Genomic DNA, 72,089 nt, shown 5'->3' with positions numbered 1-72,089 from the left:
CAGAGACCTCCGGGACAACATTAAATGCACCAACATTCGAATTATAGGGGTTCCAGAAGAAGAAGAGGAAAAGAAAGGGAGTGAGAAAACATTTGAAGAGATTATAGTTGAAAACTTCCCTAATATGGGAATGGAAATAGTTAATCAAGTCCAGGAAGAACAGAGAGTCCCATACAGGATAATTCCAAGGAGAAATATGCCAAGACACATATTAATCAAACTGTCAATAGTTAAATACAAAGAAAGCATATTAAAAGCAGCAAAGGAAAAACAACAAATAACACACAAGTGAATCCCAATAAGGTTAACAGCTGATCTCTCAGCAGAAACTCTGCAAGCCAGAAGGGACTGGCAGGACATATTGAAAATGATGGAGGAAAACCTGCAACCAAGATTACTCTACCCAGCAAGAATCTTATTCAGATTTGATGGAGAAATTAAAACCTTTACAGACAAGCAAAAGCTGAGAGAGGTCAGCACCTCCAAACCAGATTTACAACAAATGCTAAAGAAACTTCTCTAGGCAAGAAACAGAGGAGAAGGAAATGACCTACAATAACGAACCAAAAACAATTAAGAAAATGGGAATAGGAACATACATATCGATAATTACCTTAAATGTAAATGGACTAAATGCTCCCACCAAAAGACACAGATTGGCTGAATGGATACAAAAACAAGACCCATATATATGCTGTATACAAGAGACCCACTTCAGACCTAGAGACACATACAGACTGAAAGTAAGGGGATGGAAAAAGATATTCCATGCAAATGGAAACCAAAAGAAAGCTCGAGTAGCAATTCTCATATCAGACAAAATAGACTTTAAAATAAGGACTATTAAAAGAGACAAAGAAGGACACTACATAATGATCAAGGGATCAATCCAAGAAGAAGATATAACAATTGTAAATATTTATGCACCCAACATAGGAGCACCTCAATATATAAGGCAAATACTAAGAGCCATAAAAGGGGAAATCGACAGTAACGTATTCATAGTAGGGGACTTTAACACCCCACTTTCACCCATGGACAGATCATCCAAAATGAAAATAAATAAGGAAACACAAGCTTTAAATGATACATTAAACAAGATGGACTTAATTGATATTTATAGGACACTCCATCCAAAAACAACAGAATACACATTTTTCTCAAGTGCTCATGGAACATTCCCCAGGATAGATCATATCTTGGGTCACAAATCCAGCTTTGGTAAATTTAAGAAAATTGAAATTATATCAAGTATCTTTTCTGACCACAACGCCATGAGACTAGATATCAATTACAGGAAAAGATCTGTAAAAAATACAAACACATGGAGGCTAAACAACACACTACTTAATAATGAAGTGATCACTGAAGGAATCAAAGAGGAAATAAAAAAAATACCTAGAAACAAATGACAATGGAGACACGATGACCCAAAACCTATGGGATGCAGTAAAAGCAGTTCCAAGGGGGAAGTTTATAGCAATAAAAGCCCACCTTAAGAAGCAGGAAACATCTCCAATAAACAATCTAACCTTGCACCTCAAGCAATTAGAGAAAGAAGAACAAAAAATACCCAAAGCTAGCAGAAGGAAAGAAATCATAAAAATCAGATCAGAAATAAATGAAGAAGAAATGAAGGAAACAATAGCAAACATCAATAAAACTGAAAGCTTGTTCTTTGAGAAGATAAACAAAATAGATAAACCACTAGCCGCACTCATCAAGAAAAAAAGGGAGAAGACTCAAATCAATAGAATTAGAAATGACAAAGGAGAAGTAACAAGTGACACTGCAGAAATACAAAAGATCATGAGAGATTACTACAAGCAACTCTATGCTAATAAAATGGACAACCTGGAAGAAATGGACAAATTCTTAGGAATGCACAACCTGCCAAGGCTAAATCACGAAGAAATAGAAAATGTGAACAGACCAATCACAAGCACTGAAATTGAAACTGTAATTAAAAATTTTCCAACGAACAAAAGCCCAGGACCAGATGGCTTCACAGGCGAATTCTATCAAACATTTAGAGAAGAGCTATCACCTATCCTTCTCAAACTCTTACAAAGTATAGCAGAGGGAGGAACACTCCCAAATTCATTCTACAAAGCCACCATCACCTTGATACCAAAACCAGACAAAGATGTCACAAAGAAAGAAAACTACAGGCCAATATCACTGATGAACATAGATGCAAAAATCCTCAACAAAATACTAGAACACAGAATCCAACAGCACATTAAAAGGATCATACACCATGATCAAGTGGGGTTTCTTCCAGGAATGCAAGTATTATTCAATATACGCAAATCAATCAATGTGATAAACCATATTAACAAACTGAAGGAACAAAAACCATATGATCATCTCAATAGATGCAGAGAAAGCTTTTGACAAAATTCAACACCCATTTATGATAAAAGCCCTGCAGAAAGTAGGCATAGAGGGAACTTTCCTCAACAAAATAAAGGCCATATATGACAAACCCACAGCCAACATCATCCTCAATGGTGAAAAACTGAAAGCATTTCTACTAAAATCAGGAACAAGACAAGGTTGCCCACTCTCACCACTCTTATTCAACATAGATTTGGAAGTTTTACCCAAGGCAATCAGAGAAGAAAAAGAAATAAAGGGAATCCAAATTGGAAAAGAAGAAGTAAAGATGTCACTGTTTGCAGATGACATGTTACTATACATAGAGAATCCTAAAGATGCTACCAGAAAACTACAGAGCTAATCAATGAATTTGGTAAAGTTGCAAGATACAAAATTAATGCACAGAAATCTCTGGCCTTCTCATACACCAGTGATGAAAAATCTGAAAGTGAAATCAAGAAAACACTCCCAATTACCATTGCAAAAAAAAAGAATAAAATATCTAGGAATAAACCTACTTGAGGAGACAAAAGACCTGTATGCAGAAAATTATAAGACACTGATGAAAGAAATTAAAGATGACACAAATAGATGGAGAGATATACCATGTTCTTGGATTGGAAGAATCAACATTGTGAAAATGACTCTACTACCCAAAGCAATCTACAGATTCAATGCAATCCCTATCCAACTACCACTGGCATTTTTCACAGAACTAGAACAAAAACTTTCACAATTTGTATGGAAACACAAAAGACCCCGAATAGCCAAAGCAATCTTGAGAACGAAAAAAGGAGCTGGAGGAATCAGGCTCCCTGACTTCAGATTATACTACAAAGCTACAGTAATCAAGGCAGTATGGTACTGGCACAGAAGCAGATAGATCAATGGAACAGGAGAGAAAGCCCAGAGATAAACCCACACACATATGGTGACCTTATCTTTGATAAAGGAGGAAAGAATGTACAGTGGAGAAAGGAGAGCCTCTTCAATAATTGGTGCAGGGGAAACTGGACAGGTCCATGTAAAAGTATGAGATTAGATCACTCCCTAACACCATACACAAAAATAAGCTCAAAATATTTTAAAGACCTAAATGTAAGGCCAGAAACTATCAAACCCTTATAGAAAAACATAGGAAGAACACTCTATGACATAAATCACAGCAAGATCCTTTTTGACCCACCTCGTAGAGAATTGCAAATAAAAACAAAAATAAACAAATGAGACCTAATGAAACTTCAAAGCTTTTGCACAGCAAAGGGAACCATAAACAAGACCAAAAGACAACCCTCAGGATGGGAGAAAATAGTTGCAAATGAAGCAACTGGCAAAGGATTAACCTCCAAAATTTACAAGCAGCTCATGCAGCTCAATAACAAAAAAAAGGAAACAACCCAATCCAAAAATGGGCAGAAGACCTAAATAGACATTTCTCCAAAGAAGATATACAGACTGCCAGCAAACACATGAAAGAATGCTCAACATCATTAATCATTAGATAAATGCAAATCAAAACAACAATGAGATATCATCTCACACTGGTCAGAATGGCCATCATCAAAAAATCTAGAAACAGTAAATGCTGGAGAGGGTGTGGAGAAAAGGGAACACTCCTGCAGTGCTGGTGGGAATGTGAATTGGTACAGCCACTATGGAGAGAAGTATGGAGGTTCCTTAAAAAACTACAAATACAACTACCATATGACCCAGCAATCTCACTACTGGGCATATACCCTAAGAAACCGAAAATTCAAAAAGAGTCATGTACCAAAATATTCATTGCAGCTCTATTTACAATAGTCCAGAGATGGAAACAACCTAAGTGCCCATCATTGGATGTATGGATAAAGAAGATGTGGCACATATATACAGTGGAATATTACTCAGCCATAAAAAGAAATGAAATTGAGCTATTTGTAATGAGGTGGATAGACCTAGAGTCTGTCATACAGAGTGAAGTACGTCAGAAAGAGAAAGACAAATACCATATGCTAACATATATATATGGAATTTAAGAAATAGAAATGCCATGAAGAACCTAGGGGTAAGACAGGAATAAAAACACACAGCTACTGGAGAACGGACTTGAAGATATGGGGAGGAGGAAGGGTGAGCTGTGACAAAGTGAGAGACAGGCATTGACATATATCCACTACCAAACTTAAGGTAGAAAGCTAGTGGGAAGCAGCTGCATATCACAGGGAGATCAGCTCAGTGCTTTGTGACCGCCTGGAGGGGTGGGATAGGGAGGGTGGGAGGGAGGGAGATGCAAGAGGGAAGAGATATGGGAACATATGTGTAAGTATAACTGATTCACTTTGTTATAAAGCAGAAACTAACACACCATTGTAAAGCAATTATACCCCAATAAAGATGTTAAAAAAAAATCTTCCAAGAAACAAAAGCCCAGGACCATTTGGCTTCACAGAGAATTCTATCAAATATTTAGAGAAGAGCTAACACCTATCCTTCTCAAACTCTTCCAAAATATAACAGAGGGAGGATCACTCCCAAACTCATTCTATGTGGTCACCATCACCTCGATACCAAAACCAGACAAGGATATCACAAAAAAAGAAAATTACAGGTTGACATCACTGATTAATATAGATGCAAAAATACTTAAAAAAATACTAGCAAACAAATCCAAAACCACATTAAAAGGATCATACACCATGATCAACTAGGATCTATTGCAGAAATGCAAGGATTCCTGAATATATGCAAATCAAACAATGTGACACACCATATCAACAAATTGAAGAATAAAAACCGTATGATAATCTCAATAGGTACAGAAAAAGCTTTTGAGAAAATTCAACACCTTTTTATGATAAAATCTCTACAGAAATTGGGCCCAGAGGGAAGTTACCTCAACATAATAAAGTCAGTATATGACAAAACCACAGCAAACATAATTCTAAATGGTGAAAACCTGAAAGCATTTTCTCTAAGATCAGAAACAAGACAAGGATGTCAACTCTCACCACTCTTATTCAACATAGTTTTGGAAGTCCTAGCCATAGAAATCAGAGAAGAAAAAGAAATAAAAGAAATCCAAATTGGAAAAGAATAAGTAAACCTGTCACTGTTTGCAGATGGCATGATACTCTACATAGAAAATCCTAAAGATGCTGCCAGAAAACTAATAGAGCTCATCATGCATTTGGCAGAGTTGCAGGATACAAAATTAATACACAGAAATCTGTTGCATTCGTATACACTAATAACAAAAGATCAGAAAGAGAAATTATGGAAACAATCCCATTTACCATCACAACAAGAAGAATAAAATACCTAGGAATAAGCCTACCTAAGGAGGTAATAGACCTGTACTCAGAAAACTATAATATACTGATGAAAGAAATCAAAGATGAAAGAAACAGATTGAGAGATATACTGTGTTCTTGCATTGGAAGAATGAGTGTTGTGAAAATGAATATACTACTGAAAGCAAGCTACAGAGGCAGTGCAATTTCTATCAAATGAGCAAATGACATTTCTCACAGAATTAAAAAAAAAATTTGCAAGTTGTATGGAAACACAAAAGACCCCAGAATCACCAAAGCAATCTTGAGAAACAAAACTAAGCTGAAGGAATCAGGCTCCCTGACTTCAGACTCTGCTACAAAGCTACAATAATCAAAACAGTATGGTACTCGTACAAAAACAGAAATATAGATCAATGAAACAAGATAGAAAGTCCACAGATAAATCCAGGCACCTTTGGTCACCTAATCTCTGACAAAGGAGGCAAGAATATACAATGGAGAAAAAACAGTCTCTTCAATAAGTGGTGTTGGGAAAACTAGACAGCTACATATACAAGACTGTAATTAGAACACTCCCTAATACTATACACAAAAATAAACTCAGAATGGATTAAAGACCTTAATGTAAGATGGGACAATATAAAACTCCTTGAGGAAAACATAGGAAGAACACTCTTTGACATAAATTGCAGCAAGATGTTTTTTGACCCACCTTCTAAAGAAAATAAAAACAAAAATAAACAAATGGGACCTAGTTAAACTCAAAAGCTTTTGCACAGCAGAGAAAACCATAAGCGAGGCAAAAAGGCAACCCTCAGAATGGAAGAAGATACTTGCGAAAGAAGCAAATGTCAAAGGACTAATCTTCAACATCTAAAAACAGCTCATACAGCTCAATATCAAAAAAAACAAACAACCTAATCAAAAAATGGGCAGAAGAGCTAAATAGTCAATTCTCTAAAGAAGACATACAGATGACCAAAAAGCACCTGAAAAGATCCTCAACATAACTAATTATTAGAGAAATGTAAATCAAAAGTACAATGAGGTATCTCCTCCCACTGGTCAGAATGGCCATTATCAAAAAATCTACAAGCAATAAATGCTGGAGAGGGTGTGGAGAAAAGGGAGCGCTCCTAAACTGTTGGTGGGAATGTAAAGTGGTACAGCCACTGTGGAGAGCAGTATGGAAGTTCCTTTAAAAACTAAAAATAGAGCTACCATATGACCCAGCAATCCCACTACTGAGCATATGCCCAGAGAAAACCATAATTTGAAACGATACATGCACCCCATGTTCATGGCAGCACTATTTACAGTAGTCAGGACATGGAAGCAACCTAAATTTCCATCGACACATGAATGGATAGAGATGTGGTACATATGTACAATGGAATATTACTCAGCCATAAAAATAGTGAAATAATGCCATTTGCAGCAACATGGATGGATCTAGAAAACTCTCTTATTTGACTTTTGACAAATTATTATGTCTCAGTGCAGTCTTCTTTGGGTTCACCCTATTTGAATTATTTGTGTTTCATGAATCTGGATGTACATTTACCTCATATTTGGGAAGATTTCAGCCATTATTTCTTTTAATAAGCTTTTCACCCCTTCTTCTCCTTCTGGGTCTCCCATAATTCACACACTGATTCCCTTGCTGGTTTCTCATAAGCCCCTTGGGCTTTATTCACTCTTTTTCATTCCTTTTATTGTTGTTTTTCCTCTGCCTAAATGACCTCTATTCAAGTTCACTAATTCTTTCTTCTGCTTCATCAAGGTTTCTCTTGAAATTCTCTATTCATTTATTTCATTCAGTTCTATTCTTCAGTTCCAGAATTCTGTTTTGTTTAACGTTTTTTATCTCTTTGTAGTTATTCTCATTTGTTCATGAGAATAAGTTTTCATTTGTTTGTTCATGAGAATAAACTTTTCTGATTTTGTTTAGTGGTCTTTCTGTGTCCTCTTGTAACTCATTGAGCTTCCTTAAGATGATTTTAAAAAATTCTTTCTCTGGTAATTCAGAGATATCCATTTCTTTAAAGTTGGTTACTGGAGGTTTATATTCTTCCTTTTTGTTTTGTCATATTTCCCTGATTCTTTGTGTTGGTGTCAATACATGATAAAGAAGCAAGCACTTCTCCCAATTTTTATGGACTGGCTTGACATAGAATCAGCCCAGGTAGAGATGCTGGGAGCCTCTCAAACCGTTTTTGTTTTTTGTTTTTTTTCGGCTGTGCTGTGTCTTCCTATCTGCACATGGGCTTTCTCTAGATGTGGTGAATGAGGGCTACTCTTCGTTGTGGTGCACGGGCTACTCATTGCAGTGGCTTCTCTTGTTGTGGAGCACGGGCCCTAGGCATGTGGTTTCAGTAGTTGTGGTGCACAAGCTTAGTTGCTACATGGCATGTGGGATCTTCATGGAACAGGGCTCGAACCCGTGTCCCCTGCATTGGCAGGTGGATTCTTAACCACTGCATCACCAGGGAAGTCCTCTCAAACCATTTTGATGGATGTCCATAATTAATTTATTTTCAGTACTAATGTAAATGTGATTTTTCCAAATAAGTAAATTTATTTATTTGAAAATTTTACGTCTCACTATAGCAATATTATATACACTATTAATACATATACAAGTAAAGTTTTTTAAGAATGAAATAAAAATAAATAAAATTAGAAGTTCTAATATTTTTCTTACCTCTCCCAGTAAATCATCTTGCACACCATGGGATCCTCAATCAGCATGAGGTTTTTCAAATGGCCCCTACACAGGCCCTACCAGGACATTCTGAATCAGAACTTCTGAGGGTGGAAACCTGGCAAGGATATTTTGAAAAATTTCCCTGCTGATTCCCATGTGCACCTCTGGTTAAGAAATACAGATCTACAGATTTAAAAATTAGAGGCCTTAAAAACCTGTAACTAGTAGGCAAATGGCTACTCTGAGTTACAAAAAACAGACAATTAATATAGGGAAATGTATAGCTTGATTAAATATCTGGATTATCACAGACCTCAAAAAACTTTGTTTTCTTCCCTCAACTCCGTATATTTCTTCCTCCATATCTGCCCTCTCCCTTCACTTTTTATTATAATTTTAACTTTTCTATTATAGACAGTAGGCATTCATTTTGAAAATAAATATAAGCAAAAAGAAGAAAATGAAAACTCATCTAGAATCCAACCATTACAAGATATCACTTAAAGTTTTATTTAGAGCCTTCCAGTTATTTATGCTAACATACATTTAAGAGAGGAATGATACTGTACACACTGTTTTTAACCTGACTATTTTTCACTTGGTAATTACATTTTTTATATAACAATAATAAGAGTAACAGTGATGAGACAACTGGTGCATGTAAATATGTTTTAGTTGCATATTTCACTTGTTCATTGCCCATTATAGAAAAGCAATTGTCTTTTGTATATCAACCTTATATCCTGCATGCTTGATATACAGATAGTCTCTGACTTTTATGATGTTTTGACATACAATTTTTTGACTTTACAATGGTGCAAAAGTGATATGTACTCTGAGTTTTGAATTTTGAGTTCTGAATTTTGATCTTTTCCTGATCGAGTGATATGCAGTATGATACTCTCTTGTGATGCTGGGCACTGGCAATGAACCATAGCTCACAGTCAGCAATGTGATCACGAGAGTAAGCAACTGATACAATTACAATCTTTTCTGTATCTGTATAGCCATTCTTTATTTTTTTTTAACTTTCAATACACTATTTGGTAAATCACATGAGATACTAAACGTTTTATTATAAAATAAGCTTTGTGTTAAATGATTTTGCCCAAAGGTAGGATATTGTAAGTGTTCTGAGTATGTTTAAGGTAGGCTAGGCTAAGCTATGATTTTTGGCAGGTTAAGTGTATTAAATGCACATTTGACTTACAATATTTTCAACTTAGGATGGGTTTATCAGGATATAACCCCATTGTAAGTCAAGGGAGATCTATAATTGCTTATTCATTCCAGGAATGTTATTGGTTGATTCCTTCAGATTTCTGACACAGATGATTATGTTATCTACAAGATAAAACAGTATTATTTCTTCCTTCCCAATTTGTCTACACTTTCTTCCTTTTTCTTGTCTTACTGAATTAGCTAGGGCTTCCAGTACAATGTTGAAAAGCAGTAGTGAGAAGTAACACTCTTTTATTTATTTATTTATATCTTTATTTGAGTATAATTGCTTTACAATGGTGTGTTAGTTTCTGCTTTATAACAAAGTGAATCAGCTATACATATACATATATCCCCAAACTTCCTCCCTCTGTTGTCTCCCTCCAACCCTCCCTATCCCACCCTTCTAGAAGTACGAAAAGCATGGAGCTGATCTCCCTGTGCTATACGGCTTCTTCCCACTAGCTACCTATTGTACATTTGGTAGTGTATATATGTCCATGTCACTCTCTCACTTTGTCCCAGCTTACCCTTCCCACTCCCCGTGTCCTCAAGTCCATTCTCTAGAAACAATATTCTTGCCTCATTCCTGATCTTAGTGGGAAAGTTTGGAGTTCTATACTTTTACATATGATGTTAGATATAATTTTTCTTGTAGATAGTATTTATCAAGTTGAGGAAGTTCCTCTATTCTTAGATTGCTGAAAGTCTTTGTTATGGATGAATGTTGGATTTTTTCAAATGCTTTATTTGCATTTATTGACGTGATTGTGTCATTTTTCTTCTTTAACATATTGATATGTTTGGTCATATTGATTTTTGAATGTTGAAACATTCTTTCATACCTGCAATAAATCCCACTAGATAGTGGTGTATAATTATTTTTATACATTGTTGGATTTGATTTGCTAATACCTGGTTGAGAATTTTTACATCTATGTTCCTTAGAAATAGTTGTCTCTAGTTTTCTTATAACCTCTTTGTTCAATTTTGATATAAAGATAATACTGACCTTTTAGAATAAGTTAAGAGTATGCCTCTGCATCTCTATTAAAAAATATTGTAGATAATTTGTATAATTTATTCCTTAAATGTTTGGTTGAATTCACCAATGAATCCAACTGGGCCTGGTGTTTTCTGTTTTGAAAAGTTGTTAATTATTGTTTTCATATCTTTAATAGATGTAGGCCTATTCAAATTTTCTATTTGATTCTATGTGAGTTTAGGAAGGTTGTGTTTTTCAAGAAATTGGTCCATTTCATCTATGTTATCAAATTTGTAAGTGTAGAGTTGTTCCTAATATTCCAATATTATCTTTTTCATGTTCTTTGGCTCTGTAGTGATTTTCCTTCTTCCATTTCTAATTTAATAACATTTATTTTTTCTCAGTTAACCTTGTCTAGAGGCTTTTCAATTTTATTCATCTTCTAAGAAGGTGCTTTTAGATTTATTGATTTTGTTTACTGATTTCCTGTTTTAAATTTTATTGATTTCTGCTCAAATTTGTTATTTCTTTTCTTCTTCTTACTTTGGATTTAATTTGCTCTTCTTTTTTAATTTCCTAAATAAAATCTTAGATTATTGATTTTAGACTCTCTTCTTTCCTGATATATGCATTCAGTACTGTAATTTTTCACTAGATATTGCATTTGCTACATCTTACAAATTTTAATAGGTTGTATTTTTATTTTCATTTAGTTCAAAATATTTTAAAATTTCTCTTGAGAGTTTTTCTTTGACCTATGTTTAATTTAGAAGTGTGTTTTTAAATCTCCAAGTATTGGGGAATTTTCCATCTATCTTTCTGTTATTGATTTCTAGTTTAATTCCATTGTGGTCTGAGAGGAGACATTGTATTATTTCTATTATTTGAAACTGTTAAGTTTTGTTATATGGCCCCAAATTAGTTCTATCTTGGTTAATGTTCCATGTGAGCTTGAGAAGAATGTGTAATCTGCTGTTGTTGGGTAGTTTATAGATGTCAATTTTATCCAGTTGATTGATGATACTGTTAAATTCAATTATATCTTTACTGACTTTCTGCCTGCTGGATCAGCCCATTTCTGACAGAGGGGTGTTAAATTTCTCAACTACAATAGTGGATTCATCTATTTCTCCTTGTAGTCCTAATATTTTTTGTCTCACATATTTTGACACTTTTTTGTTAGGTTCATAAACATTAAGAATTATTATGTCTGGGGGCTTCTCTGGTGGTGCAGTGTTTAAGAATCTGCCTGCCAGTACAGGGGACATGGGTTTGAGCCCTGGTCTGGGAAGATCCCACATGCTGCGGAGCAACTAAGCCAGTGTGCCACAACTACTGAGCCTGTGCTCTAGAGCCTGGGAACCACAACTACTAAGCATGTGTGCTACAAGTACTGAAACCTGCGTGCCTAGAGCCTGTGCTCTGCAACAAGAGAAGCCTCTGCAATGAGAAGCCCGTGCACCACAACAAAGAGTAACCCCCACTTGCCACAACTAGAGAAAACCTGCACACAACAACGAAGGCCCAATGCAACCAAAAATAAATGAATTAAATAAATTAATTAAAAAAAGAATTATTATGTCTTCTTGGAGTACTGAACCTTTTTTTCAGTATTTAATGCCCTTCTTTATCCCTGATAACATTCTTTGTTCTGAAGTCTTCTCTGTTTTATATTAATATCGTTATTCCAACTTTCTTTGGATTAGTGTCAGAATGTAGTATTTTTCACCATCCCTTTACTTTAATCAAGCTGTGACTTTATATTTAAAGTGGGTTTCTAGTAGACTACATATAGTTGGCTTTTGTTTTTTTATCCACTCTTAAAATTCCTATCTTTTAACTGATGTATTTAGTCCATTGTCATTTAAAGTGATTTTTGATATAGTTGGATCAATATCTATGATATTTGCTTGTTTTCTTGTTTTTAATTTAATTTTATTTCTTTATACAGCAGGTTCTTATTAGTTACCCATTTTATACATATTAGTGTATATGTGCCAATCGCAATCTCCCAATTACTAGAAGAAATTTGAAAAGAACTATAACAGATATGCTTACAAAGAATAAAAAATGAAATCCATAAAATGCTCTATTAAAACCACAGAAGGCAGTAAAAGTGTGGATGACAAAATAAGCACAAAGAACAAGGGCAACATATTCTTTGTAAGCATATCTGTTATACTTCTTTTCAAATTTCTTCTAGTAGTTCTCTCTCTCTGTCTGTCTCTGTCTCCATCTTTGTGTGTATATATATATATATATATATATATATATGTGTGTGTGTGTATATATATATATATAATATATATATATATACCAAGTATCGCCTCTCCAGTGTCCGTTGATTGATGAATTGATAAAGCAAATACATTCCCAAGTAATATTCCACTTTGTGTATGTGCACACACACACAGGAATATTATTCAGCCTTATAAAAGGAGAAAATCCTGCCACTTGCAAAAACATGGATGGACTTTAAGGGAATTATGCTAAGTAAAATAATTCAGAAAGAGAAAGCGAGTACCATATGATCTCATTTACCTGTGGAATCTAAAAAAGGAAACAAAAGAATTGATAGGTACAGAGAACAAATTGGTGGCTGCCAGAGGTGGAGGATGGTATGGGGGATGGGGGGTGAAATGGGTGGAGGTAGTCAAAAAGTAAACTTCCAGTTCTAAAATAAATAAGTCCTGGGTATGTAATATACAACAGCATGGTGCCTATAGTTAATAATGCTGTATTGTATATTTGCAAGTTGCTAAGACAGTAGATCTTAAAATTTTTCATCAAAAGAAAAAAAATTTGTAACTAAGTGTGATGATGGCTGTTAACTAGACTTATTGTGATAGTCATTTTGCAGTATATATCAAATCATTATGTTGTACACCTAAAACTAATATAATGTTATATGTCAATCATATTTCTATAAAAATATATTGCTTCCCTTAAATTAGTTCTATTATCTACTTTCGGAATCTGCATAATTTCTTTGGTTCTATCTTCTAGTTGCCTCTTCTACTGTATCTGATATTTTGTTTAACTCATCCAGTGGGTTTCTTTTTATCAATTCCTTGTTTTTTATGTCTAGACATTATTTCCCCCTAATATGCTTTTTTTGTGTGTAGACTATTTTTGTTTACTCATTTTGGGAATTTCATTTATTATTTATATATTTACTATATAGTTATTTCATGTTCTGTATCTAATAATTCTAATAAATGTAGTCCTGAGGGTATAAATGTGTGGATTTATTGCCTGAATGTTTTTGGTGATTTTTGTTGTTAAATGCATATTCAATTATTCTTAGTCTGTTAGAATTCCACATTGAGGAGATGCTTTTATTCTCACTGGGCTACTGGGAGGTTGTGGGTGGTAAAAACCTGGGACCACTTTAACTTCCTTTAAATCCCAGCTTTTGTGGGTGTCTTTTGATCAGTTTCCCAACACTGTCAATTAGTTTCTTTTTTATTTACTGAGATATGATTTATATATAGTGCTGTTTGTGTTTAGGGTGTATAATGTGTTGATTTGATGCATTTATATATTGTAATATAATCACCACAGCATTAGGTAACATATCTGTCATGTTACATAATTATCATTTTCTTTTCAGGTAAAGACATTTAAGATCTAGACTTATAGCAACTTTGAAATATATAATACAGTATGCATTAGATCTCCAGACTTATTCATCTTCTAACTGCAAATTTTTGTCCTTTGACCAATATCTCCTTAATTGACATACTCTCAACCCTTGATAATCACCATTCTATTCTTTATCTATGAGTTCTAAAATTTTAAATTTCACATATACGTAATATCAGACAGTATTAGTCTATCTTGGCCTGATTTCTCTCACTTAGCAATGCCCTCAGCATCCATCCATGTTGTTGTAAATGGAAGAATTTCCTTCTTTCTAATGGTGACAAGATTAAAACTATAAGGCTTTGATGAAAAATAAATTGAAGAAGACTAAAACAAATGGAAAGATATCCTGTGTTTATGGATTGGAAGAATTAATGTTTTTAAAATGTCCATCCTACCCAAAGCCATCTATAGATTCAATGAAATCCCTATCAAAATTCTCATGTCATTTTTCACAGAAATAGACAAAAAATCCTAAAATTTGTATGGAATCACAAAATACCCCAAATAGCTAAAAGAAACCTGAGAAAGAAGAGCAAAGACAGAGACCTCACACTTGTTGACTTCAAACTATACTACAAAGCTGTACTAATCAAGCGTATGGTACTGGCATAAAAATAAACACATAGACAAATGGAACAGAATAGAGAGCCCAGAAATAAACTTCAACATATATGGTCAACTAATAGTCAACAAGGAAATCAAGAACACTCTGTGGGGAAAGAATATTCTCTTGAATAAATGGTGCTGAGTGACTAGATAACCATATGCATGCAAATGAATAGGATCCCTATCTTACATTGATCACAAAAATTAATTTGAAATGGATTTAAGACATAAACACATGGTCTGAAAGTTAAATTCCTAGGAGAAAACACAGAGGAAAAGCACCTTGACTTTAGTATCAGCTATAACTTTTTGGATTTGACACCAAAAGAACAAAAACCAAAATCAATAACTGGGACTAGATCACACTAAAAACTTCTGCACCACGAAAGAAATAATTGACAACGTGAAAAGACAACTGATGGAATGGAGAAAATGCTTGCAAATCATTTAGTTTCTTTATCATGCTATCACCTGTAGCACTGAGTTGAATATCCTCTCTCTGGGAAACACGAACTCTTGTGTTTTCTTGCTGCTCCTGCTCTGATTTGAGCTCAGTATGGCAGAGAGGGGTTATCTTGAAAGTTTTAGAAATCATCAGATATCAATTTATTAACTTAAAAAAATTGAAATGAGAGAACATTTAAGAATATATTTTTCCATGTTTCATAAAACACAAAACTTTTCTTGACTCAGTGTTTCTTGATTTTTTCTGGAAATGCTTCCATTTCTTCTCACTTATTCAAAAGTAACAATTTTTCTTAATATTTGTATCATTTCTCTTTTTGTCTTCACTGGTCTTGACATATGTTTCCTTATTTTATAATTCATCCAAAGAACCAGGCTTTATTGTCTTAATTATCTTTATTGTTTCTTGGTTTTCTAATTCATTAGGTTCTGCTCTTATTTATTTCCTTCTATTTTACATACATTCTACCATTCTCATGCCTATATTATTGTGATGATTCTATTATTTATTGTCATGTATGTCACATGTAATGCACAGTCCTTACATTGCCTGTATCTTATAATCATAGGGGAAGCCCACTTTCTAAATGTGTACTAGCCAATGATGTACCTGTTTTTTTTTAACTGTTGTTGTTGTTGTTGTTTTTCAATATCTTAGGTTAAAAGCATAGCTCAGTAATTTTCAATAATTTTTCTTATTGTACGTATTCACTTAAAACTACAAATTTCCAGAGACTTCCCTGGCAGTCCAGTGGTTAAGACTCCACATGTCCAATGCAGCGGGCTTGGGTTCAATCCCTGGTCAGGGAACTAAGATCCCCCATGCTGAGGGGTGCTGCCAAAAAAAAAAAATAGTGCATAGGTTTTCTTTCTTGGCTATTTTTTCCAGGAATATATTTTTTTAGAAAATATTTTAAAAATTTGTTGCCTAGTACATGGCCAATTTTGTAAATATTCCATATGAAAAGAAAACCTATTCTTTAATTGTTATTTCCAAGTGTCACTACTTTGCCATTAAATAAAGTTCTTAATTGATTTATTCAAATCATTTATATCTTCAGCAATGTTTTATTGACTCTGAATTATAAACAAATTTTGTTAAATATTTCCAACTTTGTAGTTTTTTTGTAACTCTGTCAAAGTTTTCTGGATGTATTTTGAGGTATTTTTGTGATTGTTTCATATTCCTCTTGAATGGATCAATTTATCATGAATTAATAATCCTCTTTACAACTTATCACATTTTTATTTTCTTTAACATTTATTTGTTTGTGTGTTAGTTGGGTTTCCTAGAACTGGAGCCTGTGATGTGCAAGGGGTTTACTGAAGGAGTTCTCTGTGAGAAGAAATGGAAGCAGGATTGGACAGCAGAAGAAGTAAGGCCAAATGCAATTTCAGGAAATGTATAGTTTTAGTCTATTCCCATGATGATTTCTGTAGCATGGATTGCACCACAGAGTTTACAATTTCTTGAAGCAAGGGGTCTGGGCTTTTATAACCACACATTAACCAGTCACTGGCCAGGGATCACCCACAAGGTTAAGGACAAACATCTGGAGAAGGGTAGAGGTGCGAGCTATTAGCAGCCAATGCTACAACAACTGGAATGCTCAACTTGATAGAGTGGGTCAAGCAAAGACAGGAACAACTTTTGCTATAGTTTGATAACAATGCTGCCATAGCAGATGTCTTTTAGTTAGTAATTATCTCCTTGGTATATCTTTTCCTATCCATTTAATTCACCTTCTTTGCCACTTTATTATTGGTATATCTCTTGTTCAGCATTGGAAAACTCAGTACAAAATAGTGACTAGGAGCATCATTTCTGAAGTTATTGCACCTGAGTTTGAAACCACTTAGAGAATTTAACAATTATAATAACCTGGGTAAAGTAATTAATATTTTAACCTCAGTTTCCTTCCTATAAAATGTGGGTTATAGTAATACCTACTTAATAGTGTTGTTGTGAGAATTAAAAGATTAATGTGAAGTATTTAGAAAATTATGGCTCACTATATGATAGTTATTATTTCTGTTTTTCTAGTTAAAAAACTTAAAATTTTTCATACTCAACAAATTTTATAAAGTTAGTAAAAATCTTAATCCTCCTTAAATCTCACTAACTCTGTTTTTCCTCCATCAGTTTCTATGTTTTTACTGTCTAGGATTTAGTTTCATCAAGCATTTTTCATTCCCAATATTATTCTTTATTATGTTGAATTATTTTTGCAGTCAGTGGTTATATAAATTATTCTCATGTACAACTTTGTTTTAGCTCACCATTGTTTCTTGAATCCTAACATATCTTTTAGACCCAATTCCCACCTTACTGATGTATGCCTTTTTACTTTCTCACTCCCATGTTCTTCTGCATCTCCCCCACTCCCCCCTCTCTAATTATCTTTCTTGACATAATTATGGGTAGATTTTAGGTTTTGGTGGGAGAACCACACCTTTGTCTTCTTTCTCTGAGAAGTATTTCTCCCATTGAAATAATTCACTCAGTGCCACCCTAATCCCTTCAAATAATTTTTACAATAGGAGTGAAGGCCATATCATTGATTTGATTCTCATTGCAAAGATACCTTTTAATCAGCTTAGAACATTTCATTTCTCAGGTTTTACCATTTGGGTTTGAGAAGTAGCTGTCTCTTCCAATACTATAAATACTTTGATTATTCTTTCAAGTCCCTTTCATTTCTGTCTTAAATTGAACTAGTTCATTTTTGAGTTTATCTCTTTTTTGTAATACCTTTGCAAATACAGCCAACAACAAGCAACACATGCTTTTGAAATTCTGTTTTCCAACCATTTCCTCTAGAATAACAATTTGACAGGGTACATGATTCATTTTTCACGTTATTACAGGGAAGACATTTGCATGATTTGCTACTGCATGACAGAGGTAACAACCTTTCTAGTCTCTGATTATAACTTATTTGCTGCCTATTGACCAACCAATAAGCCAGTGCCAAATATTTTGAGCTTTTCTCAAGAAGATACCCATAACTTCCATTTCAGTCTATTATGTTGCAATAATGAACAATCCTACAGTCTCATTGGCTTCAAACAACAGAGATTTATTTTTCTTGTTCACTTTACATTTTCATTGCAGTTGAATTGTGGCTCCTCTCTGGCCCCCACAGTGACAGAGTATCTATTAACTGGAGACTTATGGGTAACCATAAAAAAAAAAAAACAGAAAGAATGGTAAAGCATGGCAAATTGAATACCAGTTCTTAATCTTCCACCAAAAGGTAATCACATTTAATTGTTTAAAGCAAGTCATAAGGGCACACTTCAATCCAAAGGGATTAATCCAATTTGATTGACTAAATCCCTCATATTAAAAATGAGATTTGATGTCATTTCATGAATTTGAGTTATGTGGTTCTGAAATTTTTATAGTCCTTGATTTCAAAGAACAGATTCTATATTTATCCCTAGGTAGTAATTTTCTTCATATACTTATACATCTGTGCTTTTCACTTGTCTGTATTTTCCTGTCTTTTCATACTCCTCTTCTAATATTTCTACACACCACAACAAAGGCAATCTGTTAGCAAGCTAAGTGTTATAAACCTTGATGCCTAGTAGGGAAAAGGAGCTACCTGAGGTGAGAAAATTCCTGCTCAACCATCTGATATCATTCCAAAGCAATTAAGAGTGGTGTAAAAGAAAGGAAGCAGGATTTTGCAATAAGAAAATTTTATATTTGCTTAATATCTTAGTTTTCTTATGCCAACTAAATAGGACTCAAAGAAAAGACAGAGAGGAAACTTGCTCAAGCCTCTTAGGTAGCCCCATCCAACAGAAGACAGACAGCAGAAGCTAGAAGAAATACAATCCTGCAGCCTGTGGAACAAAAACCACATTCACAGAAAGATAGAAAAGATGAAAAAGCAGAGGGCTATGTACCACATGAAGGAACAAGATAAAACCCCAGAAAAACAAACAAACGAAGTGGAGATAGGCAACCTTCCATAAAAAGAATTCAGAATAATGATAATGAAGATGATCCAGCACCAAGGAAAAAGAATGGAGGCAAATATCGAGAAGATGCAAGAAATGCTTATCAAAGAACTAGAAGAATTAAAGAAAAAACAAATGGAGATGAACAATACAATAACTGAAATGAAAAATACACTAGAATGAATCAGTAGCAGAATAACTGAGGCAGAAGTATGGATAAGTGACCTGGAAGACAGAATGGTCGAATTCACTGCTGAAGAACAGAATAAAGAAAAAAGGATGGAGAGAAATAAGGACAGTCTAAGAGACTTCTGGGACAACATTAAACATAAAAACGTTCACATTAGAGGGGTCCCAGAAGGAGAAGAGAGAAAGAAAGTACCTGAGAAAATATTTGAAGAGATTATAGTTGAAAACCTCCTTAACAAGGGCAAGGAAAAAGCCACCCAAGTCCAGGAAGCACAGAGAGTCCCATACAGAAAAAACCCAAGGAGAAACACACCGAGACACATAGTAATCAAATTGGCAAAAAATAAAGACAAAGAAAAATTATTTCAAGCAGCAAGGGAAAAATGACAAATAACATACAAGGGGGCTCCTATAAGGTTAACAGCTGATTTCTCAGCAGATACTCTACAAGCCAGAAGGGAGTGGCATGACATATTTAAAGTGATGAAAGGGAAGAAATCACAAACAAGATTACTCTACCCAGCAAGGATCCCATTCAGATTCAATGGAGAAATCAAAAGTTTAAAGACAAGCAAAAGCTAAAAGAATTCACCACCAGCAAACCAGCTCTACAAAAAATGCTAACTTCTTTAAGTGGGAAACACAAGAGAAGAAAAGGACCTACAGTATGGAAACACAAAAGACCCCAAATACCCAAAGTAGTCTTGAGAAAGAAAAATGGAGCTGGAGGAAACAGACTCCCTGACTTCAGACTATACTGCAAAGCTACAGTAATAAAACAGTATGGTACTGGCACAAAAACAGAAATATTGATCAATGGAACAAGATAGAAAGTCCAGAGATAAACCCACGCACATATGGTCACCTTATCTTTGATAAAGGAGGCAAGAATATACAGTGGAGAAAAGACAGCCTCTTCAATAAGTTGTGCTGGGAAAACTGGACAGGTACATTTAAAAGAATGAAATTAGAACACTTCCTAATACCATACACAAAAATAAACTCAAAATGGATCAAAGACCTAAATTTAAGGCCAGAAACCATCAAACTCTTAGAGGAAAACATAGGCAGAACACTCTATGACATAAATCACAGAAAGATCCTTTTTGACCCACCTCCCAGAGAAATGGCAATAAAAACAAACAAAAAATGGGACCTAATGAAACTTAAAAGCTTTTTCACAGCAAAGGAAACCATAAACAAGATGAAAAGACAATCATCAGAATGGGAGAAAATATTTGCAAATGAAGCAATGGACAAAGGATTAACCTCCAAAACATACAAGCAACTCATGCAGCTCAGTATCAAAAAAACAAACAACCCAATCCAAAAATGGGCAGAAGATCTAAATAGACATTTCTCCAAATAAGACATACAGATGGCCAAAAGCACATGAAAAGCTGCTCAGCATCACTAATTATTAGAGAAATGCAAATCAAAACTACAATGAGGTATCACCTCACACCATTTAGAAAATCTACAAACAACAAATGCTGGAGAGGGGTTGGAGAAAATTTAACCCTCTTGTACTGTTGTTGGGAATGTAAATTGATACAGCCACATTGGAGAACAGTATGGAGGTTCCTTAAAGAAATAGAATTACCATATGACCCAGCAATCCCACTACTGGGCATATACACAGAGTAAACCATAATTCAAAAAGACACATGCATCCCAATGTTCATTGCAGCACTATTTACAATAGCTAGGTCGTGGTACAACCTAAATGTCCATTGACATAGGAATGTATAAAGTAGTTGTGGTACATATATGCAATGGAATATTACTCAGCCATAAAAAGGATCAAAATTGGGTCATTTGTTGATACATGGATGAATCTAGAGACTGTCATACAGAGTGAAGTAAGTCAGAAAGAGAAAAACAAATATCATATATTAGTGCATATATGTTGAACCTAGAAAAGTGGTACAGATGAACCAGTTTGCAGGGCAGAAATTGAGACACAGATGTAGAGAAGAAACGTATGGGCACCAAGGGGGGAAAGCAGTCGGGGGTTGTGGTGGTGCTGTGATGAATTTGTAGATTGAGATTGACTTATATTCACTAATATGTATAAAATGGATAACTAATAAGAACCTAGTGTATAAAAAAATAAATAAAATATAATTCAAAAAAAAAAGAAAAGACAGAATTAAGTTCTAGGAAAGTGAAGCTCAAACAATTAAATATACAGTCTTAGTGGAAGACACATCTTTTACCTTCCTATCACATTTGTTTACATCAGTTTAGCCAGATCTTACTCACTAGTTAAATTCATATGTCACCATCAAGATCAACATTCCTTCAGAGAACAGGTCACTTACGTCTTTTGTGTACTTCTCAGTATATATCCTAATCATTTTTTGGTTTTCAAAAGATAATTGTGGGTTAATTTACCTTCTAATATAAAGTAGATGTTCAATAGGTATTTCTCAATGACTTAATTTCAACTTATAAGATAATGTCATTTACAGACGTGTCATTTGTAAATTGTTCATTGAATTTGTAACTCCACTTTTGTATGCCACTATTGTTACATTTGACTTTAAGGTGAAACCACTTTACTCCATGGCTGATTCATTTGTTCTGAGGAGACTGAGGTACTCTTATTCATTTGGGAGTAAAACTATCAAGAATTAAAATGAAGTAATCTTGAGTTTGATTTCGAGTTGAGTTATAAAGGACTTGAAGTTTGTATATTTTAATAGGCAGCCCAATTTTTTTATTACTCTTATAACCATTTTATTACATTTGTGTGCTTTTAACTGAGATGTAATTGACATATAATGTTTAAGGCGTACAACCAGTTGATTTGATACATTTATATAATGTGATGTGATTACCTCTGTAGCACTACCCATCATCTCTATCACATCACATAATTATCATTTCTTTTGGTGGTGAGAATATTTATATCTAGTCTCTTAGCAATTTTGAAATATATCATACAGTATTATTGAGTATAATCACAAGGCTGTGTGTTAGATCTTCAGAATTTATTCATTTTCTAGCTGCAAATTTTTACCTTTTGACCAACATCTCCCCAATTCCCACCCCACTCCTGCCCCTGGTAACTACCGTTCTTCTTTCTGTTTCTGTGAGTTCAGCTTTTACAAATTCCAGATGTATGTGATATTACACTGTATCTGTCTTTCTCTGTATTAAGCAGCCCCATTCTTGATTTAGCTTTCTCCAAGTTGTCTCAGAAATGATGAAGCAGGATTTTGTCTCTCCAATGTTACTTTCAGTCTTTTTACTATGGTAATTTAGTACTTGGAATCTGATGTATCTGTCAGTAGAGAACCCTTTCTCTGTACCTGTTTAATCTCTAAAGTAAATTATCTTCATACTCAATTAGTGGGTCTGGAATGTTTTCCCTGCAGGCACCCAATTAAGAAGAATAAAAATAAGTCATGATTTATGTGGCTTGATGTTATAAAATGCCTTTGATATATTATAATTTTCTTAATTTAAAGTGATGATATTTCTTCTTCTGAGATTTCTTTTCAGCCTCTCTCTGTTCAATAATAAACACTCATATTTTTACAAGTAAAGAGGGACATGCTTTTGTACAAAGTGAAAATTTCAAGACTGTTTTTCAAGTAGTGTATATGATTTTAAGTAAATAGTTCAATTTTACTCACACATCCATGAGTGTATTTAACTACACACATCCATCTAAATAATATTAGACTTATCCTACTGAGTTAAGTCTTATTGCTACAGTGTCTTAATATTTTCAGAAAGCTTTACTTCTCCATTCCTTCCTTTTTAAAATAAAAGGAATGATTTCGCATGCTTTTCACATTATAAGAACATTATATTAACATTTTGAGGAAAGCTTCTACTTCAAGTTAACTCTCTAGAGCTGTGTCTGCCTTTGTAGTTCACACATAATTGCCTGATTGACAAAATATTTGTAGTGGACCATATCAAATAACACACTTCTATAGTTTTATTTTGATATACCTATATGAAGCCTAATATAGGTAGACTTTTCTCTTAATGATGTTGTATTAGTTCATTTTGTGATGTTTCTCATGGTTTTAATGGGATTGCCCAAATGTTTGTTTTTCTAAGAAAAATATTTTAAGGTATTTAAATACCTTACACAGTAAGATGTATCTTATGAGTAAGATAGCCTTAGGAGAAGGTTCGTTCCTCATGATTCCTGGGGACTGAAATCATACATAATTATTCTTCAAAGTACTTCATATAACACAAATGACATATAATAGATAATAATTCATATTCTGACAGGTAAAGAACCTTAGCTTCCTTTGGCTGCAGCCTTTGAGATGGAGCTAAAGAATTTTTAGTTTTCAAATATTTGAAAAGAATATAATCTAAGTTTGCCAGGGTCACAAAAATATTATAGACATGTGAAGGTACTTACTTGATAAAATTCCAGGAAGCAATTTTTTTTAAGTCATGATATCTGATAATCAGTCAGAACCTTTTGATTATTAATAATTCTCTGAATATTGAAAACACTCCTGTGAGGAATTGTATCTATTGATCAAGATAGAATATATATATATATATATATATATATATATATGTACAGCAAAATTATTTGCTTTTTAACTAATTTTTTGAGATACCTATAGATATATATAATTATAATTTACATATTAACTAAGACCACACAATGAAATTGACTTTATTCAGGAAAGGAAATGTACTTTTCACAATTAAGTTTTTCTAAACCTCTTATAAGGTGTTTTCCTTTTAAGGCATCAACACTAAAAATGTGACTCAGAATTACAAGATCTGGCATCCGTTACTAATCACGGCTGAGGTTAAAATGTGATATAGGCGAAGTTTGTTTCCAGTGTTCCATATGTTGAGAAAGTAAGCAGTTGTCTAAATAGAATGACAGGAGCACTGCTAGATAAAGCTATTTCTTAGTTCCAAAACGTCTCAAGTTACATTGTTAGAAATTGCCCTTTATGGTTGTTGTTATTTTAAATTATTTGCATTTTTAATTGGAAAATAAATGTATCTACATGGTGAAAATACAGACATTACAAGAAAATATACCAGGGAAACTAAATATCACTTACTATTTAGAAGATTAATTGTTAGATCCAAGTTAAGCCATGGGAGAAGGCTATTTACATAAAAATGGAAAACGAATCTAGACCATCAAAACACTGACTTGGGATTGAGGGAATAAAAATGAGGAAGGGCAAAAAAAACAAAGAATAGCTAAGGAATTAAACTAAAGAAAACCTCACTACACTGTGGTACTCCACTCACACCTACACTCCTGAGATTGTGTTTCTTGCTCTGAAATGTTCTCTTTACAAACCAAACTTTCCCACCAAAACTTGTCAGTCTTGTCTGTATACCAATCATGCTAATGTCAGGTGCTAGGCTAGGTGATATAATAAAATACTGATTCCTACAAATGCATAATATATATACATATGTACAATATGACACATTGAACATTTCTTTGTGTTTTCAGTAAGTTCTGTTAACTCAGCACGTCCAAAACTTAATTATATTCAACTAGCTTTTATCTCATTACTATTACATATATTTATATATTTTCACATCCATGTAATCCCTCACTATGCTGTAAACTCTTTGAAGGCAGGCATTTGATTTTTATTTCCTTTGGCATAGCTAGCAATTATATATATAACAATACATTTATAACAATACAATTTTATAATAATACAATTATAAAAATTACATCAGTGTAGATTCCCAGAATGTCGATTCTTTTACTCAGAACTCTTTGAGTATCTACCATGTGCCGAGCACTTTGCTTTATACCAAGATAATAAATCCTACTCCTCAAGGAATTCACAGTTTAGCAGGCAGAATTGGAGGGTGGATGCTAAATCAATAGCTAAATATAAGGGAATATTGTCTTCTAGGAATACAGAGTACAGACACTTAACCTAGCATAGAATAATGTCAGGGAAGGCTTCCTAAAGGGGGTGACATATGTATAAAATCCTGAACTTTAAACCATAACTAGAAGTTAATGATTTAAAGGGAGCTTGATGTTAGAGATTTCTGGCAGAGAGGTTAGGTTTAGCAAAGACATGTAGTAAGAAGCAGATTACTTTCTTCTTTGCAGGGGGGAGGGAGGCCATTAAATATGGAAAATTTCAAACATATACCAATGTAAAGAGAATAGTAATGAAAAAGCATATGTACCTATAATTCAACCTCAAAAATTATCAACACATCACTAATCAATTTTTATCTACACTCCACTCCTCCCCACACCTGTCTCATATTGAAGTAAATCTCAGGCATCATATAATTTCATAAATGAACAGTTTTGTACATTTCTGTAGAAAATAATAACTCTTACACTCTTGCCAAAAAAAACCTGTTAAGGTGGTGTTTTAATGTCTTGGGTCATTTTGTGGCTAATATGTGGGAGGTAACACATTGTAATTGCTGTAGTTGTTCAAGGAGTACCTATATCTCACTAAGAAACTACCTCTTAGTTTGGACCTGGATCACTGAAGCCTGAAGACCTTTAAATCTTGAGGCTTAAAGGCACTGGTAGGCTTTGGTGACTTTAACTTATTAAAACTCATTCTTCTTCTGAGTCATACCTTTCTTCTTTTCTAAAGCTATGTGATGGTTAACTTTATGTGTCAATTTAGTTAAACGCTAGTACCCATCTGTTTGGTCAAACACCAGTCTAGATGTTGCTATGAAGGTATTTTTTAGATATGACTAATATTAAATCAGTGAACTTTAAGTAAAGCAGATTACCCCCAATAATGTGATTGGACCTCATCTAATCAATTGAAGGCTTTAAGAGAAAAGACTAAGTTCTCCTGAGAAAGAAGGAATTTTTCCTGGAGGCTGACTTTGGACTCAAGGCTGCAACATCAATGCTTGCCAGAATTGGCAACCTGCCAGCCTGCCCTGCAGATTTGGAACTTGCCACCTCCACTAATTGTGTGAGCCAATTCCTTTAGTTAAATCTCTCTCTCTCTCTCTCTCTCTCTCTCTCTCTCTCTCTCTCTCGACAGATCTATCTTTCTATCTATCTATCTAGATATATATAGATATAGATAGATAGACATAAGGATATAGATATAGATAGATAGATAGAGATAGAGATATAAATGAGTTTTCTGATTTTATTCTTTTATTTCTGATATTAATTCTCTAATTTGATTAGATTTTAAGGCACTAATGACTATTTTTAGTAGTAAAGAGAGCACTGGTAGTCTGTGGCAAGATGTGGCAATAGAGTTACAGAAAATATTACAATTGGATACTCCTAATAAAAAACAATTTTCAGAGTGACCATGCATTTGACACTTTGTAACATCTTTTTCAAATTTATGAATATATTGAGATTGGAAGGCTGCTCCTAATTTTGCTGGATAAAGTGAGGAAAGAAAAGTTTGAACTCATGAATTCTAATTTCTAGCTCAAATGCCCCATACCTGACATAAAAGTTTCTACGTCTGCTTGGAAGAAATTCTAACTATATATTCTCTAACTATAGCTCTGAGATTGCTTAAAACCAAACCCAGAGTCTCATCTTATGAGTAGCTAAATTATAACATGAATGTAATTTCCATTCTCAAGTTTTATGCTACTAAAGTGAGGGCATTGACTAGGAAGGAATAAGATCCCTAAAGTTGGGATGTATGGAAAGATACTGATGAAGCTGAAGACATCAAACCCCTAAATTCTGATTAATCTTCACTGTAAGTAGAAGCAGCTATTCCACCCCATGCCTGAGGATGTTAGCCCTGCTTTTCCTGAGGAAACTGTAACTGATTCCACTGAGTTAGTTGCCTTGCAACACAATGAGGATTTTTCTCATAACCCATCCACAAAACCCTTCTTTGTTTCTGGAACTATAACTATATTCAGGTCCAAGAAGGCTATGAAAAGTGAGGTACAAAATGTTACCCATAAGGAGGTACACTGCACTCCAAAAGAACTACATGATTTTCCAATTGATATGGATGGAAATCTGGGGACTGTGTGTGGAAGTGGATATTAAGGATGTGAACAATAATGTAAAAAACGTAAAACTGCATCAGGACCAATTTATTAACATGGGCCCAATGAACTGAGATCCTGGGTTTAATGTTGCAGGACAAGGGATTAGGAGGGGGTATAATAGTTTATTTGATTGGATATCAGAGTCAAAACAGCAATCAGAATAGTCTGACTTGTAGAGATATATGACATTGGCTACTTGATCTTGATGTTCCTAAAAGTGAAACAGATGAAAAGTCAACTAAATCGTTACTTAATCTGCATAGTGGAAGTGTCAAGTGAGAAAAAGTCTAACTTGAATCATAAAAACAGAGGAGAATGACTCCTCAATTGATTCCCACACCTGAAACTTATAAAATATTGTATATCAACTATACCTCAATAAAAAATAACAAAAAGAAATAGACATATTTAACAACTGGTAGAATCCCCATATTGGTTTCCTGACATATGGAGTGATTGTTATACAGTGGGAAAGGCCAAGCGGAAACCATTATAAGTTCCTATATCTAGGAAAATTTAAAACAAAAGCAATACTGCATTCCTGAAGAGACTGCAGACATTAGTGCCACCATCAAGGACTTGAAAACTGCAGAGGTGATGATTCCCTCAACACCTCCATTTGATTGGACTATGTGGTCTGTGCAGAAGATAGATGAATCTTGGTGAATCACAGTGAATTATCATAAGCTTAACCAGGTGGTGACTCCAATTGCAGCTACCTTACCAGATGTGGTCTTATTGCTTGAGCAAATTAATATATTGCCCGATACCTGTTATGCAGCTATTCATTTGCCAAATACATTTTTTCCATTCCTATAAGAAAGACTACCAAAAAAACTTTGCTTTCAGCTGACAAGTTCAGAAATATACATTTATGGCCCTATTTCAGAAACATTTCAACTGTCCAAGTAATAGAAAAGATCAAGGAAACCAAAAGCTGTTTTTTTGAAACGACAAAAAAAATTGATAAACCTATAGCCAGGCTCACTAAGAAGAAAAGAGAAAAGGCCCACATAAACAAAATAAGAAATGAAAGAGGAGAAATAACAACAGATACCAGAGAGATTCAAAAAATCATGAGTACTATGAAGTTATATACCAACAAATTATAAAACCTAGAACAAATGAACAAATTTCTAGAAACATAAAATATTCCAAGACTAAATCAAGAAGAAACAGACAATTTGAACAAACCTATCACTAGAAGTGAAATTGAGTTTGTAATAAAAAATTTGCCGTCAAACAAATGTCCAGGACTGTATGGCTTCACAGGGAATTCTACCAAACATATAAAGAAAAACTAATAGAGATATAAATATCTCAAATTATTTTTTAAAATCAAAGAGGATGGAATACTCTCAAATTCATTCTACAAGACACCCATTGTCCTGATTCCAAAACCAGAAAAGGACACTACAAAAAAAAGAAAATTACAGGCCAATATCATTGATGGCTATACATGCAAAAATCCTCAGCAAAATATTAGCAAACTGAATCCAACAGTAAACAAAAAGGATCATACATCATGATCAAGTTAGATTTATGCAAGGGTCACAAGTATGGTTCAACATTTGGAAATCAACCAATGTGATACAGCACATTAACAAAAAGAAGGATAAAAATTACATGATCATCTCAACAGACACAGAAAAAGCATTTGATAAAATTCAACATCCATTTATGATAAAAACTCTCATCAAAGTGAGTATAGAAGGAACATATCTCAACATAATAAAGACCATTTATGACAAATCCATAGCTAGCATCATAGTCTTCCATGAAAAGCTAAAATCCTATCCTCTAAGTTCAGGAAAAAGGCAAGGATGGCCACTTCTGTCAATTTTTTTTAACATAGTATTGGAAGTCTTAGGCATAGCAATCAGACAAGAAAAATAAACGTTATCCAAATTGAAAGGGAACAGGTAAAGAAGTCACTATTTGCAGAGGACATGATACTTTACATAGAGAACCCTAAAGACTCCACTCAAAAACTATTAGAACAAATAAATGAATTCAGCAAGATAGCAGAATGCAAGATTAATATACAGATATCTCTTACATTTTAATACACTAATACTGAAATAACAGAAATAGAATTTTTTTAAATCCCATTTGAAATCACATCAAAAAGAATAAAATACCTAGGAATAAATTTAACCAGGGAGGTGAAAGATCTATATTCTGAAAACTGTAAAGCATTGATGAAGGAAATTGAAGATGCCAAAAATAAATGGAAAGATATCCTGTGCTCTTGGATTAGAGGAACTAGTATTGTTAAAATGGCCATGCTACTCAAAATAATCTAGAGATTTAATGTAATTTCTATCAAAACACCCATCACATTTTTCACAGAACTAGAAAAAAATTCTAAAATTCATATGGAACCACAAAATACTGAGAATTGCCGAAGCAATATTGAGAAAAAAGAACAAAACTGAAGGTATCATGCACCCTGACTTCAGACTATACTACAAAGCTACAGTAATCAAATTAGTGTGCTATGGGCATGAAAACAGATACATAGATCAATAGAACAGAATAGAGAGCCCAGAAATAAACCTATACACCTATGGTCAATTAATCTATGACAAAGGAAGCAAGAATATACAATGGAGAAAAGACGGTCTCTTCCATAAGTGGTGTTGGGAAAACTGGACAGCTACATGTAAAACAATGAGACTAGAACACCTCCTCACACCATATACAAAATAAATTCAAAATGGTTTAAACACCTATATGTAAGACCTGAAATCATAAAACTCCTATAAGAGAACATAGGCAGAAAATATTTTGACATAAATAATAGCAATATTTTCTTGGATCATCTCCTAAGACAAAAGAAATTAGAGCAGAAATAAACAAATGGAACCTAATTAGATTTAAAAGCTTTTGCACAGCAAATAAAGCCATACACAAAATGAAAAGATAACCTACTGAATGGGAGAAAATATTTGCAAATGATGCGAGCATTGAGGGGTTTATATTCAAAATATACAAACAGCTCATACAACTCAATATAAAAAAAATACAAAGTGGGCAGAAGACCAGAATAGACATTTTTTTTCAAAGAAGACATACAGATGGCTAACAGGCACATGAAAAGATTCTCAACATCACTAATTATTAGAGAAATGCAAATCAGAACAGCAATGAGATATCACCTCACACCTGTCAGAATTGCTATAATCAAAACGTCTGCAAATAACAAATGTTGGTGAGGATGTGAAGAAAAAGGAACCATTGCACACTGTTGGTAGGGAAAGTAAATTGGTGAAGTCGGTATGCAAATCAGTATGGAGGATCCTCAAAAAAATAAAACTAGAACTACCATGTGATCCAGCAATTCTAATTCTGGGTATATATCTGGAAATAAAACACTAATTTGAAAAGGTATATGCCCCCCAATGTTCATAGCAGCACTGTTTACTATAGCCAATACATGGAAGCAACCCAAGTACCCATCAACAGTTAATTGGATTCAGAAGATATGGTATATGTACACAGTGTAATATTACTCAGTCACAAAAAAGAATGAGATACTGCCATTTGCAGCAACATGGATAGACCTAGAGAATATTATGCTTAGTGAAATATAAGACCAGGAGTGATAAATAGCGTATGATATTAGTTATATGTGAAATCTAAAAAATAATGCAAATGAATGTATATGCAAAGCAGAAACAGACTCACAAATATAGAAAACAAACTTGTGGTTACCAAAGAGGAGAAGAGGGAAGGGAGGATGAACAAATTAGGGATATGGGATTAACAGATACAAACTACTATTTATAAAAAATATAAGCAACAAGAATATACTGCATAGCACAGGATATTATAGCCATTATCTTGTAATAACCTATAATAGAGTATAAACTGACTGCAGAAACACTGAATCACTATGCTGTACACTTGAAACTAACATAATATTATGAATCAACTATACTTCAATAAAAATAATAAATAAATAAATAAGAAATATTTTAACTCTCCACATCTACATCTTAATGTATTTTGCAGGGATCTTGATCTCCTTTCCCTTCCACAAGATCACTGGTCCATTATACTGATAACATTATGCTCATAGGACCAGTGATCAAGAAGTAGCAACTACTCTATACTTACAGTGAAGACATTTGTGCATCGGATGGTGGGAATTAAATCTGAGAAAACTTCAGTGTCTTTCTATGTAAGTGAAATTTCTAGAAGTCCAGAGGTGTAGTGTATGTCAAGATGTCCCTTCTAAGTTGAGGGATAAGTTACTTTATCTGGCTCCTCCTACCACCAAAAGAGAGACACAGCACCTAATGGGCCCCTTTGAATTTTGGAGGCAACATATTCCTATTTGGGTATATTACTCCAGCACATTGACTGAGTGACCTGAAGAGATACAAATATTGAGTGGGGCCTAGAACAAAAGAAAGCTGTCCGAAAGGTCCAGGCTGCCTATAAATCTGTTCTGCCACCTGGGCCATATGGTCCAACAGATTCAGTGGTGTCTGAAGTGTCAGTGGCAGATAGGGGTGTTCTTTGCAACCTTTTGAAAACCCCAAGAAGTAAATCACCACACAGACCCTTAGGGTTTTCTAAGAAAACCCTACTGTCCTCTGAGAAACAGCTCTTGGTCTGCTACTGGGCCTTAGGAGAGACTGAATATTTAATTATGAGTTATCAATTTACCAAGCCATGTGAGCTACTCATCATGTACCGGTTATTATTTGACCTACAAAGTCATGAATTTGGCCATGAACAGCAGCACTCCATCATCAAGTGGAAATTGTATGTATAGTCAGGCCCCAGCAGGCCCTTAGGGCACAAGTAAGTTACATGAAGAATTGGCCCAAATGTTCATGGTCCCCACTCTTGTACACTACTTTATCTCTCCCAGCTATATCTATGGTCTCATGGGGGAATTCCCTATGATTAGTTCAAAGAGGAAGAGAAGACCCAGGCCTAGTTTACAGATCGTTCTGTGTGATATTCAGGCACCCAGCCCCCATAAATGGACAGTTGTAGCACTCCGGTTCCTTTCTGGGTCATCCCTGAAGGATAATGGTAAAGGGAAATCCTCTGGGAAAATTTCCATACAATGTACCTGGCTGCTGACTTTTCTTGGAAGGAGAAATCTCCTGATGTGCAATTTTATACTGGCTCATGAACTGTGACCAATGGTTTGGCTGGATGGTCAGGGACTGGCAGGGAACATTATTGGAAAAGTTAAGATAAGGGAATTGGAGAAAGAGTTATGTAGATAGATACCTCTGAAAGGGCAAAAAAAAAAAGATATTTGTGTATCATGTGAATGATCATCAGAGGATCACCTTAACAGAGGAAGATTTTAATAATCAAATGGATAGTATGACCCATTCTGTAGATACTGGTAAGCCTCTTTCTCTAGCCACCCATGACATCACCCAATGAGTTCATGAACAAAATCTCCAGAGGATACTTTAGCAGGGATAGGATTTATGCATTGGCTCAGCAACATGGACTTTCATTCATTAAGGCTGGCCTGTCTATGACCACTGCTTAATGTCCAATCTGCCAGCAGCAGAGACCAACACTGAATCATGATATGGCACCATTGCATCATTTCTCATTGTGATCAGCGCTCTACCTGGTGTATTTGTAAATACGAGCTATGAACAGATGACCAGTTACAGAAATGAAGGCTGTAGCTATCATGAGTATTTCCTCCTTATTTCCTTATGAATATAATTGTGTATGTGTGTGTATACAAATATCTGTTTTCTTCCCTCTCTTGTCACTCTATCATGTAACATACAATGTGTAGACTTTATGTCATGATATTTAAATATTGTTAACTTTACATTATTGTATTTAAGTTGTGGAATATTAACTAGAGTAAATGTCACTCAAGGACTTTACCTCCTCTTCTGGGGAAGGAGTTAGTAAGTTTTCAGTGGTACACAGGATAGCTGTATCCTATTAGGCAGAATCATCACCTTTTTATTGTACTTTTCTGGAAATTGAAGGAGATGCATATGGGTGACAAATTGACAAGAAGTGTAATGGTTAATTTTATGCATCAACTTGACTGGGCCATGGAGTGTCTATATTTGGTCAAACATTATTTTGGATGTTTCTGTGAGGGTGTTTTTGCATGAGATTAATATTTAAATCAGTAGACTGAATAAGACAGATCACCCTCCTTAATGTGAGTGGGACTCATTGAATCAGTTGAAGGTCTGAATAGAAGAAAATGAATGACACTCCTCCAAATAAAGAAGGATTTTTCCTGCTTGATTTCCTTCGAATGGGTACATCTGCATCTTGAGCCTGCCAGCCTTCAAACAGCAACTGCATCTTTAGGTCTTCTGGTCCTCCGTCCTTTAGACTTCAGACAAATACATCTTATTGGTTCTATTTCTCTGGAGTAAACTGACAAGTACATTGTATACTTGGAATCATACAATATGTAGCTTTTGGTGAATGGCTTCCTTAACTCAGCATAATGCCTTTGAGATTCAACCAAGCCGTTTCATTATACCAGTAGTTCATTCCTTTTTTTTCTAAGTGGTATTCCATTGTATGGAAGGACACTTGGGTTGTTTCAAGTTTTGGGCAAATACGAATAAAGCTGCTATAATCATTCAGCTTTTATGTGTGTGAACTTATGCTTCTTCAAGCATAAGTCCAAGGTAGAGACTAATTACCATGAATGTTTAACTTATAAGAAAGTGCCAAACTATTTTACAGAGAGGCTTTACCATTTTTCATTCCCATCAATAATGAATGAGTGTTCTAGTTACTCTGTGTCCTTAGTGGTAAAAGATATTAACGATTTCCTTTTAACCATTTAAATAAATGTGTAGAGGTATCTGATCATGCTGATCATGGTTTTAATCAATGGCTAATAATATTGAACATCTTTTCATGTGCTTATTTGCCATCCTTATAACTTCTTTGATGAAGTGTTCAAGTTTTTTGTCCATTTTTAATTGGATTCTTTTTTTTTTCTTGTTGAATTTTGACACTTCTTTATATATTCTGTATAGATTTCCTCTGTTGGATATACATTTTGCAAAATTTTCTCCTATTCCAGCAACTTGTCATTTCCTTTTTATTGTGTATTTTGCAGAGCAAAATCCTTAAGGTTTTTGAAATCCACATTATCAGCTTTTTCTTCCAGAGACAGTGATTTTTGTGTCACAAAATTTTTCTCCTATGTTTTATTCTAAAAGTTTTTAAATTTTATGCATTACATTTAGATATACAGTCTACCTTGAATTAATTTTTATATAAAGTATGGAGTTTAGATCGAAGTTCTCTGTTTTCAGCATTTGTTGAAAAGATCATACTTTCCCCATTGAAATTCTTTTGCAGCACTGTAAAAAAAATCATGTAATCTGAAGCTTTATTTTTAGGTGAGTACACATGTAGGTTTGTTATATCTTCTTGTAGAATTGACTCATCATTTTGCAATGTCCCTCATTAACCCTGATAATTTTCTATGCTTTAAAATTTAATTTTTCTGATATTAATATAACCACCTCATCTTTTTTTGATGAATGTGTGTATAGTATACCTTTTCCCACCCTTTTAATTTTAATCTTTCTATATTATATTTCAAGTGCATTTATTGTGGAGAGCATATAATTGGGTCATATTTATTCATCTGGTAATCTCAGTAATTTAATTGATTTGTTTAGATGGTTTTAACTTAACGAAACTTTATGTGTTTAGATTTAGGTTTACCATTTTAATATTTGTTTTCTCTTTGTTCCCTTTCCCTCTTTTCTTCCTCCTATTGGTTTATTTGAATACTTTCTTTAATATTGAATTTTTACTTATCTGTTGTGTTTTTGTCTATATCTCTTTGCGTAGTTTTTTAGTGGCTGTTTAGTATTAAATGTATAAATATTATATATATGCTTAATTTTTGTAGTCTAATTTGAATCAATATTTTACCACTTCAATTGCACTATAGAAGACTTACATCATATAGTGTCCTTTATACTCTCCCCTTATGTTGTAGTTATTTTATATATTATCTACATACCTTGAAAACCCCATTAGATAGTGTTATATTTTTTGCTTGTAACTAAAAATCTATTTTAAAGAAGTCAAGATAAGAAGAACATCTATTATATTTACCTAGATATTTAACATTCTGTTTGTTCTTCTTTAATTCCTGATGTTCCAAGTTTCCTTCTCGAATCATTATTTTTTCTGTCTGAAGAAATTTCTTTAGTAATTTCTTTAGAGCTGGTCTGCTGGCAACAAATTCTGCTAGTTTTCTTTCATTTGAAATTCTTTTTGCCTCACTTTTATTCCTGAAGATTGTTTTCCTTGGATGTAGAATTTTGAGTTGACAGTTATTTTCTTTCATCATCATCCTCAGTTTAAAAATGTTTTGCCTCTTTCTTATGGTCTCTGGTTTTGGGTGAAAACTTTTCTGTCATTCATATCATCATTACCATATAGATTATTCTCTGACTTTTGTTTTCAGTAATTTGGTTATGATCCATCTGGGCAAGGACTTTTTTTGTGGGGGAGATTATCCTCTTTGTAATTTGCTTAGCTTTTTTAATCTGTAGATTTATGTATTTTATCAAGCAATATATTTTTCAGCCATTTTTTTCTTCAAATGTCTTTTCAGCAGTGTACTCTTTCTCCTCCCTTTTTAGGAATCCCATAACACAATCATTAGACCTTTTGTTGGTGCTCCACAGATTCTCTAAACCTCTGTTTCTATTTTCACAATTTTTACTGTATTGTTCAGATAGGATATGTTCTATTGACTTATTTATCTTCAAGTACCCTTACTCTTTCCTCTTATATATATATTCTGTCATTAAGTCCATCTAGTGTCATTTTTAGTTATTGTATTTTTCAATTCTAAAATTTCCATTAAGTTCTTCATTATATCTTCTATTTTTTCGTGAAATTTTCTATTTTTCATTTGTTTGTAGAGTGTTCATGATTACTTATTCAAGCATTTATATAATAATTGCATTAAAGTCTTGATCAGACAATTTCAACATCTGTTTTATCTTGTTGGTGTTTCATTATTTTCCCATGGAAACTGATATTTTTGTGGTTCTTCATATGCCAAGTAATTTTGAACTGTATCATGGACATTTTGAACAATACTTTTGTTGCTCTGGGTCTTGTTTAAATTCTGTGGAGCAAGTTGATATTATTGTTTTAAAAGGAAATTGATCTGTTTCATTCAGGCTGCAAGTTACAAACTGCCTTTCATGGACTGTGGTTTCAGTGTCGGTTCTTTATCCAAAGGCTTTACAGTGTGATTTGGATTTGTCCTGCATGTCTGTCACCCAGTGGTCAGTCCAGGGCATAAGTGGAGATCTATGTTAGCTCAGTTTTCAAACGTTTTGTTATGCTAATTTAGATTTGACATGCTCAGATCATGGGTGAACTCAGGAGTTCACAAACAGATTTGTAAGTTTGCTTTTCTAAACTTTTCCCTTTACACTGTCTCCCAAGAATTTTCAGTTCCCTGGGGTTCTCCTTTATAGTCATGTGGCCAGAAACCACTCACTTCTGAAATTATAGTTCAAGAATGGGAGAAGTGAGAGAGAGAGGGAAAGAAACAGTGCTTGGCTTTGCCCTCTTGCTGCAGCTCCACCTAATGTAGAAGAATATTTCTTATCTTAAGAATTTTGGCTCTGTTAAGCTCCCATTGCTGGCTACTATCGCTGCTGCTTGGTATTGCCTGGGGCTGGGGCACAAGAGAAAAGAGAAAAAGGAGAGAAAAACAAAGGCGATCTTGTTTCCTCTCTTTGAGCCTCAGAAGTTCACTTTCTCACTCTTAGAGCCAAGTTTACGCTGGATTTTTCTTACCTCTGTGTTCACTTATATATTATGTATTGCATGAATTTGGACCAGGGGATACTGTAAGGAAGAAGTGGTAAACTCACTGCCAATTAGTGATTCTTCATATGCTGGTGTATTTCCCTTAACTGCCTGTTGCTATTCACTTTTAAGCATTCTCTAATAGCTGGGCCATGCATTTTGTTATAGCTGCATTCAATGGGAGAGTAAGGTAGTGTGTGTTTATTCCATCTTACCCCAAACTGAAACTATCTTAAAGTTATATTTTAATGTTAAATATCCTAATCCAGTTGCATGAATTAAGTTTCTGGACTGGTGAAGAGTTAGGAAAAATTTTATTCCTTCAATCATTCATTTATTTGTTTATCCGATGTTCATTGAGTCCCTGCTATGTGCCAAATACTATTCTAATTACTAGGGTTATAGCAATGAATAAAACAATGACTCTATTACAGATGTTTTTTATTTTAGTAAGAGAAGATAGACAACAACAAAAAGCAAATAAAAATATATTATGCAGCAATAGAGTTTGAAGAAAAATAAAGTAGTATATGCTTTGGTTAGGGTTAGGCTGTTGTCTGTAGGTGGTTAGGAAAGACATCTTCAATGAGGTGAAAATTTAACATATATTTGAAGGAAATGAGGTGGTGAGTCATACAGATATATGGGGCTATATAACTCCAGAAAGGGGAGAAAAAAAAAACAATGCAAATGCTTTAGAAGTAGCAAGACAAAGTGTCCTACTCTTGTCAGGTTATCTGTTACCTTAGTATATTCATTAATAGCACTCACTTTTACTTTCCTTCAATTTCAATAGCAACCTGGCTTGGACAATACCTTATGTGATCACCCTATCTAAGGCGGGAAACAGTGTGGCTTGTTTAAGGAACATTGAGGAGGGCAGTATGGCTATATAATAGTTAGTGAGCAAAATAATTTATTTTATGCACTGCAAGTGTATTGAAAAGTTGGAAAACTGGACAGCTACATGTAAAATAATGACATTAGAACACTACCTAACTCCATACACAAAAATAAACCCCAAATGGATTAAAGACCTAAGTGTAAGACCAGACACTATAAAACTCCTAGAGGAAATCATAGCAAAGATACTCTTTGACATAAATTGCAGCAAGATCTTTATTGACCCATCTCCTAGAGTAATGAAAATTAAAAAAAATAAATAAACAAATGGGACCTAATCAAACTCAAACACTTTTGCGCAGCAAAGGAAACCATAAACAAGATGAAAAGACAATGCTCAGAATGGGGGAAAATATTTGCTAATGAAACAACAGACAAAGGATTAATCTCCAAAATACACAAACAGCTCATGGAGCTCAATATGAAAAAAAACAAACAATCCAATTAAAAAATGGGTAGAAGACCTAAATAGACATTTCACCAAAGAAAACATACAGATGGCCAAGAGGCACATGAAAAGATGCTCAAAATCACTAATTATTAGAGCAATGCAAATCAAAACTACAATGAGGTATCACCTCACACCAGTCAGAATGGTCATCATCAAAAAGTCTAGAAACAATAAATGCTGGAAAGGGTGTGGAGAAAAGGGAACCTTCCCGTACTGTTGGTGGGAATGTAAATTGATACAACCACTATGGAAAACAGCATGGAGGTTCCTTAAAAAGCTAAAAACAGAACTACCATATGACCCAGCAATCCCACTACTGGGCATATACCCTGTGAAAACCATAATTCAAAAAGAGAAATGTACCGCAATGTTCATCGCAGCACTATTTGCAATATCCAGGACGTGGAAGAAACCTAAATGTCCATTGACAGCTGAATGGATAAAGAAGATGTGGTACATATATACAATGGAATATTACTCAGCCATAAAAAGAAACAAAATTGAGTTATTTGTAGTGAGGTGGATGGACCTAGAGTCTGTCACACAGAGTGAAGTAAGTCAGAAAGAGAAAAACACTGTAGGCCAACGCATATATATATGGAATCTAAAAAAAAAAAGGTACTGATGAACCTAGTTGCAGGGCAGGAATAAAAGACATAGACATAGAGAATGGACTTGAGGACATGGTGGGGGAGGGGGATGCTGGGGCGAAATGAGAGTAGCATTGACATATATACACTACACTACCAATGTAAAATAGCTAGTGGGGAGCAGCAGCACAGCACAGGGAGATCATCTAAGTGCTTTGAGATGACTTAGAGGGGTAGGATAGGGAGGATGGGAGGGAGGCTCAAGAGGGAGGGGATATGGGGATATATGTATGCGTATGGCTGATTCACTTTGATTTACACAGAAACTAACAGTATTGTGAAGCAATTATACTCCAATAAAGATCTATTAGAAAGAAAAGTTGGAAACCACCCAAATGTCCAGGAGTAAATCATAGTTTAAATAAATTATGGTGTATCTGTATAAAGAAGTAATATGAACCTATTAAAATGTTGCAAGAACGTCCATTGATTTCAAAAGATGTTCACATTATGTGGTTAATTAGAAAGACTAAAAGCTAGCACTCACATCGTGCTGTTCCAAGTACTTTATTTATATTAACTCCTTATAATAAGCTATCATGTAAGTGCTATTATATCTTCATTTCACAGATGAAAAAACTTAAGGCCCATAAAGTTTGACTTTCCCAATGTCACATGACTAATAAGTGGTAGAAGTGGGATTTGAGCTCAGTCCACATGCTTAACCAACAGAAAATATTTTATTTAAATACATTTAAATATTCAACCAGAGTAATTTTTTAAAAACATAACTCAGAGCATGTCACTTCTCTGTTCCAACACATCCAAAATCTTCCCATCTCATGTGGAACAAAACTCATGTCCTTTCTATGGCCTATAACATTCTGATACACACTGGATCCTTATTTCTTTAATGTCATTAGTTGTTACCGCTATTCACTTCACTCTAGCACACCAGTCTTCTTGCAGTTCTTTCTTGCAATACCTTCACAGTTTTTCCTCCTTCGGTCTAAAAATCTCTGACCCCAGATATATATGTGTCTCACTCTTCACTTTTTCAGGACTCTGCTCAAATATTACTTTATCAGAAAGGCCTTCCCTGACTACGTTTTATAAAATAGGACATTGTCCCTCTCAATTTCTTTACATTGTTTTATTTAGTTCATATAACTAGCTGACATTATATGTCTTTGTTTATTTTATATTTACGTTACAGACATTTAAGCTTCATGAGGGTGGGAATTTTGTGTGTTATTGTGAACTGCTAAATCCCCACTATTTGGAACAGTACTTGGCACCTATTTTTGTGGAATGAATGAATCACTGTACAGATAGATGGCAAACTCCAAATCCAAAAGGTTGATATTTATCCATTACTTTCACAAATATTTATGGGACACCTATTATGTGTTAGGAGCTTTTGGATATACAGTGTCCTCAGGTAGCATAATTTAGTTTTCATGCAGATTAAGAAATATTTGATTATTTGTACTTTTAATTCCACATAAGAAATAAAACTAAAATAATTTGGTATTTTAAATATATCTTAATATTAGTAGAATTTTTTCATTAGCTTGTGCCCTTTATGAAATAGAGCCTGAGTCAAAAACATATGGGCTACTACTTTATTAAGGAATGCAGTCAAGGAGCAGGAATGAGTTAAGGATGAATGAGGTTAAGGAAAGAAGGTTTAGTACATCAGTCTCTGTTAAAATAATATTACCATGAAAAAGTGTAGTAATTTTAGCTGTTACTCTTAGTAAAAGAAAAATTATGGGGAAAAGTTCACAAGGAAACAAGTATGCAGATAATGAGGGCAGAGTCACTACTGAGTCCAAGTGAAGGATACAAAATGAGAAATTTGAGGGAAATAATGACAAAGATCATTTATTTCACTTTTATTTTTTTAGAGTAGCCCCGATTAAAGTGATGTTTTTTATATTTTTCCAGTCAAGGAAAATTACTATTGTTTCAAATGTTTATTCTTCTGTTAACTGAATTGCAAGTTATACCAAAGAAAAGAAACGGACAAAGTCACTACCCGGATATTCATGATGGTGGTTGAATGCCTTTGTTTATGAAGGAAAGTAGTTCATCTCTCCACCTTAGGAAATCCTTTGCATCTGTGATGGCCTCCAGTTAACCTCTAAAAGCTTGGATGCTACACTTGAATTTACAGGATGAGGCAGCCCAACTAATCTGATTCCCAAAGAGAATTCCCTGAGCTGCTGAGGACAATAAAGTGGGAATCACCATATTGTTGCCCAAATGACAGACTAGTTCACTTTAAGTGTGTGGAAATTTGGGAACCAGATTTCATTCATAGTGATAGTCATTAAGAAGAAACTTTAAAAGGAAAATCATTTTTTTCAAAACTTATATTAAAACCACAATGAGAGTTTTGCCTATTTGGATAACTTCGTTGATTATTTTTCTGTCAGTGATAATTAGGTCTCCTCACTCTTCTTTTATGCTCCATGATGTTTTTGTCATTGCTGGGTGTAAAGCAAGGGAAGAATAATCCTTTTGGCATCGATAGAGTATTGCATATTAGTGTTTGGGGGATGATGATCTGTAGAGAAATGAAAATATGAAAGTGTGGCATATGAATATTACCATTACAATATGACAGGTAGAGTAATGTAAAATGAGTTGACAAACATCAAAGCATTTTTATGCTATACTTGAAAGGTAATTCTTTTATAGACATCTTTTTTTATCACATAAGTAGTATGTTTCATTTATACTTACCTTAGATACATTCAAAACTTTTATTTGGTTTTCACTTTTAACACTGAATCCTTTTAGTGAATTAAGAAACAATGAAAAAGATAGCCTTTCAAAGCATAATCAATAAATATACTCCCCCAAATTTCTATCACTGGGCTCATTCTCCTTATCCCATTTTTGGGCAAAAGTGTTTTCTTTCCATTTCTGGACTCCCCAAAATATCCCTGCCCTTTTAGGTGGGAGGGAGGCAAATATAGAGGGTAGGAATGGAAAGTGAGATGAGGTTTAATCTAGTAAAAAATATCTCCTCAGGCCCCATAGTGGTCACTGAAGAGTCTCTGTTACATAGGAAAAAAAAAAAAAAAAAAAAAAACTTTTGATGAACAGACAACTTCTAATTTCTGTATGAATAAAGGGATCCTAAATTACTTGCAATCATTATTCCAAAAGGAAAAATTAATTGTAAATAACAAGAAGTAAATTAAAGCAGGTCTCTGCCGGGTAATGCAAATCTTTTATAGTTTTGTTTCAGTTAACTGCCTCATTAATGATTTATAGATGTGTATACAGCTGTGGGAACCATAGCATTATCTAATGCACTCAGAGAATAATTACATATGAAAAGAACTATGTAGCTCAAGGGAAAATCTCTGAAATTACTTACTGCCTTAACTTTAACCATATTAAAATGCAAAACATTTAGAAATAGATTATGATGTTTTATCATGTTTTTGACTCATAATGTTGCCAATGTTTTAAAGAAAAACTGGGATTTTTCCATCATATTAAAATGTTTACATACTTCTCCAGTGCACAGCATGCAGAAACATCAAGGATTATCGAACAATGAAAGTAAGCAATTTATTTACTATTTAGGAGACCAAGTCATAAAACATTTCTTCTCTTTGTACATCTTTTATATATGAAGAGTAAAATTTTTCACTGTAAGACAATTTATAAGCCAAAAACATAATCTTTAATCTTTTAAAGTTATTATTATACTAGAACACAGGTAATTTTAAGATAAAATTCGTAGCACATCAGTTTCCCACCAGATTGCATCCAGTATTTAGGGCAATACTTTTTATTACATCCACTATTTCTTTACCTCCAGATTTTCCCAGATTTATTTTAACATCATTTGTTTCAATCCTTGTCCGTTTCTTCTTTGGTGACTATATTTCCTGCATTTTAACTGCCTAAATGATATATATCACCAAATATTTCTTGCCTGCTTTTGCTTCTGTGTTTGATGGACATATATATCACTTTGAACATCTAGGCTCTTAATTCTGACTTTATATTTACAAATAATATGTATTCACAATTTCAGAGACTTTTATTACCTCAGTGAAGCTTCAATATAAACAAATTTCTGGTTTTCTGGGTATGTTGAAACAAAATAGAAATTGATAAAAAAATGTGAGAGAGAAGTTAAAAAGCTACATATTTTTGGTTGTTAACACACTGCTTAGGAATATGTATCCTACAGATTAATTACAAGAAGTACAATTTGTAATTGGGCATAACTGACAAACACACTTAGACCTTACTCTCTTTCTGTCAGAAGTTCTACTGAGTCAGGCTTTAGGTGACATTGAAATAACTTGTAACTCATACACAGCACTTTCTCACTGAAAAAATGACAGCATGTACACATGATTGCTAGGAAGATAAAATGTAATACTGCATAGAATTAGCTGAAGATCATAAAATTAAAATAGGACTTTGTATTTTCCCATTAGGGTTGAATTTTTTATTTAAACTTTCAGCATTAAACCAAATCAATGTGTTTTTTGTTTCATAGCAAAACCATGACTTTTAGTTAAAAACAAAACATATATTTAGAAAAAATGGAGGAGGCTGGACAGATGATCAGTATGTCTTTTTCATTTCTAATTTATATGATTAAGTGGCAAATCTTTTCCATTTGTTCACATTAATGATATATTAGGATATATAAAAAGATAAAAATTATACCACATAAATTTTAAAACGTTGATATTGGTAATATAGTGGAGAAGACCAAAATGAAATAGTAATGAAAAATAAATATAAATAATTCCAAGGGAACATTATACATTTTTTGGTTTTTGACCTTAAGTAAGACTTCCAATATTATTTGCACACATGAAACATGTGCACTTGGAAAAATCTTATTCTTTTAATATAATTTTTTGTGATCTAGGTATCCACTATTTCTATGGGAACCAAATTTCATGCTTTCACAGATTATGCACCTTTATACTTTACAACAGTTCAGAAGGTTTTATTTACAGTGAAACTTTCTTAAAATCACTCAGCCATAAGGCACAAAGTCATTTTCTCATTTCCTAATAATTCTAGACTTGGACCATATCAAAGCAAATCTTCAGATCTTCAGTTTTTGGGTTTTTTTTTTCAGATTTTCAGTTTTAAATGGAAGGGAAAAAACTGCCTAAGAGAATATTCCCGCTCTAATTTTTCTCAGATTCTTATTTAAAAGAACATTTAATAAAAACCAGCAAATATTAATATGAGAAAAACAGCAAAAACAATAAGAAATAAAATTTTAAAATTAATAAGAAAAAGCTAGCAAAACCTAAACAAGAAGCACAGCCCAATGTAATTAGTTTCAAAAAGTGGCAACCAAAGAAAGAAGTGATAATGTGGTAGAACAGATGTTAGAGAGGAATATGACAAGGCCCACTGCACTCCTACACTTTAGAAACTATAATGGTGATTCCACAAAACCCTGAGAATTTTCACTAATTTTACCTAATGTGGGAAAGTAGACTAATTGGGTATCCTTATTTTGACTCTCTTAGAGAAAACAGATGCTGGAACATAAGTGTAAAACAGAGGAAGTTATGTAACTGAATTTCTCTGACAGAAATGAAGATTCTAAGGCTAATTGAATTAGTGAAGTAAATTTGAAATTGGAGGATACAAACCAAGGGAATGGAATACATTTGACAATTAGGAGAGTTCATTTTGGTACAGCAGACAAAACAAAATCTGGGAAAGGGAATCCAAGCACAAGATTGTCCTTTCTTCTCTCCATGGAAGCAGACTACAGAAAAAGTGGATAGGGCATTAAGAGACCAGCCTGAAACAACTGTTCCTTGGAGGAAACATTTAACTCTCAGAAGCATTGTCAAGGGAGTTAAAGTTACCCATCTTAAAGGAGAACAAAGAAAAGGTCTAGACAAAGCTACAGGGATTCCACAGTGTGAAAAAGCTAAAAAGATTTAGCATGGATATTAATGGCAACGCATTACAACAAAAGAAGAAAAATGTGAGACATTTTCAATACAAAAGACAGAGAAAGAAACTATACCTAAAGAAAACATAAGCCAAGGAACACAAGGCAAGTCACCACAAATGTTTTTTACTGTAGATCAACTTGGATTAAACAAAATGAGCTAAAATATGATAGAAAAAATGATATTATTGACTTAATAAATCAAGGGTCAAATCTTCTTTAGGTAATTAATAAACTAGAAATAGCAAAGAACAGATATGGATAAAAAGCAAGTTATTAACATGGAGGAAAAGCTTAAGATAATTACAGTGAACACAACTGTGAAAGACTAACTAAGCAGAAAAAAATAGACATGAAAGACAAAGAAAATTTCCTATGTGGATAACTGGTGTCTCTAAAGTAAAGAACTCAACATATTGATTAGGAAAATTATTAAAATATATAATAAAAGTGAATTTCCAGAGAATGAAGAAAGAGTTATAAAAGCTTCCAGGAAAAACTGGCACTGAGTGGTCACACTAAGTAAGACATATCCCATGGTTAAGTGATTGAACTTTAAGACAAAGAAACATCTTATTCCTAAAGGGAATAAAATGTGACCCAAGAATTCTTCACCTAGAAAAAAATGGTGAAACGTAAAGGCAATAAGCATTCTAAAATATGAAAGAATTGAAGAAGTAATATTTCTGAAAGCTTTTTGAAAAAAAAAACTCCTTGATGATGAAACCAAGTGAATTAAGAGATACATCAAATAAAGAACAAAACACACAATTATAAACTTGTGCAAATTTTAGTAACAGAAGATACTTAAATAATATAAATCTTGATGGTGTAAAAATAATAACATAAATCTCAAGTCAGGAAAAGGAAGAGAGGGAGGTATGACAACATGTAAGAATACTATGTCTATCTTTTAGGCACAGAGCCAATTGATACTCTGTAAACTTTAAAAGAGGAATTAAAGACACAAAAAGCAAACAATTGTTTTCAGAATCTATTTTCTTATATTTAGAGATAAATATCAAGGAACAATTTCTTTTTTGAAAAAAACACTTTATTGAAGTATAATTGATATAAAAAAGCTATACATAATTAATGAATACAAATTGATGAGTTTGGAGATAAATATACATCCATAAAACCACCACCAATATCAATGCCATAAACATATTAATCATCTCCAAAGTTTTCTCCTACTCTCTTTATTATTGTTACTACTTTTGTACTACTTTTGTGTGATAAGAACACAACATATTATCTACCTTGTTGGCTAATTTTTAATTATATAATACAGTATTATAAACTATAGGTACTATACCATATGGTAGTTCTCTAGGACTTAGGCTAAGTGAAATAAGCAAGATAGAGAAGCACAAATACTACATGTTACTACTTAGATAAGAAATCTAAAATAATCTAACTCATAGAAGCAGAGAGTACAATGGTGGTTACCAGGGGCCGGGGGTAGGAGGAAACTGGGAGGTATTAGTCAAGGAAATAATTTCTTATGATGAAGTAATACTTTTTAAAATCTTCAGCATTTCCCTAAATTTCACTTCAGTTTCTTGTTAAACTCATATAAATTTTCATTGAATACTTATTTTTTAAAATAATGCATGCATTAGGGTCCAATACTTATCAAACATTTTCTAATATTAGTTTATTTATCTATCATCAATCTATCATCATCTATCTAAATACCTACCTATCCATCTGTCCATCCATCCATCTATCCATTTACCTTTATATCTTTCTAATTCATTGCCTGGAATGATATTCAGATGATGTGCATAATTATGTATGGTACAACAAACCCTGTGTGTTTTTTGCATTTTCCTATATACATTTTCTTAATTTCTTAAATTATATATAATATTTTTCCAAAAACAAAAAATAATGATTTTTGTTAAATAACAAACACAATTTGATAAAGCAAGATGGAATGGTTCTATGATTTAAATAAATCACAATCTTCCAGACCTTCATAAAAGGTACTTTTACTTTTGGGACTAATGTTGATACAAATTTGGTACTAATAGATACTCACCTAGTTCTTTAGGGAGAATCATACCTGATGCATGAATGCCTGAAAAAACAACCTTGAAAACTGTCATCCAGCATCTGCTTAAACACTCTCAGCGATGAAGAGCTTACTATATCACAAGGTTGTCTTTTGCATTTTAGGATTTCTTTACATTTTTAGAACATTTTTTCTTTAAATTGGTCTAAAATAGCTATCAGTCTTAAAACTAATTCCTCTTCCACATTAGAGCATTCTTATGTTTGGAAAGAGCTATTGCTTGTCTTTCCATTTTAATTTATTTTTTCAAATTCTGTAGTTCCTTTCATTTTTCTTCATGTATCAGTGCTGTGAATACCCTTACTATTTGGTCATTCTCTGGTTTCATACTTTTTACTGTGTCATCTATAACTGTGGTACTATCAATTCCATTTTTTAGATGGGAATATCTATTAGTGCATTCTAGGAAGGGAATGAACATTTGAATTCAGTTCAGTCTTTGACTGACATGAGCTCACCATTGTCTTTTTCACAAATGCTGAGAAAAATACTCCTTGTTTTGCATGGCGTAGGTTGTTTTTTTTTTTTAATTGGACCACAGGTACATCTTGTAAATGTCTTATTTTTGTATGTGATTATCTATTATTTATATTTATTTGTTTTTTAGGCCACTTTATTCAGCCCATCAAGATGATTTGAAATTTTCTTCTTGTTAACTATGTATTTAATGTAGTCTCTGGTCACAAAATATACCAGCATGCTGTCAAGTCAATAAAATTTAAAATAAAATTCAAAGCCAAAGGATCACAAAAGTTACCATATTTTGAGTTGCAGTACAACCCCTTGTTTCACCTTGAGGATGATTAATTACCTCCTTTTAATCAAATCATAGAGACACAGAAGATAATCTTAAAGCTTTAATATAACTTTCCATCCAGTACAGGAATTCCTGCTATGGCATCTCTAAAAGTTTCTCTTTAAAGAGTAGGAGGAACACAAGGATTAGAAAAAAGGAACACACATCTCTACTCCTCAATATATTTAAAAATTCTTCTTTGCATCTTCATATTTCTTTGTGTAATTTTAGGCTTTCATTTTTCTGTTCTACAATTGAGATCAACAGAGAATGAGACTCGTCCGTATTCTATATGACAATTTTCTAAGATTTGAAGGAGCTATAATATTTATTTTCAGTTGTCTCTTATCTAGGTTAACACATGAAATTTTTCAAAATTTCTAACATGGTTTTTGTTATAAAGCATTTCAAATACAGAACATGTAGAAAACAATATTATAAACAACCATGAACCAATTACAAAATTTTAATAGTCTCATATTTTTTCAAATTATTATTAAAAGAAATAAAATGCTGCAATGATCATAGTGATGCATACATGTTTTCAAATTACCGTGTTTTTTTTTGTTCTTTGGACAAATACCCCAAAGTGGAATAGCTGGTTCATATGGTAGTTTTATTCTTAATTTTTTGAGGAATCTCCATACTGTTTTCCATAGTGGCTGCACCAATGTACAGTCCCATCAACAGTGTACAAAGGTTCCATTTTCTCCACATCCTCTCCAACATTTGTTATCTCTTGTCTTTTTGATAATAGCCATGCTAATAAGTGTGAGGTAATCTCTCATTGTGGTTTTGATTTGCACTTTCCTAATAATTAGTGATGTTGAACATCTTTTCATGTGCCTGCTGGCCATCTGTATTTCTTCTTTGGAAAAATGTCTATTCATATCCTCTGCCCGTTTTTTAATCAGATGTTTGTCTTTCAGTTGTTGAATTGTATGAATTCTTCATATTTTTTTGCATATTAACCCTTTATTGAATATATGATTTGCAAATATTTTCTCCTACTCAGTAGGTTACCTTTTTATTTTGCTGATGGTTTCCTTTGCTGTGCAGACTCTTTTTAGTTTGATGTAATATTTTTGCCTTTGTTGCCTATTCTTTTGGTATCAAATCCAAAAAATCTAATTTAAGATATATGCACCCCACGTTCATTGCAGTATTATTTACAATGGCCAAGATATGGAAACAACCTAAGTGTTCATCAAAGAATTAATGGATAAAGAAGATGTGGTATGTATGTGTATATATCTATATCTATATATCTATATCTAAAACATCTATATCTATATCTAAAATGGAATAGTACTCAGCCATAAAAAGAATGAAATCCTGCCGTTTGTGAACAACATGGATGAACCTTGCAGGTATTATGCCAAGTGAAAGAAGTCAGAGAAAGACAAATACCATATGATTTCACTCATATGAGGAATCTAAACAAAAAAACAAATGAAGAAACAAAATAAAACAAAAACAAACTTATACAGAAATCAGATTAGTTGTTACCAGAGGGGAAAGTGTTTTGAGGTGGGCAAAATGAGTGAAGGAGGTCAACTGTATGGTGATGGATGATAAGTAGACTTATGGCAGTGATGACTTTGTAGTGTGTACAGATGTAGAATTATAATGCTATATACCTGAAAATTATATAATACAATAAAGAATAATAATACCAAACAAAACAAAAAGAAAGAAAATGTTATACACATAGTTATAGTACCATGTGTGCCTCTCATCAATTCCATTTGTCTTTCTCCTCATTGGTGATGTCTCTACTGAATATTATTGAATTTTACACTTATTTATACATATGTGAGTTTGTGTAATCACTCATTATATATCTGTGCATTCACTAGTGATAAAAAAATTGCTGTGATGATGTAACATTTTATATCATGATATAATACTGTACTTAAATATGTAAGTTGTATATTTTATCTAATGTGGTAAAGATTTATCCATATTGATGCATTTGATCTAGTTCATTCGTTCTCACTGCTGAATAGATTTTATTGGATGTATATACCAAAAGATATTCATCCACTTTTCAACTGATGTATATTTAGACTCACTCATTCTTTTTTAAAACATATTTATTGGAGTATAGTTGTTTTACAATGTTGTGTTAGTTTCTACTGTAAAGCAAAGTGAATCAGCTATATGTATAAATATGTCCCCTCTTTTTTGGATTTCCTTCCCATTTAGATCACCACAGAGTAGGTTCTCATTAGTTATCTATTTTATACATAGTATCAATAGTGTATATATGTCAATCCCAATCTCCCAGTTCATCCCACCACCACCCTTTCCCCCTTGGTATCTATATGTTTGTTCTCTATGTCTGTGTCTTTATTTCTGCGTTGCAAATAAGATTGTCTATACCAATTTTTTTCAGATTCCACATACATGTATTAATATAAGATATTTGTTTTTCTCTTTCTGACTTACTTCACTCTGTATGACAGTCTCTAGGCCCATCCACGTCTCTACAAAAGACCCAATTTTGTTCCTTTTATTGTTGAGTAATATTCCATTGTATATATGTACAATATCTTCTTTATCTGTTCCTCTGTTGATGGACATTTAGGTTGTTTTCATGTCCTGGCTATTGTAAATAGTGCTGCAATGAACTTTGGGTATATATGTCTTTTTGAATTATGGTTTACTCAGGGTATATGCCAAATAGTGAGATTGCTGGGTCACATGGTAGTTCTATTCTTAGTTTTTTAAGGAACCTCCATATTGTTCTCCATAGTGGTTGTATCAATTTAAATTCCCACCAACAGCACAAGAGGGTTCCCTTTTCTGCACACCCTCTCCAGCATTTAGTTTGTAGATTTTTTAATAATGGCCATTCTGACCGGTGTGAGGTGATATCTCATTGTAGTTTCTATTTGCATTTCTCTAATAATTAGTGATGTTGAGCACCTTTTCATGTGTCTGTTGGCCATCTGTAGTCTTCTCTGGAGAAATGTATACTTAGGTATTCCACCCACTTTTTGATTGGCTTGTTTTGTTTTTGATATTGAGCTGCATGAGCTGCTTGTATATTTTGGAAATTAATCCTTTGTCAGTTGCTTCATTTGCAAATATTTTCTCCCATTCTGGGGGTTGTCTTTGTGTCTTGTTTATGGTTTCCTTTGCTGTGCAAAAGCCTTTAAGTCTAATTACGTTCCATTTTTTTTTTTACTTTTGTTCTCATTACTCTAGGAGGTGGGTCAAAAAAATCTTGCTGCAGTTTATGTCAGAGTGTTCTGCCTATGTTTTCTACATGTAAAAAAATGAAATTAGAAAAAAAAATGAAATTAGAACACTCCCTAACACCTTACACAAAAATAGATTCAAAATGGGTTAAAGACCTAAATGTAAGGCCAAACACTATTAACCTCTTAGAGGAAAACATAGGCACATCACTCATTCTTTTATTGATTTTTCTTTTCATTTCTGTCACCAAGAGGCTTACTATGAACACTTTTATACATCTCATTGCATAGATGTTCAGTTTTATATAGGCTAAATTGGAATTGATTGATCAGGTTATTAGATTTTTGTATCCTGAACTTTACTAGATATTGTCAAATTGCTCTTGAAATTAATTGTACCAACTTATAAACCCACATTCGTTATGTTACACTTTCTGTTTCTCCACATCATTGCCAACATTTATTGCCTGATTGGTTTTTTTGTCAGTCATATGGATGTGAAATAGTATCTTCATTTTAAAATTTACATTTATTTGATTACTAATGAAGTTGAGCATTTTTTATATGTTCATTGGCCATTCTTTTTTTAAATTACCTATTCATTGACATTGCCCATTTTTATTGATCTTTCTTTATGTTATTAATTTGGAAGTATTCTTTCTGCATTCTGCCAGTAATGTACATTGCTAACGTCTTCTAATACATGTCTTACTTGCAATTTTGTTTCGATGTCTTATTGTGAAGAATATTTTAAGCTTAGGGTGGCCAATTTATCATTTTCTCATTATTTTTGTGGGTACTTTCTTTGTGTATAATTGAATAATTCCTATCCGACCCAATGAACATTGCAATAGTATCCTGGATCCCCCTTGAAATGTTATAAACATTTTTTCCACATTAAGTTTTTTAATTTCTCTGAGCTAGCTTAGTTTTTTGTACATTAGACATAATAATATTTACATATAGAATTTCTGTAAGAATTAAATGATATAACATATATAAAAACACAGTTTTGCAAGAAACAGCACAATGGCTTTTTTTCATTTTCTGTGGCCCTGGACAGGCTCCTGGGAAGAGCACTGCCTGGTCACAGGAACAAATGCAGCCTTAGTCTTTGCAAATACATCAGAAAAAATAAGCCAAGGGCAGAAGACACATGCCCAGTCAAGGTTAAAACTAAATGAATTTCGTAATGTGTTCTCTCTTCTCACTTCAATTAACTATTATATTTCCACTGTTTCATAGAGACAAAAATTAATTTATCCTATTTTTCATAGATGGGAAGGCTTCAACTATGTGCATTAAATTTTGTTATTCATAGAAACATCCATAAGTGGTGGAAAAGAAATTTGCAAAGAGACTTTCTAAGGAGCATTCATTGCAAAATGAGTGGGAAAGAGGGCAAGTGCTATGTCTGTGTGGTACAGGGTGGCATTAAAGTCTTTGAAGATTGTCCTAAGGGCATATGGAAAATGAAGAAACATTTACTCAAGAAAATATTGGGAAGAACAGCAAGAATCTTTGGCACTTGAACCATGACTTACTCCTTGTCTTCTTACACCACAGCTCAGTGTAACAGAGACTACTCAAAGTAGATGTGGCCAAGAAAATGGGAATCCCTATCTCCCAAACTCTGATTCTTAAGAATTCCACACATACACACTATGAGTTCAGCAAATTTGCAGGATACAAGATCAATATACAATAACAATTGTATTTCTGCACACTATCAAGAAACAGTGCAAAAATGAAATTAAGGAAACCATTTCACTTAAAACATCAAAAATATTGAAAATATTTTGAAATACATTTAACAAAATAAGTGCAAAACTTAGACTCTGAAAATTACAAAACTTTATTGAAAGAAATTAAAGAGCTAAATAACATAAGCAAATATACATCCCACTTTCATGTATTAAAGACAATATTGTTTTCAGGACAATACTTCTCAAACTGATATACAGATTTGGTGAAATCCCTATAAAATATTAGAGCTGGTTTCTTTGAAGACCTTAAAAGCTGACCATAAAATTCATATAGAAATTGAAGGGACCCAGAACAACCAAAACAATTTCGAGACAAACAAAAATGAAGAAGGCTTAATATTTTCTTTTTTAATTTCTATTTTATATTGGAGTATAGTTGATTAACAGTGTTGCATTAGTTTCAGGTGTACAGCAAAGTGACTCACTTATACTTATAGAAGTATCTATTCTTTTTCAAGTTCTTTTCCCATTTAGGTTAACACAAAATATTAAACAGAGTTCCCTGTGTTATACAGTAGGTCCTTGTTGGCTATCTATTTTAAATATATCAGTGCATATACGTCAATGCCAGACTCCCAATCTATCACACCCCCCACCCTTCTCCCCTGGTAACAAAAAGTTTGTTCTCTAAGTCTGTGAGTCTGTTCCTGCTTTGTAAATAAGTGCACTGTATAATTTTTATAGATGCATATAAGTGATATCATATGATATTTGTCTTTCTCTGTCTGAATTACTTCATTTAGTATGATAATCTCCAGGTCCATCCATGTTGCTGCAAATGTCATTATTTCATTCCCTTTTATGGCTGAATAATATTCCATTGTATATGTGTACAACATCTTCTTTATCCATTCATCTGTTGATGGAAATTTAGGTTGCTCCCATGTCTTGGATATTGTAAACAGCACTGCAATCAATATTAGGGTGCATGTATCCTTTTGAACCATGGCTTTCTCTGGATAAATGACCAGGAATGAGATTGCTGGATCATATGGTAGCTCTATTCTTAGTTTCTTAATGAACCTCCATACTGTTTTCCATAGTGGCAGTACTAATTTATATTCCCACCAACAGTGTAGGAGGGTTCCCTTTTCTTCACACCCTCTCCAGCACTTATTGTTTGTGGACTTCTTTATGATGACAATTCTGACTGGTGTGAGGTGATATCTCATTGGAGTTTTGACATGCGTTTCTCTAATAATTACCGAAAATGAGCATTTTTTCATGTGCATCTTGGCCATCTGTATGTCTTCTTTGGAGAAATGTTTATTTAGGTCTTCCACACATTTTTTGGTTGGGATGTTTATTTGATATTGAGCTTCATGAGCTGTTTGTAAATTTTGGACATGAATCCCTTGTCTGTTGCATTGTTTGCAAATATTTCCTCCCATTCTGTGGAGTGTCTTTTCATTTTGTTTAAGGTTTCCTTTCATGTTCAAAAGCTTCTGAGTTTAAATGGGTCCCATTTGTTTATTTTTGGTTTTATTTCCATGATTCTAGGAGATGGATCAAAAAAGATCTTGCTGTGACTTATGTCAAGGTGTGTTCTGCCTATGTTTTCCTCTAAGAGTTTTATAGCATCTGGTCTTACATTTAGGTCTTTAATCCATTTTGAGCTTATTTTTGTGTATGGTGTTAAAGAATGTTCTAAGTTCATTTTTTACATGTAGTTGTCCAGTTTTCCCAGCACCAATTATTGAAGAGATTGTTTTTTTTTCTCCATTGTATATTCTTGCCTCCTTTGTCATAGATAAATTGACCAGAGGTGCATAAGTTTTTTCTGAGATTTCTATCCTGTTCCATTGATCTATGTTTCTGTTTTTGTGCAAGTACCGTATTGTTTTGAAGACTGTAGCCCTGTAGTATAGTCTGAAGTCAGGCAGCCTGATTCCTCCAGCTCCATTTTTCTTTCTCAAGATTGCTTTCACTACTCAGGGTCTTTTTTGTCTCCACACAAATTTAAGATTTTTTGTTGTATTTCTGTGAAAACTGCAACTGGTCATTTGATAGGCCTTGCATTGAATCTGTAGACTCTCTTAGGTAGTATAGTCATTTTGAAAATATTCATTCTTCCAATCCAAGAAGATGGTATATCTTTCCATCTGTTTGTATCATTTTACATTTCTTTCATCAGCATCTTATAGTTTTCAGAGTACAGGCCTTTTGCCTCTTTAAGTAGGTTTATTTTATTCTTTTTGATGTGATGGTAAATGGGATGGTTTCTTTAATTTCTCTTTCTTATTTTTCATTGTTCGTGTATAGAAGTGCAATGGATTTCTGTGTATTTATTTTGTACCCTGCAACTTTACTGAATTCATTGAAGAGCTCTAGTAGTTTTCTGGTAGCATCTTTAGGATTTTATATGTATACTATCATGTAATCTGCAAACAGTGACAGTTTTACTTCTTCTGTTCCAATTTTGATTCCTTTTACTTATTTTTCTTCTCTGATTGCTGTGGCTAGGGCTTCCAAAACTATGTTGAATAAAAGTGGTGAGAGTGGACATCCTTGTCTTATTCTTGATCTTAGAAGAAATGCTTTCAGGTTTTCCCCATTGAGAATTATGTTGGCCATACGTTTGTCATAAATGACCTTTATTATGTGGAGGTATGTTCCCTCAATGTCCACTTTCTGTAGAGTTTTTATCATAAATTGGTGTTGCCAGACGCCCCAGGCTTGGGAGCCTGACGTGGGGCTCAGAACATTCACTACTGTGGAAGAAGAAGTTCACAGAACTTCTGTGACATAATTATTTTCCAGTTTGTGTGTCACCCACACGGCAGGTATGGGATTTGATTTTATCGTGATTGCACCACTCCTAAACTCTTGTTGTGGCTTCTTTGTCTTTGGATGTATGATATCTTTTTAGGTAGCTTCCAGCTTTTCCTTTTTGTTTTCTTTTGTCCATAGTTGTACAGAAGTTAGCTGTTATTTTGGTGTTTTCATAAGATGTGAGCTCATGCCCTTCTACTTTGCCATATTTTCTCTGTCTGAGAAGGGTAAATATTTTCTAATTTTAAAATCAATACAAAGCAAAAGTAATCAAAATAATTTTGTATTGGAATAAGAATAGCTGTATGGAACAGTGGAATAGAATTAAAAGTCCAGAAATAAAACCTCACATTTTATGGTTAATTCATTTTTGTCAAAGGAACTAAGATGTTTGAATGGCATAAACAAGTAGGACTGGTACAACTGGATACTCCCATGAGAAAAACACAAAAACCTAAATAACCCAATTAAAACATGGGCAAAAGGCTTAAATAGACACTTCTCCAAAAAAGATATGCAAATGGACTATAAGTGCATAAAAAAATGCTTAACAATTTTAGTTATTTGGAAAATGCAAAGAAAAAAATCTCAATAAGGTACCACTTTACATTCACTAAGAAGGTGATAATTAAAATCAAGAAAAGAAAATAGCAAGTTGTGTTGGTGAAGATGTGGAGAAATTAGAAAATGTGTACTTTGCTTGTGGAAATGTAAAATGGTGAATCTGCTGTGGAAAACAGTTTGGCAGTAACTCAAAAATTAAACATAGCATTGACATATGACCCAATAATTCCACTCCTAGGTATATATATCCCAAATTATTAAAAACAGGTATTAAAACAAATATTTGTACTTGAATGTTTATAGCAACACTACTAACAATATCAAATATGGCAAAATAACACAAATGTACATCAACTGATGAATGGATAGAGAAATTTGGTACAACCATACAGTGGACTATTATTTAGCCATAAAACAAGTGAAGTTCAGATGTATCTTTTCAAATTGGAGTTTTCTCTGGAGATATGCCCAGGAGTGGGATTTCTGGGCAATTCTAATTTTAGTTTTTTTGTTTGTTTTTTACTTTTTATTTTATATTGGAGTACAAGTGATTAACAATGTTGTGTTAGTGTCAGGTGTACAACAAAGTGATTCAGTTATACATGTACATGTATCATCTATTCTTTTTCAAATTATTTTCCCATTTAAGTTGTTACATAATATTGAGTAGAGTTCTCTGTGCTATGGAGTAGGTCCTTGCTGGTTATCTATTGTAAATATAGCAATGTGTACATGTCAACCCCAAACTCCCTAACTATCCCTCCCCCCAATCTTCCCCCCTGGGAACCAAAAGTTTGTTCTCCAAGTCTCTGAGTCTCTTTCTGTTTTACAAATAATTCATTTGTATCATTTTTTAGATTCTGCATATAAGCAATGTCACACTATATTTGTCTTTGTCTGACTTAATTCACTCAGTATGACAATCTCTAGGTCCATCCAGATTGTTGCAAATGACATTATTTCATCCTTTCATATGGCTGAGCAATAATCTATTGTATCTATATTTACCACATCTTCTTTATCCATTCCTCTGTCAATGGACATTTAAGTTGCTTCCATGTCTTGCCTATTGTAAACAGTGCTGCAATGAACATTGGGGTGCATGTGTCCTTTCAGACAATGTTTTTCTCCAGATATATGCCCAGGAGTGGGATTGCAGGATCATATGGTAACTCCATTTTTAAGTTTTTGAATGAACCTCCATACTAATTTCCATCGTGGCTGAACCTATTTATATTCCCACCAATAATGTAGGAGGGTTTCCTTTACTTCACACCCTCTCCAGCATTTATTTGTAGACATTTTAATGTTGGCCATTCTGACTGGTGTGAGGCAATAGCTCATTATAGTTTTGATTTACATTTCTCTAATAATTAATGATGTTGAGCACATTTTCTTGTCCTTATTGGCCATCTGTATGTCTTTTTTGGAGACATATCTATTTAGGGCTTTGGCCCATTTTTTGATTCGGTTGTTTGTTTTTTTTTGTTATTGAGTTGTATAAGCTGTTTGTATATTTTGGAAATTAAGCCATTGTCAGTTGCATCATTTGAAGACCTTCCAGTCCACAGGTTTCCGTACTTTGTTTATAGTTTCTTTCGCTGTGCAAAAGCTTATAAGTTTGATTATGTCCCATTTGTTTATTGTTCCTTTTATTTCTATTGCCTTAGGGGACTGACTTAAGAAAACATTGCTATGATTTATGTCAGAGAATGTTTTGCCTATGCTCTCTTCTAGAGCTTTACAGTGCCATGTCTTATAGTTTTACAGTGTCATGTCTTATATTTAAGTCTTTAAGCAATTTTGAGTTTATTTTTGTGTACAGTATGATCAACTTCATTTATATACATACAGCTGTCCATCTTTCCCAACACCACTTGCTGAAGAGGCTTTTTCTCCATTGTACATTCTTGCCTCCTTTGTCAAAGATTAATTGACTGTAGGTGTGTGGTTTTATTTTTGGGCTCTCTATTCTTTTCCATTGATCCATATGTCTGTTTTTGTGCCAATACCATGCTGTTTTGATTACTGTAGCTTTCTAGTATGGGAGAGTTATGCCTCCAGGTTTGTTTTTGTTTTTTTTTCCCCCTCAAGATTGCTTTGGTAATTCTGCATCTTTTATGCTTCCACATAAATTTTAGGATTATTTGTTCTAGTTCTGTGAAAAATGTCATCCCAGCATCATAAGGATGGTTCAACATATGCAAATCAATCAATGTGATATACTATATCAACAAAAGAAAAGACAAAATCTACATGATCATCTCAATAGATGCAGAAAAAGCATTGGCTAAAATACAATATCCATTCATGGTAAAAACTCTTACCACAATTGTAAAGGGGAAACATATCTCAACATAATAAAACCTATTTATGACAAATCCATAGCCCACATAATACTCAATGGTGAAAAGCTGAAAGCCTTCCTGTTAAAATCTGGAACAAGGCAAGGATACACACTCTCATCACTTCTATTAAACATAATATTGGAAGTCCTAGCCACAGCAATCAGACAAGAAAAAGAAATAAAAAGGTATCCAAACTGGAAGGGAAGAGGTAAAATTTTCATTATATGCAGATGACATGATACTATATATAGAAAACCCTAAAGACTCCACATAAAAACTACTAGAACTGATAAAGGAATTCAGCAAGGTAGCAGGATACAAGATTAACACACAGAAATCTGTTGCATTTCTTTACACTAACAATGAAATATCAGAAAAGGGATGTAAACAAACAATCCCTTTAAGAACCCCATCCAAAAAAATGAAATACTTGGGAATAAACCTCACCAAGGAGGTGAAAAACTTATATGTTGAGAACTATAAAACGTTGATAAAGTAAACTGAAAATGATTCAAAGAAATGGAAAGGTATCCCATGATCTTGGATTAGAAGAATTAATATTGTATTTTTTTCTTGTTATTGCTCTGCTTGGGTAATTTACATTATTGCATCTTCCAGGTCAGTTATGCTTTCTTCTGTATCACCTAGTCTGCTGTTAATTCCTTCTATGATGTTTTTCATTTCACTTATTGTAATTTTCAGTTTAGACTGGTTCTTTTTTATATTTTCTAGTTCATTGATAAAATGCTGACTGTGTTATCTATTATTTTCTCTAATTCTGCTATTCTTATTATTTAAGTTTGGAAAATCTTTTTCTGGCAAATTAGTTATTTCTGTTTTATTAGTTGATATTTCAGGTGTTTTTCTTGTTCTTTCAATTGAAACATATTCCTCTGTCTTCTTGTTTTCCTTAACTTTCTTTGTCTCTCTGAAATTAGGTGAAACAGTTACCTATTATGGTCTTGAAGGGGTGTTTTTCTGTGGGAGCATCCTAACACAATCTGAGTGTACCCAATAGCTTTGGTGAGAGAGCTGGATTTGACATGAGCATGAGTCATGTCATTCCCCAGGGTATGCTGGCAGCTATCACCTTGGTAGAAGGTAAGGCTGGATATGGAAGTGCTAGGACCAGAACCAGGTGTGAGCTGGAGTTTCTTCTCTGCTCAACAGTTAGTACCACCCTATTAGGGGTGGATGGGAGTCCTGAGGTGCTGGAGTTGAAGCTCTGAAGTTCAGGTCTAAGTTGGCTCCATTTCCTTTTAAGTGTGTGCACTCCCAACTCCCAGCACTGGCTCCCACCACAGAGGGGAGTGTTGTTGTGCCAAAAGGACCTAGTGTTGGCACTTGGCATGGGTCTGAGCATGGGCTGTTGTGACCCAGCCAGTGTCAGGGTCTCAGACTGCTTCTGGTGTGCTCCCTCTATAAGCACCATTAAAGGCTGTCACCACCCCACTCAGATGTTGCTCTGAGTATGAGCCACGTTTTTCCCTCACAACTGAGCTCTCCACTTTGGCTGCAGCAACCTTCATCCCAGTGTGGAACTGCATCAAAAAACAAGCAGGACTGGAGGGAGCATTGGCCAAGGCTGGGGCACATTCCTGGGCGGTCATGGGAAATAGTTTAGAAACTGTTTAACTATTAGAAACTGTTAGAAACTTTTTAACTTACTGGAAACTGGAGAATTACTCTAGTACAACTATGGCTGTAAGAAACACACAGACCTAATTGGGTAGGAAGTGAATAAAAGCAGTTGGGTTGGGACCTGTGCCCTTAGGACAGGACTCAGAGGAAAAGAGAGGTTACACAGAAAGCACCCACCCAGGGAAATGAGCAGTGAAAACCACATATTGAATTCCCTAGTCCTGGGGTCCTACAATGGGGAGATGAGCACACTTGGCTGGTTGGAGGACTGCTAGGACTAAAAAAAAAGGCAATGGGAAGCTTGGATTCTTCCTATGAGGAACACATGTGCTTGTTTGCCCCCAAGACAAGACAGTGAGAGTCCTGCTCTAGCTGCTGCTGGGCTCCCTGTGGCTATCTCAGGGTGCTCACCAGCCTAAGCCAAGCAAGCATTCCTCTGCTTCTTTGCTCCATGTCACAGCACAGCACTGGACCAGGGGCAGCCATGACTGAAGAGAAGTCTCGACCATGAGACACAGTGGTGACCAGCTCCTGGGGCAGAGCCTGGGTGGAGTAGCAGCAGCTGTTGTTGGCACTTACTCTAGCAGTACATCAGGAGCACCCCAGATCTCTGAAAGTGGCTACTGCTTCACAGCTCACATCCCAATAAGTGCTGAGAGTCCATGCAGGCTCTGAACACCATGCAAGGTGGCTCCACAACAGGGTGGGGCAAGGGAGGCTGGCAGAAGTGATTGGTTGTAAGGGACAAAGGGGACTTAAATCCAAGGCTGCATCTGAGTGAAGCGAGGGAAACAAATACTGGTACCTGCACAGACAGCACATTGGATACAGCCCAGACCTCCCTCTGTGGCTGACACAAGATAAGAGTTTTCACTGGCCCCACATGCTTCAGCATTCCTCCTCTCTGAGGCAAGTGTCCAGATGTTGGGAGAGAGGAAAACAAATGCTTAAAGGGAACAGAGTCAGCTTGGGCTGAACCTCAGGGTTTCTACTCCAGCAACCTGGGATCAGACCCCACCTCTGATAGGGTGGAGACATTCACTAAGCAGAGAGGAAATCCCACCTTACATCTGGCTCCAGCTCGAACCCCACATATTGAGGAAACAAGTTTCTGAAGTCTACATCAAATCCAGCTCTCCCACCAAAGGTGTTGGGCACATGCAGTCTGTATAAAGACACTCCTATGTAAGAACACCCCTTCAAGACCACAAAAGGTAACTATTTTACTTCATAAAAGCAGAGAAAGTTAAGCAAAATGAAAAGGCAAAGGATCTGCTCTCTATTAAAAGAGCAAGAGATTACCTTGGGTAGTATAGTCATTTTCAAATTACCAGTGGCATTTTGCACAGGACTGGAATAAAAACTTTTAAATTTGTACAGAAATACAAAAGACCCTGAATAGCCGAAACGATCTTGAGAAAGAAAAACAGAGCTGGAGGAATCAGGGTCTCTGACTTCAGACTACAATACAAAGCTACAAAATCGAAACAATATGCTATTGGCACAAAATCATTCATATAGGTTGATGAAACAAGATACAAAGCTGAGACATAAACCCACACAGCTATGATCAATTAATCTATGACAAAGGAGGCAAGAATATGCAATGGAGAAAAGACAGTCTCTTCCATAAGTTGTGCTAGGGAAACAGGACAGCTACATGTAAAAGAATGAAAATAGAACATTCTCTAATACCACACACAAAAATAAATTCAAAATGGATTAAAAACCTAAATGTAGGACTGGATACTATAAAACTCCTAAAGTAAAACATAGGTAGAAAGCTCTTTAACATAAATCAAAGCAGTATCTTTTTGAATCCATCTCCTAGAGTATGGAAATAAAACCTAAAATAAATAAATGGGACCTAAAAAACTTAAAAGCTTTCTTTTTTTACATCTTTATTGGAATATAATTTCTTTACAATGGTGTGTTAGTTTCTGCTGTATAACAAAGTGAATCAGCTATACGTAAACATTTATCTCCATATCCCCTCTCCCTTGTGTCTCCCTCCCAACCTCCTTATCCCACCCCTCTAGTTGGACACAAAGCACTGAACTAATCTCCCTGTGCTATACAGCTGCTTCCCACTAGCTATCTATTTTACATTTCATAGTGTATATATGTCAATGCCACTCTCTCACTTCGTCCCAGCCTCCCCCTCCACATGCAGAATCCACAAGTCCATTCTCTACATCTGCGTCTTGCTTCCTGTGCTGTCACTAGGTTCTTGAAAACCATGTTTTGTTTTCAGATTCCATATATATGTGATAGCACACAGTATTTGTCTTCTCTTTCTGACTTACTTCACTCTGTATGACAGACTCTAGGTCCATCCAGCTCACTACAGATAAATCAATTACGTTTCTTTTTATGGCTGAGTAATATTCCATTGTACATATGTGCCACATCTTCTTTAACAATTCATCTGTCAATGGACACTTAGGTTGATTCCATGTCCTGGCTACTGCAAATGGTGCTGAAATGTACATGGTGGTACATGTCTCTTTTGAATTATGGTTTTCTCAGTGTATATGCCCAGTAGTGGGATTGCTGGGTCATAAGGTAGATCTATTTTTAGCTTTTTAAGGAACCTCCATACTGTTCTCCATAGTGGCTATATCAATTTACATTCCCACAAACAGTGTATGAGGATTCCCTTTTCTCCACACACTCTCCAGCATTTATTGTTTGTAGATTTTTTGATGATGGCCATCTGACCGGTGTGAGATGATACCTCATTGTAGTTTTCATTTGCTCTTCTCTAATGATTAGTGATGTTGAACACACTTTCATGTGTTTGTCGGCAATCTGTACATCTTCTTTGGAGAAATGCCTACTTAGGTCTTCTTCCCATTCTTGAATTGGGTTGTTTGTTTTTTTTGATATTGAGCTGCAAGAGCTGCTTGTATATTCTGGAGATTAATCATTTGTCAGTTGCTTTGTTTGCAAACATTCTCTCCCATTCTCAGGGTTGTCTTTTCATCTTGTTTATGGTTTCCGTTGCTGTGAAAAAGCTTTGAAGTTTCATTAGGTCCCATTTGTTTATTTTTGTTTTTATTTCCATTTCTCTAGAAGGTGGGTCAAAAGGATCTTGCTGTGATTTATGTCATAGAGTGTTCTGCCTATGTTTTCCTCTAAGAGTTTTATAATGTCTGGCCTTACATTTAGGTCTTTAATCCATTTTGAGTTTATTTTTTGTGTGGTGCTAGGGAATGTTCTAATTTCATTCTTTTACATGTAGCTGTCCACTTTCCCCAGTTCCACTTATGGAAGAGACTGTCTTTTCTCCATTGTATATTCTTGCCTCCTTTATCAAAGATAAGGTGACCATATGTGTGTGGGTTAACCTCTGGGCTTTCTATCCGGTTCCATTGATATATATGTCTGTTCTTGTGCCAGTACCATACTGTCTTGATGACAGTAGTTTTGTAGTATAGTCTGAAGTCAGGGAGCCTGATTCCTCCAGATCCGTTTTTCTTTCTCAAGTCTGCTTTGGTTATACAGGGTCTGGTGTGTTCCATACAAATTGTGAAATTTTTGTTCTAGTTCTGTGAAAAATAACATTGGTAGATTGATAGGGATTGCATTAAATCTGCAGATTGTTTTGCGTAGTAGAGTCATTTTCACAATGTTGATTCTTCCAATCCAAGAACATGGTATATCTCTCCATCTGTTTGTATCATGTTTAATTACTTTCATCAGTGTCTTATAGTTTTCTGCATACAGGTCTTTTGTCTAATAAGGTAGGTTTATTTCTAGGTATTTTATTATTTTTGTTGCTGTGGGAAATGGGAGTGTTTCCTTAATTTTTCTTTCAGATTATTCATCATTAGTGTATAGGAATGCAAGAGATTTCTCTGCATTATTTTTGTATCCTTCTACTTTAACAAAGTCATTGTTTAGCTCTACTAGTTTTCTGGTAGCATCTTCAGGATTCTCTATGAATAGTATCATGTCATCTGCAAACAGTGACAGTTTTATTTCTTCTTTTCTGATTTGGATTCCTTTTGTTTCCTTTTCTTCTCTGATTGCTGTGGCTAAAACTTCCTGAACTATGTAGAATAATATTGGTGAGAGTGTGCAACCTTGTCTTGTTCCTGATCTTGGTGGGAATGGTTTCAGTTTTTAACCATTCAGAAAGATGTTGGTTGTGGGTCTCTCATATATGGCTTTTAGTATGTTGAAGTAAGTTCCCTCTAGGCCCACTTTCTGGAGGTTTTTTTTTTATCATAAATGGGTGTCGAATTTTGTCAAAAGCTTTTTCTGCATCTATTGAGATGATCATATGGTTTATCTCCTTCAATTTGTTAATATGGCTTATCACATTGAATGATTTGCATATATTGAAGAAACATTGTATTCCTGGGGTAAACCCTACTCTATCCTGGTGTATGATCCTTTTAATGTGCTGTTGCATTCTGTTTGCTAGTATTTTGTTGAGGATTTTTGTATCTTTGTTCATCAGTGATATTGGCCTGTTATTTTCCTTTTTTATGGTATCTTTTTCTGGTTTTGGCATCAGGGTGATGGTGGCCTTGTAGAATGAGTTCAGGAGTGTTCCTCACTCTGTAATGTTTTGGAAGAGTTTGAGTAGGACTGGTGTTAGCTCTTCTCTAAATGTTTGATATAATTCACCTGTGAAGCCATCTGGTCCTGGGCTTTTGTTTGTTGGAAAATTTTTAATCACAGTTTCAATTTCAGTGCTTGTATTAGTCTGTTTATATTTTCTATTTCTTCCTGGTTCAGTCTCAGAAGGTTGTGCTTTTCTAAGAATTTTTCCATTTCTTCCAGATTATCCATTTTATTGGCATAGAGTTGCTTGTAGTAATTTGTCATTATCCTTTGTATTTCTGCAGTGTCAGTTGTTACTTCTCCTTTTTCATTTCTAATTCTGTTGATTTGACTCTTCTCCTTTTTTTTTCTTGATATTCTGGTTAATGTTTTATCAATTTTGTTTATCTTCTCAAAGAACCACCTTTTAGTTTTATTGATCTTTGCTATCATTTCCTTCATTTGTTTTTCATTTATTTCTGTTCTGATTTTTTATGATTTCTTAGCCTTTGCTAAGTTTTTGGGTTTTTTGTTCTTTCTCTAATTGCTTTAGGTGTAAGGTTAGGTTTCTTAAGGTAGGGTTGTATTGCTATAAACTTCCCTCTTAGAACTGCTTTTGCTGTATCCCATTGGGATGGGACAACCCATCCCATTGGGTTTTCGTGTTTTCATTACATTTGTTCCTAGATATTTTTTGATTTCCTCTTTGATTTCTTCTGTGAGCTCCTGGTGATTTAGTAGTGTATTGGTTAGCCTCCATGTTTTTGTATTTTCTACAGAATATTTCCTGTACTTGATATCTAGTCTCATAGTGTTGTGGTTGGAAAAGATACTTGATACAATTTCAATTTTCTTCAATGTAACAAGGCTTGATTTGTCACCCAAGATACGATCTATCCTGGACAATGTTCATTGAGCACTTGAGAAGAAAGTGTATTCTGTTGTTTTTGGGTGGAATGTCAATATCAATTAAGAACATCTTGTGAAATGTGACATTTAAAGCTTGTGTTTCCTTACTTATTTTCATTTTGGTTGATCTGTCCATTGGTGAAAGTGGGGTGTTAAAGTCCACTACTATTATTGTATTACTGTCAGTTTCCCATTTTATGGCTGTTAGCATTTGCCTTAGGTATGGAAGTGCTCCTATGTTGGGTGCATAAATATTTACAATACCTATATTTTTTCTTGGATTGATCCCTTGATCATTACATAGTGTCCCTCTTTTTATCTTGTGATAGTCTCTATTTTAAAGGCTATTTTTTCTGATAGGAGAATTGCTACTCCAGCTTTCTTTTGTTTTCCATTTACATGGAATATCTTTTTCCATCCCCTCATTTTCAGTCTGTATGTGTCCTTAGGTCTGAAGTGGGTCTCTTGTAGACAGCATATATATGAGTCTTGTTTTTGTATCCATTCAGCCAGGCTATGTCTTTTGGTTGGAGCATTTAATCCATTTATATTTATGGTAATTATCGACGTGTTTGTTCCCATTACCATTTTCTTAATTGTTTTTGGTTTGTTATTATATGTCTTTTCCTTCTCCTGTGTTTCCAGCCATGAAAATTCCCTTTAGCATTTGTTGTAAAGCTGGTTTATTGGTGCTGAATTCTCTTAGTTTTTGCTTGTCCGTAAATGTTTTAGTTTCTCTGTTGAATCTGAATGAAAGCCTTGCTGGGTAGAGTAATGTTGGTTTTAGGTTGTTCCCTTTCATCCCTTTAAATATGTCCTTCCACCTTCTTCTGGCTTGCAGAGTTTGTGCTAAAATATCAGCTGTTAACCTTATGGGGTTTCCCTTGTATAATATTTGTTGCTTTTCCCTTGCTGCTTTTTATCTTTTTTTAAATGTACACATTTGCTTTTTTTAAAAATAAATTTATTTATTTAGTCTTCATTGCGGTGTGCAGGCTTCTGATTGTGGTGGCTTCTCTTGTTGCAGAGCACAAGATCTAGGCACATGGGCTTCAGCAGCTTTAGCATGTGGGCTCAGTTGTTGTGGCTTGCAGGCTCTAGAGCACAGGCTCAGTAGTTGTGGCACACAGGCTCAGGTGCTCTGCAGCATGTGGGTTCTTCCCGGACCAGGGATTGAATCTGTGTCCCCTGCATTGGCCGACGGACTCCCAACCACCGTGCCACCAGGGAAGCCCTCCCTTGCTGCTTTTACTATGTTTTCTTTTTATTTAAGTTTTGATAGCTAGATTAATATGTGTGTTGGAAAGTTTCTCCTTGGATTTATCCTGTATGGGACTTTCTGCACTTCCTGGACTTGAATGACTTTCCTTTCCCATATTAGGGAAGTATTCAACTATTATCTCTTCAAATATTTTCTCAGTCCCTTTCTTTATCTCTTCTTCTTCTGGGAGCCATATAATTCGAATGTTGTTGTGCTTAATGTTGTCCCAGTGGTCTCTGAGAATATCCTCAATTTTTTTCATTCTTTTTTCTTTATTCTGCTCTGTGGTAGTTATTTCCACTAGTTTATCTTCCAGGTCACTTATCCGGTTTTCTGTCTTAGTTATTCTGTTATTGATTCATTCTAGAGAATTTTTAGTTTTATTTATTTTGTTGTTCATCATTTGTTTGCTCTTTAGTTCTTTTAGGTCCTTGTTACATGTTTCTTGTATTTTTTCCATTCTATTTCCAAGATTTTTGATCATCTTTACTATCGTTACTCTGAATTATTTTTCAAGTTGACTGCCTATTTCCTCTTCATTTGTTTGGTCTGGTGGGTTTTTACTTTGCTCCTGCATCTGCTGTGTATTTCTCTGTCTTCTCATTTTGCTTATCTTACTGTGTTTGGTGTCACCTTTTTGCAGGCTGCAAGTTCATAGTTCCCATTGTTTTTGGTGTCTGCCTCCAGTATGTATGGATAGTTCAGTGGGTTTTGTAGAGTTCCTGATGGAGGGGACTGGTGTCTTTCTTCTGGTCAATGAGGCTAGATCTTTTCTTTCTGGTCAGCAAGACTGTGTCCAATGGTGTGTTTTGGATGTCTGTGAACTTAAGATTTTAGGCAGCCTCTCTGCTAATGGGTGGGGTTGTGTTCCTGTGTTGCTAGTTGTATGGCATGGGGTGTCCAGCACTGTAGCTTTCTGGTCGTTGAGTAAAGCTGGGTCTTAGTGTTGAGATGGAGATCTCTGGGAGAACTCTTGTTGATTGATATTACGTCAGGCCAGAAGGTCTCTGGTGGTCCAGTGTCCTGAACTCAGATCTCCCACCTCAGAGTCTCATGCCTGACAACCAGCCAGAGCACCGAGACCCTGTCAGACACACGGCTCACTCTGGGCTTCTATATCTATGATGTGGCTCTGGAGAGCATGGGCTAATTTTCCAGAAATTGTCCAAAGAGAAGCACGAGGGCGCCAAGTGTCTTGCAAATGCAAAACCAGTGCAGTGGCTGCCCTGTCATCCAGGACAACCAGAAACCTCCCCAAGATGAGTGAGGTGAAACCGAAGACTAATTGCGAGCCACCATGCTCATGGAAAAGAACCTGAACAAGGCCCCTGTGGACCTGCATGCCCTGGATTCTGCCCCCTGCAGACCCCCACCACTGTGGCTCCTGGGAGAGCCCCTTCCTGGTGGAGCAGGTTGAACTCATTCATAGGAGGGATGACCCTTGATCTCCTCCTTGGTTTTGTTGGTGCAGGTCCTCCACTAGTTTCCTCCTCTCACAGGCTGAGAGGGCGTACAGCCTGCACAGCTGAGCCAGCTGCAGCAGTCGCCACTGCCTTCCATTCATAGCAATTCTTTTTTTAAATTTTTATTTAGTCCACAAAATTATTTTTTTGTTTCATGTATTATGGTTTGGGATTTTTCTAGGAATCTTTGCCCCGTCCCAAATCAAAATTTTATTTCCAAAATTTTCTTTATTTAATTAATTTTATTGGAGTATAGGTGCTTTAAAATGTTCTGTTACATTCTGCTGTACAGCAAAGTGAATCAGTTATACATATACAGATATCCCCTGTTTTTTGGATTTCCTTCACATTTAGGTCACCACAGTGCATTAAGTAGAGTTCCCTGTGCTATACGTTATGTTCTTGTTAGTTATCTATTTAACACATAGTATAAATAGTGTATATGTGTCAATCCCAATCTCCCAATTCCTCGCACCCACCTCCCTTTCCCCTTGGTTTTCATACATTTGTCCCCTACATAAGTGTCTCTATTCCTGCTTTATAAATAACATTGTCTATACCATCTTTTTAGGTTCCACATATCTGTGAAGATATACAATATTTGTTTTTCACTTTCTGACTTACTTCACTCTGTATGACAGTCTCTAGATTCATCCACATCTCTACAAATGACCCAATTTCATTCCTTTTTATGGCTGAGTAATATTCCATTGTATATATGTACCACATCTACTTTATCCATTTCTCTGTTTATGGACACTTAGGTTGCTTCCATGTCCTGGCTATTGTAAATAGTGCTGAAATAAACATTGGGGTGCACATGACTTTTTGAATTATGGTTTTCTCATGGTATACGCTAAGTACTGGGATTGCTGGGTCATAAGGTAGTTCTATTTTTATATTTTTTTAAGGAACCTTCATACTGTTTTCCATAGTGCCTGTATCAATTTACATTGCCATCAAAAGTGCATGAAGGTTGCATTTCCTCCACACCCTAATCCAGCTTTTTTTTTCTAGATGTTTAAATGATGGCCATTCTGACTGAGGTGAGGTGATATCTCATTTTAGTTTTGATTTGCATTTCTCTAATAATTAGTGATGGTAAGCATCTTTTCATATGTTTGTTTGTCCTCTGTATGTCTTCTTTGTAGAAATGTCTTATTAGATATTCCACCAATTTTTTATTGGGCTGTTTGTGTTTTTCATATTGAGCTACATGAGCTGCTTGTATATTTAGAAATTAATCCTTTGTCAGTTGTTTCACTTGCAAATATTTTCTCCCATTCTGAGCATTGTATTTTTGTCTTGTCTATGCTTACTGTGAAAAAGGTTTTAAGTTTAAGTAGGTCCCATTTGTTTATTTTTGTTTTTATTTTCATTATACTAGGAGGTGTTTCAAAAAAGAACTTGCTGCAATTTATTTCGAAAATTGTTCTGCCTATGTTTTCCCCCTACCATTACACTTAAGGTAACTAGAGAATGAAGAACAAACTAAACCCAAAGTTAGCAGAAGGAAAGGAATCATAAAGATAAGATTAAAAATAAATGAAAAAGAAATGAAGGAAATGGTAGCAAAGATCAAAAAAATAAAAGATGGTTCTTTGAGAGGACAAACAAAATTGATAAAACATTAGTGAGACTCATCAATGAAAAAAAGGAGGGAGACACAAAATCAATAGAATTAGAAATAAAAAAGGAGAAGTAACAACTGACACTGCACAAATACAAAGGATCATGAGAGATTACTACAAGCAACTATATGCCAATAAAATGGACAACCTGGAAGAAATGCACACATTCTTAGAAAAGCACAACCTTCTGAAAATGAACCACGAAGAAATAGAAAATATAAACAGACAAATCACAAACACTGAATTTGAAATTGTAATGAAAAATTTTCCAACAAACGAAAGCCAAGGACCAGATGGATTCACAGGTGAATTCTAACAAACATTTAAAGAGCTAACAACTATACTTCTCAAACTCTTCCTAAATATATCAGAGTGAAGAACACTCCCAAACTCATTCTATAAGGCCAGCATCACCCTGATACCAGAACCAGACAAAGATGTCACAAAAAAAGAAAACTACAGGTCAATATCACTGATAAACATAGATGCAAAAATCCTCAACAAAATACTAGCACACAGAATCCAACAGCTCATTAAAAGGATCATACAACATGATCAATTGGGGTTTATTCCAGGAATGCAAGGATTCTTCAATATACACAAATCAATCAAGGTGATACACCATATTAAAAAATTGAAGGAGAAAAACCATATGATCATTTCAATAGATGAAGAAAAAGATTTAAACAAAATTTAACACCCATTTTTGATAAAAACACTCCAGAAAGTAGTCATAGAGGGAACTTACCTCAAAATAAAAAAGGTCATAGGTGACAAACCCACAGCCAATATCGTTATCAATGGTGGAAAACTGAAACCATTTCCACTAAGATCAGGAACAAGACAAGGTGGCTCACTCTCACCACTATTATTCAACATAGCATTGGAAGTGTGAGCCAAAGCAATCCAAGAAGAAAAAGAAATAAAAGGAAATCAAATGGGAAAAGAAGAATTAAACTGTCACTGTTTGCAGATGACATGATACTATACATAGAGAATCCTAAAGATGCTACCAGAAAACTATTAGGGCTAATCAATGAATTTTGTAAAGTAGCAGGATACAAAATTAATGCACAGAAATCTCTGGCATTCCTATACACTAATGATGAGAAATCTGAAAGATAAATTAAGGAAACACTCCCATGTACCATTGCAATTATAAGAATAAAATACCTAGAAATAAACCTAACTAAGAGACAAAAGACTTGCATGCAGAAAACTATAAGACACTGATGAAAGAAATTAAAGTTGATACAAAGAGATGGAGAGAAATACCATGATTTTGGAATGGAAGAATCATCATTATGAAAATAACTCTACTACCCAAAGCAATCTACAGATTCAATGTAATCTCTATCAAGCTACCAATGGCATTTTTCACAGAACTAGAACAAAAAAATTTACAATTTGTATGGAAACACAAAAGACCCCGACTAGCCAAAGGAATGTTGAAAAGAAACATGAAGCTGTAATTATCGGGCTCCTTGACTTCAGACTAAATTATAAAGCTACAGTAATCAAGACAGTATGGTACTGGCATAAAAACAGAAATACAGATCAATGGAACAGGATAGAAAGCCCAGAGGTAAACCCATGCACATATGGTCACCTTATTTTTGATAAAGGAGGCAAGAATATACAATGGAGAAAAGACAGCGACTTTAATAAGTGGTGCTGGGAAAACTGGACAGCTATATGTAAAAGAATAAACTCCGAACACTCCCTAACACCATAGACAAAAATAAACTCAAAATGGATTAAAGACCAAAATGTAAGACCAAATACTATAAAACTCTTAGAGGGAAACATAGGCAGAACACTCTATGACATAAATCACAGCAAGATCCTTTTTGACCCACCTCCTAGAGAAATGGAAATAAAAACAA

The sequence above is a fragment of the Delphinapterus leucas genome, chromosome X (assembly GCF_059928025.1).
Source record: "Delphinapterus leucas isolate spDelLeu-1000000601 "Yukka" chromosome X, BTC_Dleu_Yukka2, whole genome shotgun sequence".
Taxonomy (NCBI): domain Eukaryota; kingdom Metazoa; phylum Chordata; class Mammalia; order Artiodactyla; family Monodontidae; genus Delphinapterus; species Delphinapterus leucas.
This window is presented reverse-complemented; position numbering follows the sequence as displayed.